General features: G+C 49.7%; 1 protein-coding gene across 1 annotated transcript; it reads right to left on the bottom strand.

The window, feature by feature from the left end:
• Positions 1 to 17,249: 17,249 nt before the first annotated feature.
• CSF1 (colony stimulating factor 1) lies at positions 17,250 to 37,811 on the bottom strand. The gene is made up of 10 exons (XM_068964533.1): positions 37,724 to 37,811; positions 34,411 to 34,533; positions 32,959 to 33,021; positions 31,207 to 31,377; positions 27,212 to 27,359; positions 25,421 to 25,966; positions 24,945 to 25,075; positions 24,368 to 24,420; positions 23,987 to 24,045; positions 17,250 to 19,318 (listed from the first exon to the last, which is right to left on the bottom strand). Exons 1-9 carry the CDS (start codon positions 37,760 to 37,762, stop codon positions 24,000 to 24,002), a joined length of 1,320 nt encoding a protein of 439 aa, XP_068820634.1. The 5' UTR covers positions 37,763 to 37,811; the 3' UTR covers positions 17,250 to 19,318; positions 23,987 to 23,999.
• Between the last annotated feature and the right edge of the window lie 32,938 nt (positions 37,812 to 70,749).

Consider the following 70,749-nt stretch of genomic DNA (forward strand, 5'->3'; position numbering starts at 1 on the left):
AGTGATAGACTGCTTGTTAACAACACTGTGGGGAAATAGATACTGATATGTTGCTGGTGACAATATGAGTTTATTTTCTTAAACATTTAAACAATCAGGTATATGTATCAAAAGCTACAACAATATTTATCTCTTCCAGACTATTCTATTTTATGAAACTTATCGACAAGGAAGTAAATAAATGAAAAATTAAGCAAGCAAAAAAAAAAGTAACCTGTTTTTATACTATGTAAAAAAGTGAAAAATTGGAAATGGCCTAAGTGCTAAATAAATAGTAAAGGAATTTCTAAGCAAACTTTCTTATAATAACATGTTGGACCATTAAAATTGGCAATATGGGGACTTTTTTTTAAACACTTGGGAATGTGACTGCCAACACAGCATAATTACCATCCAAAGCATTGAACTTAGGTGTGATCTTTCTATAATTAAGCAGAGGTCAACTCTGGGATCAGAATTCTCACCTTTGGGGCAAGGCATCCAGCACTAATTGTAGCAAATGAAGGACCACCTTACACAGAGTGATGCAGACTCTTCAGAATGAAAAATATAAGGAATTCCTTGGTGAAACTTGAGGCTGGAAGTCAAGGTTTAACTTAGGCTCTGCGGCTGTTAACTTGGTGTTGTGGACACACTTACCCTGCAGTTGGTAAAAGGGAGGAGGAGATAGGCAGGACTGAACAGTTCAGAGGCTGAGCCGAGCCTCCTTCAGGTCAGTCACTCAGTTGTGTCCTACTCTTTGCAACCCCATGGACTGCAGCATGCTAGGCCTCCCTGTCCATCACTAACTCCTGGAGTTTACTCAAACTCATGTCCATTGAGTCAGTGATGCCATCCAACCATCTCATCCTCTGTTGTCCCCTTCTCCTGCCACCTTCAATCTTTCCCAGCATCAGAGTCTTTTCAGATGAGTTAGTTCTTCGCATCAGGTGGCCAAAGTATTGGAGTTACAGCTTTGGCATCCGTCTTTCCAATGAATATTCAGGACTGATTTCCTTTAGGATGGACTGGTTGGATCTCCTTGCAGTCCAAGGGACTCTCAAGAGTCTTCTCCAACACCACAGTTCAAAAGCATCAATTCTTCAGCACTCAGCTTTCTTTATAGTCCAACTCTCACATCCATACATGACTACTGGAAAAACCATAGCTTTGACTAGATGGACTTTTGTTGGCAAAGTAATGTAATGTCTCCTCAGAGGCTGAGAACCTAGAGGAGGAAGCAGTAAACCATCTCAAAGGTTCTTGGAAACTAGAGGACCTCACAGGGAGCCCTGGGCTTGGGAGCTGCCCTCAGAAGTTACAGGGGTGGCAAACATGAGGATGAGAAAATGCCAGAGGAAGGGTCCCACATTAAGGAATTTCATGTGGCTCCAGAGCCCTCTGCATATGAGGCAGGATCCCTGAAAGCTTAGATAGAGGACACGGTAGGATGGAGAGATGCAGCAATTTATTTGTCCAGTTCACAATCCAGGTAACCAGGAAGATGAGGTATTTGCTTAAAGTTGCCAGGCTGCCTGGATTTGAACTCCATCTCCACCAGTTACCTGGAGCAAGTCACTTCAGGTCTCTGTGGCTCAGCTTCCCCCTGGGGAGAATGTGGGATGACAATAGTACCTACTTCATAGGGTCACTGTGAGGATTAGATGCAACAAAACAGGTAAAGTTCCTGCACTGGAGCTCTTGTCATTTTTAGGCACTTGGGGTGACTTGCTTGTACAACAAAGTGTCTATGAGCACAGCTTGGAGAATCAGAAAGGGCTAGATCACATGAGAGCATAAGGAGTTTATAGCTGAGAGTTACTGAACCAAGTGAGATTTTATCCACACTCATTTTTTTTTATTGTTGCTGTTGATTTGACATGAAGTTGGGAGGAAGAAGAAGGAATGCCTTCAAGGCAATCACACTGGAGATGCTGTACTGGCTTGGGGAGGTGGGGCATCCCTGAGCGTTCAGGCTGATGGGCTGTCAGGCAGGTTTCTCTCCTCCCCTGACTCCTCCTTGGAGTCAACTTCTGGGCCCTGGCTGGAGGCAGTTCTCCTTGAATTTCTTCTTGTGACTGAGAACTGGTCCTAAATATGTCCAAATGGCACCACCGGGGACTCAGACCCTGCTGTGTGGCAGACAGATCCAGGAACACACCCAAGAGTTTAGGAAGTGGATGGTGTTTTTTTTTTTTTCTCCCATGATAGCCTGGCCATTGGTTAAAAGCGAATACTGTCAAAATTAAATCCTGATGCTCGTGTGTTTTCCCTAGGAACAGTTACAAATTTGGCTGCCTGGGGCAGTTGGATGGGCAGGCAAGTGAAGGGGCCTGAAGGAGAGGGAGGCATGTCTCCAGGGCATTTTTAGGAAGCTTTGCCATGTAATGTCCTCCTCCTCTATGTCTGCAAGAGAATTTTGCTAAAGACTGACTCATCTTTAAGTGGAGAAGGCAGTGGCACCCCACTCCAGTACTCTTGCCTGGAAAATCCCATGGACGGAGGAGCCTGGTGGGCTGCAGTTCATGGGGTCACACAGAGTCGGACACGACTGAAGTGACTTAGCAGCAGCAGCATCTTTTAAGGCTTCTTTGAAGTTATATTTCACTGGAATGTTGTTCCGTGGAAACAATCCATAGATACAGGGTTATTTTATTTGTATAATTATTTATTAAGCACCAACTGTGTGTGAAGGGCTTCCTAGATGGCTTAGTGGTAAAGAATCTGCCTGCAGCGCAGGAGACGCAGTTTCAATCCCTGGGTTGGGAAGATCCCCTGGAGCAGGAAATGGCAACCCACTCCACTATTCCCGCCTGGAAATTTCCATGGTCAGAGAAGCCTGGTGGGCTGCAGTCCATGGGGTTGCAAAAAAGTCAGATAAGACTTTGAGACTAAACAACAACAACTATGTGTCAAACACCGTATTAGAAACAGAGGTAAATAAGGTAGACACTTTGCTCTCAAGTTGCTCACAGCCTACTGGAGAGACAGGCAAGTATACAATGAAGAGGTGAATTTGTAAGTATAGTGATCATCAGTAGGCTGTACGATGGCTCCTAACGATATTCAATCCTAATCCCTGTGAAAGTTGCTTATCTAGGTGGGCCCTAAATATAATCAGAGGTGTCTTGAGAAGAGAGAGGCAGGGGGAGATTTGGCCACAGAAGTTAAGGTGGTGATGTAATGGTGGAAGCAGAACTTGGAATGATGTAATTTGAAGGCAAAGGAAGGGCTACAAGCCAAGGAATGCGAGTGGTCTCTAGGAGCTGAAAAAGGCAAGGAAATGGATTCTCCCTTCAGAGCTTCTTGAAGGAACCAGTCCAAACAATACCTTAATTTTAACTCAATGAAGCTGATTTCTGTCCCCCAAGCTAAAAGAGAATAAATGCGTATTGTTTTTAATTGATTGGTTAATTATTTTTGGCTGTGCTGGGTCTCTGTGGCTGCACTTGGGGCTTTCCCTATAGCTGCAGTGAGGAGGCACTCCTCTCTCATTGCAGTGTGTAGGCTTCTCATTGCAGTGGCCTCTCTCGTCACACAGGCCCTACGGCTCTGCAGGCTTCAGGAGTTGTAGCCCATGGGCTCAGTAGTTGTGGCTTGAGGACTCTGGAGCACAGGCTCAGTAGTTGTGGAAAACAGGCTTAGTTGCCCTGCGGCATATGGAATCTTCCTGGAGCAGTGATCAAACCCATGTGCCTTGCATTGGCAGGCAGATTCTTAACCACTGTACCACCACAGAAATCCTGTATTGCTTTAAGCAACCAAGTTTGGTCATGGTTTGGTACAGCAGCAATAAGAAGTGAATCCACAAGTGTTGAGTGACACGAGGAGCACATAATGGACTAGATGACCTGACTATTGCCCCATTGACATGCAGTACCCACAGATGTTAGAAGGATTCAGAGAGGCATTGCCATTGATTCTTCCCAGTTAGGAAGGACTGTTGAGGCCATCTTCCTAGCACTTTCAGGTGTGGAGAGGTGAAGGGATTGTCCACATTCTTCCACTAAGCAAACATTTAATGAGCACTGCTCTGAGCTAGATCCTGTATTGAATTTGTTGGGGATCTGAAAATGAGTATGGCAGAGTTCTTGTCCATAAGAAATTTGCAATCCAACAGGGAATAACTTAGCATAAAAGCCCTGGGTTGTCATTATACTGGACCAGTGACTTAATCTCTTTAAATTCAGGTCCTTCTGTGTAAATCATACAAAGAGCTACTTCACTAGATGCTGCGAGAACCAAATGATAAAATATATGCAAAATTGTTTTGTAATCAGTAAATCATTTTGTAGGACAGAACCCTGATCTTTCCATGCTGCTGCTGCTGCTGCTAAGTCGCTTCAGTTGTGTCCGACTCTGTGCAACCCCAGAGACAGCAGCCCACCAGGCTCCCCTGTCCCTGGGATTCTCCAGACAAGAATGCTGGGTTGCCATTTCCTTCTCCAATGCATGAAAGTGAAAATGAAAGAGAAGTCGCTCAGTCATGTCCGACTCTTAGCGACCCCATGGACTGCAGCCTACCAGGCTCCTCCGTCCGCATGGGATTTGCCAGGCAAGAGTACTGGAGTGAGTTGTCATTGCCTTCTCCATGATCTATCCATAAATGCTTCTGAATCTACCACCTTCACCTTAGAATGGGTCCCAGCTCCTCATTAAGATGTCCAGAATTAAACCCAGGTGACATGACTTCAATCAGGCCTCATCCCAGTGCTATCTCAACAACAGGCACAGAGTTAAGGGCTAGTCTTTGTTAGCATTTTCTTAAAAAAAAAAATACTGCTCAAATTTAAAAAAAAATTTTTTTTTTAAAATCAGAAAGCTACTCACTGTCAAATCATGCAAAGGATGAAGAGAATAGCTTCTGGGATAAATGGTCTGTTATTTTGAGCCAGAAATCAAATGCTGTTTAAAGTGTTCTATTTGGATCTCTGCTGATATTTCCATATCAGATTATATTGTGTTGAAAAATTGATGGAGAATGTTTGCAAAATAGAGCAAAAGTCCCAGCTCAGCATATGGTTCCTGGTTAAAAATAAAGAAGCAAATAATTGATTTTGAAGTTGTATTTGTCTTCTGTTTCTGTTTTGTCTCTTCCAGCTCCAAAGAGCTGAATTGAATACCTTCTCTGCCCATCCTCTGGCGAAGGAAATGGCAACCCCCTCCAGTATTCTCGCCTGGAGAATCCTATGGACAGAGGAGCCTGGCGGGATGCAGTCCATGGGATGGCGAGAGTTGGACACGACATAGTGACTAAACCACCACCACTCGCCCATCCGTATGCTATGCGGTGAGCAGGCTCTGTGAATGGAGTTCAAGGCTGGTGAGGCTGTGTGTCAGGCGTGCCTCCTTTACCTCAGGATTTAAATACAGTACTTTTAAATCAAAGGGTTTGAACTTTGAACTTTTAAATCACAGGGTTATGAGTTTTTTAAAAAAAGGATTATGACTTTTAAGGAAGATTCTAAAGGAAAGATTCAAATTTTTCCTTCTCGGTGTGCTCTTCATGCAACATTAGCTAGAATGACTATGTCTCTCTGGCTTCTTTTTCTCTGCTTCTGTCTCTTTTTACGTCTCTGTCTCTCTCTCTCTCTCTCTCCCTTCCCCAGTCCCTTCCTCCTCCAAGGGTGCTCAGCCTCTCAGTTGTGTCCAACTCTGTGACCCCATGGACTATAGCCCAGCAGGCTCCTCTATCCATGGACTTCTCCAGGCAAGAATACTGGAGTGGCTTGCCATTTCCTATTCCAGGGGATCTTCCCGACCCAGGGATTGAAGCTGAATCTCTTGCATCTCCTGCATTGGCAGGTGGGTTCTTTACCACTGTGCCACTTGGGAAGCCTCTTCCAAGGGTAGCCTTTACTCTGTATCCCCCAGGACAGTTCAGATTTCAAGTATTTTGCCCCACAATCCCGACATTAGAATGTGCTACAAATACAAATGTTTTGACAACCAAGCAACAGTTTCTGAAATACTTCTGTGTCCCAAAATAATAAAACAGCAAACACTTGCATAATGCTCTTTTCCTGGACAATTGACTTGCCAAGGTCACCTTGGTCAGATCTTGACATTTTTTTAGCTCAGAAAATAATGGTCCTCACAATCAGCCATCCTGTCCCTAGTCTTATCTGAAAGCTTTGCACATCTATGTCCTTCATCCCCTCATGGACAGAAACATTATTGTAGTCACATGTCTTTGAATGCTTTCCTGTACCTGCTTTGTACATAATGGAAGCTCAGTTAATAACTGTGAGTTCATTAATCAGCTTAGGAAAACATAGAAGATGAATAAATAATATTATGAAAATTATAATAATATGAGAAATTGTTCATGATTATGATATTAAATATAAAGTTGATGTAAAACAGTAAATGCATTATGATATTAACTATGTAAAAATCTAAATAGACTATTAAAAGACTGGAAGGAAATACAACAGAATGTTGGCAGTGGTTATTGATCAATGGTGTAGGTAAGGGTGATATTATTTCTTTATTTATACTTTTCTGGATTTTCCCATTTACCTGTAATCACCTTGTGATAATTTTATGAACAGAAAAATACAAGTTTTGAAATATATCATCCGCTTAAAGGAAAGCAAGGGCAACATGGAAGAGACTGGTCAGTTGGAGGTTGAGCTGCATGAGTGGAATTGGGGTTGTGGTGTAGCTGTCACAGACTGTGTGTGTGTGTGTGTGTGAGAGAGAGAGAGAGAGAGAGAGAGAAAGAGACAAATGTATCCGAGTCACAATGCAGTGGTTTATATATGAGGGCATAGTTTAAAAGATTACTTATGAACTAGGAAACAAAACTATTTCTCTCCTTGATATAGTTCAAATGGCCCATGAACTTTGGAGGAAACATCCCAGAAAAGATTAATATGTCAGAGTGGGAATGGGGCCACAGAGATCTAAACTCAAATCTTACAGATCAATTTCTGATAGCTACTTGGTTTAGTACACTGATCTGGGTTGAGCTATACCAGGAAGGAAAAGGTTGAATTCAGAAATAGAATTCTCACATCTTCCTGTGTCCGGGTCAGACCTGCAGTTTGGTCCTGTTGCCCTGGAGGAGGGACCCTCAGGCATGCCTCTGATGGTGGGCTGTTGCACTGGTCTAGCCCTGCTCAAGGTACCTGTCGTTGCCACTGGTGGCTCTCACTTCCAAGAGGATCATGTCTCTGTGGCTGTGTGTGTGTGTGTTTGTGTGCATGTGTGTGTGTGAAGTCTTGAGTGATTTGGGGGAGAGCTCAGGGAAGCGGGACTGGGCTTTCTGAAGACCTAACTTGCTGGCCAAGCCGGCGAAGCCAAAGAGTCTGCCCTGCTGGCCTTCCTGATGAACTGTTCTCCACTCCTTCTGTGCCCATGTGGCTGGCAAACTGGGCTCTATGATCAGAATGACCATTCAGAGACATCAAACAAGCAGTGACCCACCAGTAACTGACCAGTGATTTGTTCAGTTGGTCAAATGGCTTTGTATGTTTAGATCATGCTGCAGAAGTTGACATTTTGTGGTCCTGTGGAGGACTTCAGGAAAATCACAACTTCACACACAGAGGTAGAAGTTTTACAAAATATTTAAATAATTCATTCTGATTATAAAAGAAATATGAACATTCTAAGAATTGGAAAATACAGAAAGAATAAAGAAAATAAATCCCCCATAATTCTAATCCTTAGTAATAGTTTCTATTAACATAATTTTTTTCCAAAATTGCTTCATTGCAGAGACTCTTTAATTCTCCAAGTGATATGTTTGAGTAATTGAAAATATCAGAATCATCACTTAACAATTTCAATTATCTGATATCCTTTTCAGACTATTTTCTAAGAATTTTATGTGCATGACTTACATAGTATTAAGAGTTACAAACACTAGTTATTAATTTCACTAATAAAGAAGTATTTGCATCCTATAAAATGATGCTGCTGCTTATTCGCTCAGTCGTGTCTGGCTCTGTGTGACCCTATGGACTGCAGCCTGTCAGGCTCCTCTGTCCATGGGATTCTCCAGGTAAGAATACTGGAGTGGGTTGCCATGGCCTCCTCCAGGGGATCTTCCCCACCCAGGGACTGAACCCGGGTCTCCTGCATTGCAGTCAGTTTCTTTGCTGCTGAGCCACCAAGGAAGCCCTATAAAATAATAACAGCTTAGTTATGTATGACTGGCATATAATAGATTGCACATATTAAATGTGTCATTGTATACGTTTTGTTGTTGTCCGGTTGCTAAGCCATGTCCAGCTCTTTGCGACCCCATGGAACGCAGCACAGGCTCCTCTGTCCTCCATTATATCCCAGAGTTTGCTCAAATTCATTGGTGATGCTATCTAACCATCTTATCCTCTGCTGTCACTTCTCCTTTTGCCCTTGATCTTTCCCAGCATCAGGGTCTTTTCCAGTGAACAGACTCTTCACATCAGGTGGCCAAAGTATTGGAGCTTCAGCTTCAGCATCAATCCTTTCAATGAATATTCAAGGTTGATTTCCTTTAGGATTGACTGGTTTGATCTCCTTGCAGTCCAAGGGAATCTCAAGAGTTTTCTCCAGCACCAAAATTTGAAAGCATCACTTCTATGATACTCAGCCTTCTTTATGGTCTTAACTCTCACATCTGTACATGACTACTAGAAAAACTATGGCTTTGACTAGATAGACCTTTGTCGGCAAATTGATGTCATGGCTTTGTCATAGCTTTCCTTCCAAGGAGCAAGTGTGTTTTAATTTCGTGGCTGCAGTCACGTGGCTGCAGTGATTTTGGAGGCCAAGAAAATAAAGTCTTTCACTGTTGCCATTGTTTCCTCATCTATTTGCCATGGAGTGATGGGACAGGATGCCATGATCTTCATTTTTTGAATGTTGAGTTTTAAGCTAGCTTTTTCACTCTCCTCTTTCACTCTCAAGAGGCTCTTTAGGGTGGTGTCATCTGCATAGCTGAGGTTATTGATATTTCTCCCAGCAATCTTGATTCCAGCCTGTGCTTCATCCAGCCCTGCATTTTGCATGATGTACTATGCTTATAAGTTAAATAAGCAGGGTGACAATATACAGCCTTGTTGTACTCCTTTCCCAATTATAAACCAGTCAGTTTTTCCATGTCCCATTCTAACTGTTGCTTCTTGACCTGCAAGCAGGTTTCTCAGGAGATAGGTAAGGTGGTCTGATACTTCTATTTCTTTAAGAATTTTCCACTGCTTTTTTGTGATCCACAAAGTCAAAGTCTTTAGCATAGTCAATGAAGCAGAAGTAGATGTTTTTTCTGGAATTCCCTTGGTTTCTCCATGATCCAGTAAATATTGGCAATTTGATCTCTGGTTCCTCTGCCTTTTCTAAACCCAGCTTGTACATCTGGAAGTTCTCAGTTCATGTATTGCTGAAGCCTATCTTGAAGGATTTTGACATTTTGACATATGTCTATATTTGGAAGATAATCTCCACAAATAATGTAATACATTCTTCATCTCCATAAGTATAATCACATTTGAAAAATATTTCCTTAAAAGAAGTATCCAGCTAATAAATATTACCATATTAAAAAGGCAAAACAAAACAATAGTTGTTCCTTGCAGTTAGTGGTTCCTTCTACACTTTTTTCTCTGTGTGCATGTCTATGTCTACATATAAGTATATATTATATATGTCTACATATAGAGAGACATATATGCGTATGTGTGTGTGTTTTGTCATGAGGCATGGCCTGTGAGATCTTAGTTCCTTGACCAGGGATTGAACCCATACCTCCTGCATCAAAGCTCAAAGTTTTAACCACTGGACCACTAGGGAAGTCCCTGTATTTTTTATTCCTGCTTTTTTCCATTAATATTATATGATAAGCATTCTCCATATCCCTCAAAATTCTTTGAAAAGTGTGATTGCTAATGACTGCATAAAATTCCATGGTAACAATTAACATTATGCAACTATTCTCCTTGTATAGAATAATACATTTAAGCTATTTCTAAGTTTTAAAGATAAAAATATATAATATCATTTATGTTCAAATTATAGGAAATATGAAAGTCAGAGGAACACATTAGTGGCGCTTTAGCACTAAAATCAGCAAAACCCAGATTCCAAGAAACTCTGTAGGACAAATGAACCAGTTTTTTATTTTTATTTTTTCAGTAAATAAACTACTGGACCAAGAGATCAGGGGAAGGGATCCTGTAGAGTGTTATGGATGAAAAGAGGTTTAAGAGACATATCAACTAATTGCAATGTATAAATGATATTTGGGTCCATATTCAAAATCTAAAAAAAATTAAGAGAGAGAGAACTTGAAACACTAATACATATTTGATGATATTTGTTTTTGTTTTACTTGCTAAGTTGTGTCTGACTGTTTTGTGACCTCATGGACTGTGGCTTGCCAGGCAACTCTGTCCATGGGATTTCCCAGGCAAGACTACTGGAGCAGGTTGCCATTTCCTTCTCCAGGGGAATCTTCCCAACCCAAGAATCGAACTGGTTTCTCCTACACAGGCAGACAGATTCTTCACCACTGAGCCACCAGGGAAACCCTTGATGATATTAAGAAATTATTATTTTTTTCAGAAGTGATAAGAGCGTTGTAGTTATGTTTCTAAAAACAAACCCTTGCCTTTTAAAGACACAGATGAAAATTTCACATTTTAAAAAATACATTTGAGATTTGCTTCAAAACACTGGGAGGGAGGACAGGGGAGTGTATAGAGATACAGCTAGGTCAAGATTGGCCACAGTTGTTTAAACTGAGTAATGGGCATCAAGAGATGCATTTTACTATCTCTTTACTTTGGTATGTGCTTGATATTTTATGTAATTAAAATACAGGAAAAGAAAGGAAAAGGGAGCTGGCATCTCTGATGCCAAGTGCTGAACTTTGCTGTGGAGGAAGAGGCCCTGACTTGAACAGGACTGACTTCATTTTAGCCCCACCCTTCACACTTACTGGTTATGCATCCTTGGGCTGCTTCCCTAACCTCTTTGAGCCTCAGAGCCCTCACTCACAAAACTGATAGTATAAAGCCTGCCTCACAGGGTTTTTGTGAGGAAAAACATGGTCTTATCTGGGAAGTGCTTGGAAAATTAAGGAACATTAGGTCTTTTATCTTAGGGGCTGAGTAGAGCATGAAGTCAAAGCGCAAGGACAATATGTACCTCTTTCCTTCTCTGGGAGTTACGGTTCCCCAATTTTTCACTGACAGCTGGAGGGTGAGGCTTTTATAGAAAAGTACTTGGGTATACTGTTTTAATTCCCATGTAGTTTCTTTTATTATGTATTTTTGGTTGTTTTCTTAATGATTGTCCTGGGGAGTACAGTCAGCATCTTAAATTACAACAATCAGTTAAGATTAACGCCAGCTTAATTTTGATGGTACCAAAAAGTTTCCTCCTATATAGTTCCGTTCTTTTCCTGCATTTGTGCTATAATTATCACAAATTACATCTTTTTACATTTTTTACCCAACGTCATAGATTTACAACTATTGCTTTTTTCACTTTTAAATCAAACAGGAAAAAAATACATTCGGACTTTTATATTTACCTGTACTGTTACTTTTACTGATACTCTTAATTTCTTCACGTGGATTCCAATGACTATCTATTATATTTTTATTTCAGCCTGAAGAAATCTCTTGGTATTTCTTGTAGGTCAGATCTGCTTCATGACAAACTCTTTCAATTTTTGTTTATCTGGGGATGTCTTCTTTCTTTTTAAAAAAATTTGTTTATTTTTAATTGAAGGAGAATTATAATATTGTGTTGGTTTCTGCCATACATTTACATGGGTCAAAGCCATAGGTATATGTACAACCCCTTCTTTGCCTTCAGATTTGAAAAATAGTTTTGCTGTATATAAAATTCTTGGTTGACAGTTTTTCCTTCAGCATTTTGAATATGTCATCTCACTGTCTTCTAGACTTCATGATTTCTTTTTCTTTTTTAGATTCTTGTAGGTGATAGGTCAAATTTTTTATTTGAGGTTTTATTGTTTCTCGAGGTAGGCCTATATTGCTATCAGCTGTCAACTTCTCTTTTAGAACTGCTTTTTTGCATCCCATAGATTTTGAAAAGTTGTATTTCCATTTTAATTTGTCTCAAGGTATTTTCTGATTTCCTCTGTGATTTATTCACAGACCCATTGGTCTTTTTTAGTAGCGTGTTTGTGCTTTTCCAATTCTTTTTCTTCCTGTAATTGATTTCTAGTTTTATATCATTGTGGTCAGAAAAAAATTCTTCAGATAATTTCTGTCCTCTCAAATTTAATGAGACTCATTTTGGGGCCTAACATGATTTCTGATGAAAAATAAGCAGCTAATCTTATTGTGGATTCCTGGTACCATATGAGTCACTTCTTTCTTGCTGCTTTCAAGAGTTTCTGCCTTTCGAAACTTTGCTGAACTTTCTTAGATGAGCAAATGAATGTTTTTCATCAAATTCAGAGAGTTTCAAGCATTATTTCTTCAAATATTCTTTATGCTCCTTTGCTTCTCTTCTCCTTTTTGGACTCCTACTATGCATATGTTGGTATGCTTGTTGATGTCCCCTTGGTCTCTGTACTTTTTTTCTTCATTCTTTCTGTTACTCAGTCTTGATAATCTCAATGAATTTATCTTTAAATTCACTGCTTTTTTCTTCTGGATATTTAAATCCACTGTTGAGCCCTTGTGGGGAAATTCTCATTTCAGTTATTATAGTTTTCAACTCTAGAATTTCTGATTCCTTTTTTATAATTTCTGCATCTTTGTTGATATTCTCTGGTGAGACATCATTCTTATATTTTCCTTTAGTTCTTGGCCATGGTTTCTTTTAGTCTCTGAACACATTTAAAATACCTTGTACCATATGGGTCACTTCTCAAAGTCTTTGCCTCTTTTAAGTCCAATGTCTGAGCTTTCTCAGGGATTGTTTCTATTGATTGCTTTTTCTCCCTTTATACGGACCAATCTTTCTTGTATTTTCACATACCTTATAATTTTGCTGCTGTTAAAACTAGACATTTAAAATGACATAATGTAAAAACTCTGGAAATCAGCTTTCTACCCCCTCCCCAGGATGTTGTTGCTGCTACCGAAAAATACTCTGAACATGACACAGGCCTTGGGCCAAATTCCTTCCAAGCCTGAAGCTCTTCTTTGGGTAAGTAGACTGTCACAGTGGGTATTTTTGCCTATGGGCATGGAGCTCATTTTAGGAAGATGAACATGGATTGAGCACCCTCAGTGCACTCTGATCATGATGCCTCTTTGAGGCTCTCCAAAACATCAGATGCAGCAGCAGGGATCTTCCCCCTCCACGCTTCAGTCTTTGGCCTGTCTCCCCAGAATCACTAGAGTGTGTTGAATCTGCAGATGTCACATTCAGTGCTCCTTATCCAGCCTGGCCCACACGATCCAAGCCAGGCCTGGATGACCTCCCCTGGATGTCTGGCTAGGTGTGTGAAGAACACATTTCTAGCCTCTTCATCCAAGAAGGTCATATTAGGCAAAATAAGAATGACGCCAAAGCCTGTTACCAGCTGGAATGATCAGTGCCCAGATGTCACCTGGGCCAATAATTAACCAGGGGCCTGGAAGATGCCCAAAAGGTGGGCAGGGAGAAAACATATGGGTTACAAAGGGTCCAAACCAAAGGAAGACAGTGGGAGGGCTGACAGTCTAGAAGGCCCTTTCCCAGAGGCACAGATGGTGGGCACTTTGCCCAGGAAGGGCCTTCCTCCTTTCTAGTAGATTCAGGGCTAGGAAAAGAGCTGAGAGAGCAGAAGTCTGTCATAGGCACACCCCCTACCCAGTGCCAGACTAAACAGTCCTGAGGGGAAGAAGGCAAGGATGCTAAGGCCCTGGGGACCTTCAACCCCAGGCTGACACAAGCTATCTGTTTGTGAAATAAGCATCTGTTAAATGCCTACTAGGGTGTGATGTGACAAGAGAGTGGACTTGGAAAGCACTCAGACCTGGATCCAACTCCAGACTCTGCCAGTTATCAGCTATTGTCACCTTGGCCAAGTTTTAAGTTTCTCTAAGAAAAAAAAAGGATATTCACACCTAGCTCATGAGGTTGTCGTAGGGTTGAATGAGTTGTGTTTTTATAGAGTGCCTCATGCATACTAGGTAGTTGATCAGTGAAAACTGTTCAACCTTCTTTGAAGCACTGAATAAAGGAGAGAAATAGACCATGCCACATTTCCTGAAACCCTTCTATGGCTTCCTCTGCCTTAATCATCCTGCGGGCCTGCCAGGATGCTTTCCAGGCTAGCACAGTCCATCTTGCTCCCTCAGCAATCTAGCATACAGGGGGGTAGTTCCTGCTCAGCCCCCTTCCCAGAAACTGGACCAGGAAACCAGGGAACAAAAGTGTTGCTCTGGTAAAGGGTGCCTTCACTGGGGGTTAGGGGGACTTGCCAGGAAATGTGGGCTCTTTCCCCAGGGCTGCTCTGAAGCTGACCTGGGCCTCAGGCTGCCCAGCCACTGCTCATCCCCTAAGAACTTTAGCTCTTCATTCGGGGGTCATCAGACACCCACCTAGGCCCTGCCCAGACCCCAGTCGCACCCACACCAACCCCTTCTTTGTCATGGCTTGCAGTCTGCATGAGGTTAACCTCAGCTTCTTCCTGGTCGCCTCTGATTCACTTTCCTGGCTCTGGCTGGAGAATGGCTTGGGGTTTGGCTGGACCCTTCTGCTTGTATACTGAAAGCCAGAGTTCCTGACCCTGCTGCTTATAGGCATCCGCTGCATCCCTGGGCCATCCCCCACTCTGTTTCCCACCTGTCCTGCCCTTTAGCCAAAAATCCTTGAGCTACAAGGTATCTGAATGTTCACCCTGGCAGGAAGCGCCTGGCTCTGCTGCCTTCTGCTGAGCATAACCAGGCTCTGGCAGCATCCTGGGTCCCCAGTGCCTGCCCAGAGAGGGGCTGTGTTTGGCCTGGCACCATGGGACCAGCTGGCAGCACGGCATCAGAACATGCTTTATCTGAGGGCAGCCTTTGGAGTCCACAAGGTGCTTTGGGGTTCGTCCCTGCATTTGAGCCTCAGATCAGGTATTTTGTTTTTCAGTCACAAAATCATGTCTGACTCTGCGACCCCATGGACTGTAGCTTACCAGACAGCTCTGTCCATGGGATTCTCCAGGCAAGAATACTGCAGTGGATTGCCATTTCCTTCTCCAGGGGATCTTCCTGACCCAGGGATCTCATCCATGTCTCCTGCGTGGGCAGGCAAATTCTTTACCACTGAGCCACCCGGGAAGCCCCAGATCAGGTTTATCTGTATTCTTAAATCAGTTCTAAAGTTGAGGAGAAACCTGAGGTTCAAAGAGATTAAATACTTCCCCAAGTTCACACAGTTATGTAGGAAGAGATCCAAGCCAATGGCCTGAGTTCTTTGGCTGTGAATCTGAAGTTGATAGTGTTCCACAGATACAACTGAAGCAGCGCCTGCAGCACGTGAAGCCCGGGAAAGGCCTACTGAGATTTCTGGATATCTCCTGGGGCCTCTGGAAAGGAAAGTGAGGAACATGGGCATTTGTTTGTTTATTTGCCAACTCTGGCTTAAAGGCCTTGAAGTATGCATTTTATCTCCTGCACAGGGATCAGTTAGGGTTTTAACAGCCTCATCTCCAGCAGAAGCTGGGGACACCTGCTGAAAATATCTCCTCTGCTAATGAGTTGTAGTCATTAGAAATACATTCCATTTGGCTAATACCAGGAAAGCCCCTAGAAAAGGTCACCATTAAATCTGGCCGGAATTTACCTTACTATACTTTTGTTCATGCATTCACTATTAGCTGTTTGATGCACATTTATTGAGCACCTACTGTGTGCCAGATACTCTCAGGCCCTGGGGTGCAAGGAAGGACGCAGCACAGTTCCTGCCATAGTCAGTGGCCTGGTGAGACGGACAGGCCCTCAGTCTGTGGGAGCACAGGGGAGGAGGGAATTGAGCCAGGGTGGGCCTCCGGGATTTGGGTCAGACTGTGAAGGCTTCTCAGAGGAGGTGACTTCTAAGTTGGGACTTGAAGAAAAAAAATATGAATAAGTTTCTTCAAAAATCTTTCCTGAGGGGCTTTGGATAGAAAGGGAAGAGTTAGCTTAAGAGAAATGATGAGAGACAGGGTGGTAGTGGGGACTTGGGACACAGAGGTCACTGAATCACTTGGATACTTGGTTTCTGGCATGTTTGCTTGGTGCCCATTCTTACCCTAAAACCTTGGTTTCCCAAGTCCGGGGACCCAAGCTTTCATGCAGTGCTGTCCAATATGATTTTGGAGGTGATATGAATGCTCTGTTTCTGTGTTATCCAACATGGTAGACACATGTGGCTATTCAAATTTGAAGTGTGACTAGTACTACAAAAAAAACTGAATGTCTCCTTTTATTTCACTTTAATTAATTTAAACCCAAATAACCATCACATTAGATAGTGCAGCTCTACATGCTTCTGATTCTAAATCACATGTGAATCCCTTGAAATGTCTTGGAAAGCTTCTGAAGCCTGGTGCCTGAGATTCCAATTTTGTTGATCTAGGTTGGGGCTTAGGTATCAGTCTTTTTGGAAACAACCCAAGTGAGTTTCAGGAGAGCCAGGGTTGAGAACCATTGATTCAATACTCTTAGCAGTGGGGAGGCACCCCACCCCCACCCCACCTTGTCCCAGCCTTGCCCGGGGTGTGCATTTGGGCTCTGCTGGGCCTTCAGTCCCTCTGGACGTTCCCAGCACCCCGCTGCCCCTGAAAGGCTGCATTCTTGGTCTCCTCTCCAGAAGGAAGCTCAGGGCTTAGGGCCACTCACGAAACTTGCTGGCTCTCTTTCCTTCTGCCTACCTCACCTTGTTCCCAGTCCACAGACAGGGCTCATTCACCTCAGAGCCTGCTAGGACCTGGACAGTAGAGCTCAGTGGTCAAGGAGCCTCATCTTTACAGGGCCCTCGGGCCCTTGGACAGAGCCCAACCAGCCGTTTTCTTGGGCTGGGCTAGGCTGTGCTGGGGCAGAGGCTGGTGGCCAGGCATGAGGTTTGGCTGGGTTTTGTCCTACTAAACCCAGATATGCAGATGAATGTGTTTGGGACAGTGATAATGCAGGAAGTTTTAGTAACAAGAATGGAACTTGGAGACAACTTTCCTTCCCCAAGTATTTTGAAAAATGCTTTCGAGCTGGAGCACCCCCAGTAGCTACTGGCCACCCCCCACCCTTTTTGCCACCCACACCCCAAAAGCAACTTTTTCCATGACTCACACATGGCAGCTTGTGCACTTCTTTTATTATTAAATATAAAAGCAGCTTCCTATTTTTTAAATAGATATTTAAATGACTTCATATAAAATAAATCACCACTTCCAAGTATAAAAACAAAATCTCACAGTGTGTGAGCCAATGTTCCCTCTCGACTTTCTCAGAGAAAAGAAGGGTTCCTGTGCAGGCAGCCAGATAGCCACCCAGAGAGGCTGCAGGGGCCCCTCCCACTCCTGGGTCACCAAGAGCACACAGTTTCTGTGATGGGTTGGATTCGCTTTCTTGATCTTTAAAATACTACACGTTCAAGGGGTGGGGAGTGAGGGAGGAATGTTTTTTCTGTATTTTTTTCCCCCTTCCGCTTTTAAATACAGAGTTTTTAGTATCAAATATAGAGTCTGTGACTAGGAAAATGGGCCTCCTGGGGAAAGTTCTCCACTGCCCTTTCCTCAACGGATAGCAACAGGGCAGGCAGGGACCAGAGGACCCTCACTTTCAAGGGCTGGAAGGGAAGCTCATAGGCCCCGGTCCAGTGGCCAAGTCCAACAGGATCTCGTGGTGGAGGGCCCGGAGCAGCAGGAGAGGAGGGACACAGTAGCACAAAGGCTGAAGGCAGTCTACTGGCCTGTCACCTGATGCCCAGAACTCAGAGCCGCAGCCACTGGCTGGTTGAGGGAGCTGAGGCCCTCAAGGCAGACTGGAAGCAGCTGCCTGGACTCTCCGAGTCCCTCTCCCACCCTGGCTCACCTGGTTAGAGAGATGATGCTAGTGAGGGGTGGGACGAGAGCTGGAGGGGGTCACTGCCTCCCGGGCTCCTGACAGGGACACCGCTCAGCCCAGGTGTCTGCTGACAGCATCCTTTGGACTGTGGTGGGAGCAGGGGCCTGGACAGGGAAAGAGGCCGGCCAGGGGTATCGGGGTGCTGACCCCTTGCCACACCTCAGGGGCAGGCCCTCAAATTCAAAGGCCTATTTGCTGTCAGAGCTCACCCTGCAGTCTCTCTCTCTGTGTCAGTGCCTCCCCTCCTTTCTTCCCTCCCTTTAATCATGTCCCTCTTGGGAATGTCAAAGTGCAAGATGCAGAAACCTGGGTGAACAACGCAGCCTAAAGACCAGCTCTGGCTGCCGGCCCTGGGAAGTTCTCCCACCCTGATCCATCCCAGGGAGTCGGAGCCGGGTCAGCAGAAGGTCAGGGCTCAGGGGCTCCCTCAGTCGACAGGCGAGGCCGGCTCGGGCGCTCAGTGCAGGAAGCTGGGGAGAGGCTGGAGGAGTGGGAGGACGGACAGGTGTTTGCTCTCCGGGATGGATGGGGCAGGCTGTTCAGCAGGCAGGTTCAGTATTCACAGTGCGATGGTTTCCTTCAGAGGAGAGGCTCTGCACAGCCTCCTGGAGGAGCTCTGGCAGGCCTCGGGGGACGGCGGGGCAGAGGCCAGCGCTTGGTCTTGCCCTGGGCATCCAAGCCAGGCCAGGCAGGTCCTGAGGGCCAGGTTGGCATCCCCTCTCTGCCTGGCTGCCGGCAGAGGGCACTGAGGCAAGTGGAGGGTACAGACCCGCTCCGGGCGATCAGTGCAGACCAGCAGGCCCAGAGGCCTACTCTTCCCGTCTTCTGGGCTACACGCCTTTACGGGAAATCCAACAACGCTGTCCCGCCCTGTGAACCTCATGCTTCTCTCTCTGGAGACAAGTCCCTGCTTGTCGGTGCTGGGATCCCTTGGCGGCAGGCAGGTCCTCTGACATGAAGGCTCTTCTCTTCCTCAGTGCCCACCCTGCTCTCCCATGTCCCATGGGCCTCCGGGTCCCTAGAGGGGAGTGGGCAGAGGACACAGCCCCTGAGGGGCAGAGGGTCCCCAGCTGGGCTTGGCAGCCTTCCTTAAGCAGATGGGAGCCTCCAGGGCCCCTGATAAATATCAGCAGCATGGGGGGCATCCTCCAGCCCTCTCTTAGTCAGTCCAGAGTCTGAGGGTCAAGGGCGGAGGAGCCCCAGCCTGGCTGCTCTGGTCTAGCTCTGCTCTCCAGGAGTCCAGGAGCTCTCATGGTGGGCAGGCCACATTCCCGGGAGAATGGTTGGGGAGGGGTGGTGGTGGCCGTCCCCACAGTATCTCCTCCCGTGGAGAGACTGTCCTGTGTGCCCAGCTGTAGGGGAGAGAAAGAAAGGCTGTCAGCTGAGTGGGAGTCAAGGGAGGGGTCGCTGAGGACATGGGTGGGCGAGCTAGAGCGTTCCTGTGGGCTGCTGGTGGTGCTGCAGACAGGACTTCCTCCCATCCTTTCTCTAGCCTTCCCTGCCACCCCAGACACCACAAGGGCCCTGGGCAGCTTTCTCTGGCAGCAGCCCAAGCCTCTGGACAGACTGGCCTCACCTCCTACCTCCTCCTGGGGAACCAGGGACCACAGGGGGAGGTAACAGAGCCTGGCAGAGGTCTGAGCAGAGCTGGGATGGGCATTACTCAAGTGTAGGGGTCTACCAAGGAGGGAAGGGAGCACTTCAGTGTCCTTAGATGCCCATCTCCCCTCCCACCACCCCCCGCTCCAGCAAGACCATCTCACTATCTTTGGTCTAAAAAAATCAAGAGCGAATCCTGCTAACTCTAGCAAAGAAGAGGAATTTCTCATTCCCACTCCACACCATTCATCACAGAGGTCATCACACACAATACTCAGGGCAGCAGGGCAGAAGTATCTGAAGGGAAAGAACTGGAGGAAGTTCCAGACAAGGAAACTCCCACCCTGCCATTTGGCCTGCTAAGCCCTAAGCAAGCCAGCCTCCTTCCGGATGGGCCAAGGGACTTGCCTCCCTGCATCATGCATAGGAGTCAGGGCCCTGCTGTCTCCAAGCCTTCCCCCATCCTTGTCCTCAGAATGCTTTGTTCCCAGAGCAGAAATCCCCTGGACTCCATCCAACAGTTTGACTTTGGCCCCTGTGCGGAGCTTCCCTCCCTGGCTATCCCTGGGCCCTACCAGCAAAACCCGTGATGGATAAGGAGGAAAGATGGGACCATAGCTTCTGGCTCCCAGCCCATTCCCATGCTCTGGAAGGCAGGCAGGGAAGACTATAAACTGGACATGAGCCATGCTCGGTATGGCTGGGCCACAGGCCCTGCTGGGGCCAGAAGGGAAGAATAACCAAGTGGGCAGGCCCCAGCCCACTGCCCCTGTTTCTTGGTTCCTTGGCATGGAGGGGTCAGGGTCCACATTTCCTTTCTGAGGGTCCCTCTCTCATACCTCTGCCTCTGTGCTTCCCCCTCTCATCAGGGCAGCAGTCTTCAGGTGGCCCTAAGGCTCCTGCTGCCTGGCCTGGAGACCACTTTAGGGCAGGATCCAAGTAAGGGTCTCTATGTGGCCCTGGCCCTGGATCACTCTCTAAGTGAAATCTTAAGGGGAGGAAGAAGAAAGCTTGGGAGGGCCTGAAATTAGGAGGCAGAGGGCCAAGGCCAAGAAGGGAGGCGGGCGACCAGTCAGAGGGTGGTGCAGCATTGAGCCATGAAGTCTCCAGGGACCTTGTTCCATCCTCTGCTTGGCAGTTCTGAGGGGTCTGCCTCATTCTCACAGCCCTGCCAGTGTCCCATCTGACCCATTTGAGTCCACCTAACCAACAAGGTGGCCCCCAGGAAGTGTTATCTCTTTCACATGAGTTCCACATGTGTTATATCTTAAAGAAAGAAAGAAAGTGAAGTCGCTTAGTCATGTCCGACTCTTTGCAACCCCATGGATTGTAGTCTACCAGGCTCCTCCTGCCATGGGATTTTCCAGGCAAGAGTACTGGAGTGGGTTGCCATTTCCTTCTCCAGGGGATCTTCTTGACCCAGGGATCAAACCCGGGTCTGCACATTGTAGGCAGACACTTTTACTGTCTGATACTGGGCTGGAAGAAGCACAAGCTGGAATCAAGATTGCTGGGAGAAATATCAATAACCTCAGATATGCAGATGACACCACCCTTATGGCAGAAAGTGAAGAGGAACTAAAAAGCCTCTTGATGAAAGTAAAAGAGGAGAGTGAAAAAATTGCCTTAAAGCTCAACATTCAGAAAACGAAGATCTGGCATCTGGTCCCATCACTTCATGGGAAATAGATGGGGAAACAGTGGAAACAGTGTCAGACTTTATTTTGGGGGGCTCCAAAATCACTGCAGATGGTGACTGCAGCCATGAAATTAAAAGATGCTTACTCCTTGGAAGGAAAGTTATGACCAACCTAGATAGCATATTCAAAAGCAGAGACATTACTTTGCCGACTAAGGTCCATCTAGTCAAGGCTATGGTTTTTCCAGTGGTCATGTATGGATGTGAGAGTTGGACTGTGAAGAAAGCTGAGCGCTGAAGAATTGATGCTTTTGAACTGTGGTGTTGGAGAAGACTCTTGAGAGTCCCTTAGAGTGCAAGGAGATCCAACCAGTCCATTCTGAAGGAGATCAGCCCTGGGATTTCTTTGGAAGGAATGATGCTAAAGCTGAAACTCCAGTACTTTGGCCACCTCATGCGAAGAGGTGACTCATTGGAAAAGACTCTGATGCTGGGAGGGATTGGGGGCAGGAGGAAGAGGGGACGACAGAGGATGAGATGGCTGGATGGCATCACTGACTCAATGGATTTGAGTTTGAGTGAACTCTGGGAGTTGGTGATGAACAGGGAGGCCTGGCGTGCTGCAATTCATGGGGTCGCAAAGAGTCAGACACGATTGTGCGACTGAACTGAACTGAACTGTTCTCTAAACAGGCTCCCCTGGTTTTGAGCATTTGGCAGATACCCTATCTCCCTAGGAGTGGCCCAGACCTGTCATTCTACATATGAGAAGACCCTGAAGTGCTTGCTTGCATTTGGCATGGGGTGTGACTAGAAATGTGAATGGGTTCTCCAGCTAGTCAGCCAGCCTGCCAATCGGCAATTTAGGCAAGCAGCCAGCTAGTCAGTTAGCCAATCAGCTTCATCAATCAACTAGCTAGTTAGGCAGTGACTAGCTAGTTAGTTGGTCAGAATCATCCATCCAGTTGGTCAGCCAGTCAGAATCAACTAGTTAGTTAGTTAACTGGTCAACCAGAAGGCTGGCCAGTCAGAGACAGTCAACCAGGGTCAATCAGCCAGACAGCCCTGAAGTCAATCAGTCAACATCTATTGAGTTCTTAGTGTGAAGCATGAAGAGGCCCTCTCTGTTTAGGACTCAGGATAGAAAAGAAAATGCAAAAAAAGTAGAAGACACAATCCCTGTGCTTCAGGAGCTTACAGACTCCTTAGGGGTACTCATACGCATAAAGATTTTTAAATGTATGAAAATAAATAACATCCAAGGAAGTACAAATCAATATACCAAGTTAAATACAAAAAAGATGAGTAGGAATTAAAGGAGCAACCAGAGGATGATGGAGACCATCAGGAAGAGCTGATTCCTGCAGGCTGATTGTGTTTTGAGGGGAAGGAAGGGAGGAGGGCTGTGGAGTGCCTGGAATTGGGGCTCCAGGGGTGAGGAGTGATAAGAGTCACATGTTTATCAAATACATGGGTGAAGACAACAGAAGGCACTCACTGATGTGCAGGAGACGTGCTGGGAGGGCTGTGAATACAGAATTAGGATTCAAAACAATTCCAGTTGGCTCGGGTGAGGGGCTGAAACCAACAAGGTGGTTTTTAACAAGGCGGAATATAAATTCCTGCACACTGGTTAAAAAAAGTTAAGTTCTCCGAGTACAGGATAGAGTCCACAGGTTTAGGGGAAATGGAACTAGGGTTCAATAGACCACAAGCTTAACATATGACAACAGAATGATGTGGTGGTTAAAAAACCAAAACAAGCAGTCTTAATTGGTACAAATAAAAGAACACTGTCCATGTCAAGGAAGGTAACGGTCCCTCTGAACTCTGAGCTGGTCAGACAATATTGGGGAACACTATGTCTAGAGCTGAGAGTCACATTTTCGGAGGGACATTGACAAACGAGTGTGTCCAAAGGAGGATGACCAGGATGGTGAGGGGTCTGAAAACCATATCATATAAGGAATGTTTAAGGGACTTGGCCACACTTCGCCTAGAGAATTCATAAAGGGGACATGGACACATGAGTTTAAATATCGGAAGGCTCTCATGAGGGAGGATGGGGAGGGGGCAGGAAGCCAATTCTGTTCAAATAAGGAAGGACTTCCCCACGGTGCTATTGGGACAGGGCAGGGAGCTTGCCTGTGGCTGAGAGTGTGTAACCAGAAGCTGGCTGACTCCCCATCAGGGATGCAGAGAGGGGAAGCCCCTCTGCAGTGGGATTCTAGACCAAATGACCCCCGAGAGCCCTTCTAGGACCACGCTTCTATGGCTCCATGATCTAAAAGCAGGGAGGCAGAAATGGTCTTCGCTGGGAGGAAGGATCCAATCAGGGTGCACATAGAGAGGAAAATGGCAAGAGGTGTGTGTGAGGGGCTGCTGCTGGAGGAGCTTGGGAGCCAAGCTGAGAATGTCGAGTGGAAGTGGTTCGTGACGCAGAGATGCTGAAGTTCCTCTGGAGGCTGAAGACTTTACACAAACAGTTTGGTTGCTCTGGGATGAAAGATGGCAGCAAAAGTCAAGGCTCAATGCAGAAATAATAGCCTGATTAAGAATTAACATTGCCTGACCTCAGATGGGGTGGAGGGAGTGAAGCAGTGATAGGAGGCCTGAGGACCTGGGGAGCAGAGGGTTGGCCAGACTTGGTGACAAATAGAAAAAGGAGTAGCAGAGAGAGAGAGAAGGGAAGTTGGTGGTGCAGCAAACAAGTTAGGGTGAGTGGAAAATTTGGGTGTAACCAGTTTTAAGGAGTGGAGAGAGATCCAGATCAGAGTCTTACCTTAGGATTCTGTCTACACTGGCAGCTCCTCCTGTCTGTCCTTCTCCTGGGTCAGGAGGCTGTGGGCAGAGCACAGGGCTGGTATAAGACTTCAGCAGAGGCCAAGGAGTGAGGGAACCCCCAAACCCTCACCCACATGCTCCAGCCCTCTCAGATTTGGGAGACCAGAACTGCCTAACCCTAAGAAGAAATTAGGAAAAATCCCAGATATCTAGGGAAGAAGAGACATGCTTCCTTCTCACCACCCACCCCCGCATCCCGTTCTGAGCTTCATTTCCTTAGAGCAAGCAGCAGAATGTCTCCTCCAATTCCAGATGGAAAATAGATGCCAAGACAGCACCCGCTCTGTACCTACCAGAGCCCCCTCCCCCAAACTCTCACCTGCCCTCTGGTTGCTCCATGGGAGAATCCACCATCTGTGGCTCTCGATGGCTCTGGGGGCAGAAAAGAGCTGGCTCACTGTGGATCTGGGGGAGGGTGGGGGGCCAGGGTGGGGGGCCATGGCCCCATCCTCAAACAGGGCTGCCCTGGGGCTCTATGAGAGAGTTACCCAGGTCTTCCTTCAGCCAGAGGGCCAGAGGGCTTCCAGAGGCCTCTCCTGTCCTGGGACTCCTTACCCCCCAGCTCTGCAAAGTCTCCAGGAATGCCCTGCCCTGCACAGGCATCACTTTCCTCCGCCGTCTCCCTTCTAGGTTCTCACCACACTGTAGCCCAGGAAGAATGTCTTCTACTCCTCTGCCCCCGTCCCTTTGGTCAGTCTTGCAGCCTGAGCCTTCCCCATTCTTGAAGAAACCCTCCACTTCAACCTCCCACCCTCTGTGCTCAGTCAACTTCCTGTCTCTCAGAAGTTGACTGTTCAACCCAGCCTGAACCCAAGTCATCCTCTGTCCTGTTCCCGTGCTCAGGCTGTGCCCCAGCCCATGGGATGCCCTCCTCTCCCCAATGGGGCTCTTCTTACCCGCCGCCGCCGCCTGTAGAACAGGAGCCCGCCGACGGCCAGCAAGACCAGGATGATACTGGGCACCAGCAGGCGGAAGACAAAACCAGGGAGCTGGGGGTTGGAGGCTTCCTTGTGCTGCCTCTCATGGCCTGTGTCAGTCAAAGGAACGGAGTTAAAACGGGCCGGGGGCCTGGCCGCCCCCTCACTTGCTTGTCCTCCTTTCAGCTCTGCGAGACTCCTCCGGTCCCTGGTGCTCCTCCTGCCTTCCAGCTCCCCAAGGGACAGCACGTGGCCCCAGGAATGGCTTCTGGGGAGCTTTGGCTGAGAAGAGGGGGCGGAGGGACTGCTGAGGCCTTGCGGGCGCAGTGCTGGGGTCTTGGCCAAGCCTGGCTCCTGGTGGTCTCTGGGCGAGGCAGAGGGACGTTCTGTCTTCTCAGGTGTGTGACTCCAGGCCTCAGTGGGTCTCATGGGGCCCAGTGTGGGCAGGTGTGTGCTAGTTACATCCGCAAGCCGCAGCCCCTTTCCTGATCCAGAGAGTGCTGAAGATGCTGGGAGGATGTGACTGGGGCTGACAGGCTCTGCCTGGACGCTGCGTCCTCCCAGACTGTGGAAGGAAAGCTCTGCCCCTTGGGGTATAGTTCCCTCACTAGCCTCTCCAGAGGCCTCTTCCAGGGCCATGTTAGCACCCAGCAGAGAGTCAAGAATGTCTTCCATCCCAGTGACATGGGCTCCAACCGAAGGGCCAGGCTGAGGAGAATCTCCAGTGGGACGGCCCTCAACGCGTGGGGTCTCTGGCGACTCAAAGCTCTGGCAGGTGCTCCTGGGTGGTCGCTGCTTGGCACTGCCCGGGTCCACTGTGCGAAGGGCCTGCTCTCTGGGCAAGAGGGAGCTGCCGTCTGTTGCCTCAGAGTCAGCCCAGGTCAAGCCAGCCATAGGGGCTGTGGAGGGGGTGGGGGACTGCTGAGGGGAGACAGAGGCCAGGTCACTGCTAGGGGTGGCTTTGGGGTACAGGCAGTTGCAATCAGGCTTGGTCACCACATCTGAAAGAACCACAGAGAGAAGGAGAGAGAAGGATGGGGAGGAGATAGAGTCACCGGCCTCCAGCACAGCTTTCCCAGAGGGATGGAGAGGGGGTGTGGGTCTGGGGGCTCCCCTCAGGCCCTAACTCAGCCCTGGGGCTGAGGTGAGGACAGGACTGGAGCCAATGCTCATGACACAGGCTTTAGACAGGAAAGGAACAAACTGCAGGAAAAGAGCAAAGAGTGGGGTTTAGACACACAGGTTGGGGGACAGGGTCAGGGAAGACCAGAAAACTGCCCTTTCTGGAGATCCAGCTGGCCAGACGCCAAGCCAGGGGTGACAATAGCCAGCCAAGATGTTGAGTAGTGGCCTCTAACACAAGACACCCTCAAGCCCCAAAGACACTGTTGGTTGGAAAGCGGCAAGGTGGGTTCATGCACAGCAGGGGGCTACACAGCCACGCCCACAGGCGGGAACAGGCTGGGGCTGGCCTGTGGCCAAGGCTTGAGGCCTTGGGGTTGAAGCGACGAGACTGGACTTGGCCATTTGGCAGGTCGCAGGGCCTCAGCCCTTGCCTTGGGGAGCAAGGTTGAATGTAGGCGGGTACACGTGGCACAGGACGCAGAGACGAGGACAATGCAGGGTACATATGTGCGCAGCTGGGCCAGCACTGCCAGGGTTTGAATGACGCTCAGACTTCAAATCCAATCTTGTCCCTTGAGGGGACACTCAAGGCGTCCTGGGGACTTCTGGAGCCAGGCTATCCTGGTGATTCACAGCAGGGCTCCTGGAGCAAGCCCTGACTCCTGGATGGAGCCTCTGCTCTGTCCACGGAACCCCCCGTACGTTCAGCCAGCCTGCAGAGCCAGTGGGAAAGCTGCCATGCCTACAGGGCTCTCTGAGAGGGCCCCCTTTTCCATTCCCTGATCTCACAGCCACCAGCTTGATCCTTTCTGATGCCTCAACATGCAGACATACGTAGGTGTGCATGCACACACATGTCAGAAAAGACATGTGCCTAGGACCACTCAGAGGTACACGAAGCCACATACGTACACAAAACAAGCACGTCTACACACAGGAGCACACGAGTAGCAGCCAGGCTGCCTCCCAGGGGTCCCTCCAGCCTGATGCGCCACCACCACCCCCCCTGCCCCCCACCGCCAACCCAGTGAACCTCTGCTCCACTCACCCTGCCCCAGCCCCGCACTCTGCTCCACTCACCCTGCCCCAGCCCCACACTTGCTGGCCCCTTCCGTGCTTACCATGGCTGGAGCATTTAGCAAAGCTGTTGTTGCAGTTCTTGCTGAAAACGTTCCAGTCCTTTTTAAGGAGATTTTTTGTTTCATTAAAGACATTCTTGATCTTCTCCAGCAACTGGAGAGGCGTCTCATGGAATGTTCGGACACAAGCCTGGAAGGAGAGCAGAGCCCCCTTGATGAGAATAAGCACTGGTCCCATGTCTCTAGCTTGTTTGTCAAACTCCCTTGGCCTTTCTCACATCCATCTTCTTTTTCTCTTGTTTTCTCCCTGCTCTCTACCCCAGTTTGTAGGACCCCTATGTCCTAAGGTCGGAAAAGGCAATGGCACCCCACTCCAGTACTCTTGCCTGGGAAATCCCATGGACGGAGGAGCCTGGTAGGCTGCAGTCCATGGGGTCGCTAAGAGTCGGACACGACTGAACGACTTCACTTTCACTTTTCACTTTCATGCATTGGAGAAGGAAATGGCAACCCACTCCACTATTCTTGCCTGGAGAATCCCAGGGACAGAGGAGCCTGGTGGGTTGCCGTCTATGGGGTCGCACAGAGTCGGACACGACTGAAGCGACTTAGCAGCAGCAGCAGCCTGTCCTAAGGTGGTGAGATTTATCATTTATTCATGGCTCCATTTAACACATAGTTATGTGCCAGGCTACCTGCTGCTGCTGCTGCTAAGTCGCTTCAGTTGTGTCCGACTCTGTGCGACCCCATAGGCGGCAGCCCTGGGAATCGTGTAATGAATGAGAGAGAGGTGGTCCCTGGCTAAGCTGGACATTGAGTTCATCAGGTCACCAGCATTGTTACAAGTGCAGTGAGTCCTAAGAAGAGTTATCTGAGAGTGTTTAACAAGGGGAACTAAATGAGGGCTGGGGGGAATCCCCAAGGAACTGACTAAAAGATGAGCAAGAATTAACAAGGAAAGGAGGTGGGGTTGGAGAGAGCTGTCCAGGTGGTGGGAATAGACTGTGCAAGAAGAACCTGAAATGTTAAAAGATGAAAAAGAAGGCTAGAGTAGGCTATAGCGCAGCCATCCAGGAGGAGAGTGGCCAGAGGTGCAGCAGAGAGAGGTCAGCGAGGACCAGGTCCTGTGGGGCCTTGTTGGCCGTGTCAAGAACCGTTAACCTTATCCACAGAGCAAAGAAAACTTCTGGGCCATGCTGGGGAGGTGGGTGGAGCCTAAGACTCTAATCCTTTAGAAAGAGCATCATTTGTGGTGAGGAGAAAGGTGTGGGGCTGTGGATCCTTCTCTGGTTTGGTGTATCTTGACAGGAGAGCCCAGGCTGCCCCCGTCCTGTCTGCTGAGCTGCTAGTTTCTCTTCTGCTCACGGGACCTAGGCCCCCTACACCCGCTGGGGCTCTGAGAACATCACACTCCAGGTTTTCCCCCCTCCCCTTGAGCTGCTCCATGCCCCCCTCCACTTGACTTTCAGAGGCTGGCCTTCCACTCACCCCACCCCCATGGCTTCACTGCATCTATAGCCCGCCTGCTGATGACTCCCAGGTCCTTCCTTAAACTGAGCTGCACAGGGAAGAACTATGGGCTTTACTAGGCACTGAAGTCCTTGAAAGCACCACTGGATGCCCAGGGGCTGTGCACAGTAGGTCCTCAGTAAATGTTTATTAGATAAAGGAGAGCGGAACGCAGGAGTGGGAAGCCCCGGGCTTGGCTTCATTACTCACCAACTCAGCAACACTGGCCAAACAAACTTTCCAGCCTGGGTTCATCCCCTTGTTTGTCAAATCAAAACGATAATCCCTGCCTGCCTCCCTGCCAGGGCGACTGTAAGGAAGAGGTGAGCTCTCTTCCTCTTGTCTTTCTTACAAAAATATCTGTGTTCTTCATACCTCACCTCATACGTCACAGAGAAAACAAGGACAGAATGTCCTGGTGTCTACCTGTCTCAACAGAGTCAGTGGCTTTTCGCCTCCCAAGCCCTGAATCCCTCCCCTGCCAGCTCCTCAGGAGACCTGCTCCTCTAGCTTCACCCGCTCCCTACCTCCCAGCATCCCTGCCATGTGCAGGGCAGGTGGCTTGCTAAAATACAGATTCCAAGGCCCACCCACAGGCCTAGTGAATCAGACTTTCTAGGGGTACATACTGGGAATTTGCATTTAAAAGTTTGTGTGTTTTTTTTTTTACTAGAAGTTATTTGAGTTTTTATTTGTTTAAAAGGAAAGGTGTTTTGGAATTGGCAATTTTTAAATGAAGACTTCCTTTTGCTTTTATCATTATTATTAGCCACACCATGAGGCACGCGGGATCTTAGTTCCCTGACCAGGGATCGAACCCACACCCCTTGAAGTAGAAGTGTGAGTCCTAACCACTGGACCGTCAGGGAAGTCCAGGAATCTGCATTTTAAACAAGCTCCACAGATGATTCTTATGAACCTCAACCTTGGAAAACCACAAATCTAATACTTCTCTTATTTAAAAATCTTTCCTTTCTCCATCCCACCCACCCTCCAGCTAGCTCTCTTTTCCTACATTTTTTTTTTTTTTTGAGCCACGTTCTTCCACAGTGGTGTCCCCACTTCCTCACTCTCTGTCCATTTGCTCTGGCACCTGCCTCCAACATCCACATTGTCAAATCCATCAGACACTTTTCAGCTCTTCTCCTGCTTGACGTCTCAGACCCCGGTTGATAAAGGTGACTGCTTTTCCCATCCTGAAATGCTCTTTTACACAGGCTCAGTGATCCCACGCTCTCCTGGGTTTCCTCCCACCCCTTATGCTGTTCTTCAGTCTCCTTGCCAGGCCCCCTTCCTGTGCCTGACTTCTAAATAAATGCTGAGATTCCTGGGCCTGTTTCTCTTCTCACAGTTGGCAATGTGTGCCCCAGCCTGAAACTCCTGTCCTTCCCCTGCTGTGTCCCACTTCAGCATCACCAGAACTCTACGGGCTGCCGACAAAACCGTTGTTGTTCTTTTCTCCCCTCAGCTCCACGTGGCCACTGTATTACCAAATCCCCCGGCTCTTTCTCTAAACTCGGAAGGTGTCCCCTGGCCTCACCTTCACTGCACAAACCTAGTCCAGGCTGCCTGGACTTGCACCTCCTGCTGGCTGCTCAGCCTCCATCCCTGATCCCTACACACCCTTGCCAGCACAGCAGCCAGAATGGTCTCACAGTGCAAGCTAGACTAGGTCCCTTGGAGAAGGAAATGGCAACCCACTCCAGTACTATTGCCCGGAAAATCCCATGGATGGAGGAGCCTGGTAGGCTACAGTCCATGGGATCGCAAAGAGTCGGACAAGCACACGACTGAGCAACTTCACTCACTCACACTTGAAACAAAATCCCACATTTTTTAGACCCAGCTGATCTGGGTCACCCAGATGGGAGATCCAGGCTCCCACCTCCATAGCCCTCTTGCCTTCACTCCCAGGCCTTGGCCATGCCAACCACGCTGGGAGGGCCTGAATGTGCATACTCCTGCTCACCAGGGCTCTGTGCCCAGCGTTCTCTATTCTGGAACACTCTGACCACTTTTCATGCTTCCTAACTCTTACTCATCTTTGAACCTCGAGTGAGTATCTTTTTACTCAGAAGCCTTCCCTGTCTCTTCTTCCCCACTGCCTTTTAAATCCAAGTCCCATTTCTCTCTTCTGGAGCCCCACATACTTCTCCTTCCTGGCTCTCTCCCTCACCTCCTCTGGTCTTCCCTTTCTGGCTTGCTTTCTGTGATGCAGTCATTGCCACTTTACTTCTACTTTATTTATGTATTTTGTTAACTGTCTCACCACCCTCACACCAAGCTCCCAGAGGCTGGGGACCATGTGGTTCCTGCTCATGAGGAACATCAGCAAGGCCTAGTACTGTCCCTTCTGCACTGTGAGTCCTCAGCAGAGGTTGGTGGAATGAATATGTGAGTGAGCGCAAGTGAGCCATGACCTGGGGTGAGGCCAGTGAGCATCTCTGTGCTTACAGGCAGGGATGGTACCACCGCAGCTGCCCTCTGCCCTCTCTCTCTCTGTGCCCCCAGCTCCAGGGCCCTCCTACCTTGTCCTGCTCATCATAGTCCATGGTGAAGCAGCTCTTCAGCCTCAGAGAGAGTTCCTGGAGCTGGACAATGGCTTTGGCATTGGGGGTGTTGTCTTTGAAGCGCATGGTATCCTCCATTATGTCTTGCACAAGGAGAAATGCCTTCTTAAGGTAGCACACGGGATCATCCTGGAAAGTAACAACCTGGAGTTTATGACCTGGCTGACGCCTCCTGGGAGCTCAGGCTCTGTGCTGGATACCCGCCTCCCAGACAGACTGCCCTACCACCGCTCCTGAGGAGAGGACCATCCACTCCAGAAGACAGAGAACACTGCCCTCAGCTGGCTTCCACTCTCCCTTGCTGGGATCTGACACTACTGGGGATTGCATTCCTTACCGATTCCCTTTCCTAGAGGGAAGGAAATGTGGATTCCGACCAGAGTGGTCCTTGGATTTCTGAAAGGTGAGCTCAGATTGAAGATGCATCGCTAGGGTGGGCTCTGAGGAATGTCTCTCTTTCTGTCTCTGGCCCTCTTTTGGCTTGCTTTCACAAGAAGCTCTTTACCATACGGCTCCTTCTAATCCTCCCAGCCACAGGGGTGCTGGAGACTACCCCAGGGTCCAAAGAATAACCTCCGTGTTTTGTCTCCCTAAAAAGATGGTGGATGCCTCAATGAAGACTCTGCTTTAGCTCTGTATTCCTAGTACCTGGTCCGATAGGTTCCTTGTAGTAAATGCTTGGTGAGGTGGGAGTGAGCAAGTGAGTGGAACACTGAGGTTACTCCTCGGACCGTGAGATTGGTCTCCAGTTCTAACAGAAGTGTGTTTGGGTCAGGTGTGCAGAAGCTCAGAGATGGAAGCAAACCCTGGCCATGATGGTGATTTTGTATCAGGCAAGAAGATAAATAGGTGTGGTATAAACGCTGGGGTGGGGACAGCTGGAAAGGCATTACAGGCATCAGAAAGAGCATGAGCAAAGGCTTGGAGGCAGGAAGGGACACAGAATGGGGTAGTGGGTTGGGCTGTGTGATGGAGACTGGAACTTGTAAGCCCAGGCTAGACAACCAAAGCTTTCCCCTGGAGTGAGGGGGTCTCCAGGTTCAGGAAAGGCAGTGAAGATAACAAATTGTGGTTCAGAGCGCTCCCCCCAGTGGTGGGAAGAGGAGTGCACTGGAGGAGAGGAGGCCATTTAGGAGGTTCTTGAAATTGTCCAAGCAACTGATGGGGTTGGGTCCCAGAACCGAGAGATCCTGAGGAGTAGAACCAGCATCACTCAGTATCTGGTTGGGTGTGGGATAAGGAGGAAGAGGGAAAGGGCTGGACTGATCCCCTTGGCTGCTGGTCTGGCTGTTAGATGGAGGTGACGTCCTTAAGCAAAGCGTGTGACCCAGAAGAAGTATTGGTTTGCCTTAGGCCTTAGAGCCTGCCTTCCTGGGTTCAAATCAGGCCTCCACTGCTTCCAAGCTATGCCCTCTCCCCTGACCTTTCATAAACATGATGAGTGAACCATTTGATCCCAAATGTGGTTGGGATCAAAAGTGCCTGACACATTGTAAGACTTTGACATGTGCCAAGCCAGGAGAAGGGCACAGCAGGGAACTTGAGCCCAGGACCCTGACCAACCCTGGACCCTGGCACCCCAGACTTGGGCACCCAGGGGTCCTCACACACATACCCTGCACAGCTCTAGGATTTTTCCTGCCTGCATATACCCACCCTGGTAAGGGCATACATATGGGCCCATGGGCTTTGTAAAGAGCCATAACTCACCAACTGCTCCTGGTCTACAAACTCGAAGGAAATTTGGCACGAGGTCTCCATCTGACTGTCAATCTGTAAGAGAGAGCAGGCTAGTGGTGGCAAGTGTCTGCAGTTCCACTGAGCTTGCCTAAGAATGGGGACTAGAGTTTTTGGATGGAAACTAGAGTTTCTGGGGTTTGATCCTCATCCACCTCCCCAAACCATACATGAGATGACAGAGCTAAGGCTAGGGGAAGACTTGTGACTTCCATATGGCCAGGGGAGGGCTGGAGAAGAACAAGAAGTCTCTGTCTTGTACCTCCTACTTTATGAAGTCTGACAGATGCCAGTTTATTATAAGGAAGAACTGTCTAATGCAGGATAGAGGACATAATCTCCTGTGGGGGGTAGTGAGCTCCGTGTCCTGGGAGGAATTTAAGCAGAGGTTAGACAAGCTCTAGGAATTCAGGATATATACGGACTGGGGCTAGATGCCCTTATAGCTGCTGCTGCCCTTCAGAGCTGTGGTTCTGTGATTCTGAGCCTCAAAGAATGCAGCGATTCTTGGTCAACTTTGTATTGCTACAGCAGCTACATACAGGAGGGAAAGCACAGGGGGCAAGAGAGACAGGGGGCCAGCCCACAGGCCCCAAACTCAAGGCCCTGGAGCTGACCTTAGCCAGTGGGGTTCCACCTTGCCTTCCTGGCCAGAGGGGTGGCAAATTCTCTTCTGAGCAGGACAGCAGTCATGATAGCAACCTGATTCTGCCGGTTGGGTGAACTCCGGGAGTTGGTGATGGACAGGGAGGCCTGGTGTGTTGCAATTGGCGGGTCGCAAAGAGTTGGACAAGACTGAGAGACTGAACTGAACTGAACTGAACCATGCTAGGAATTATTGACATCTCTGCTGGCCTGATGAGGGTGAGGCATGGGTTCCTTCAAGGCCTGGGTGAGCAGGCCATCCCAGCCTCAGGGTTCGGGCAAGAGCCAGGGAAGTGTCGGGATAGGGCCGGGAGTCAGCCAGGAGCCTCCCTTCCAAATCTGGCTGAGGCCCTGGTGCCAGGATGGCGGCACATCTGGGAGTCCAGGAGCTAGAGGCAACATTTGGACACAGAAGGCAGACTGGGCTGGCTCCTCGAGGGAAGCATCCCATCGAGGGGGAGCAGGCTTTACAAGCCTTTTCAGAGTCCTTGATGGACATTCTAGGCCATCATTAACCCAGGCAACCAGCTAGAAGCCTACCCTGTCCCCTGCCTTCAGGAGAGCTGGAGAGGGCTTCAGGATTGGGGTGGGTGAGAGGTCAGAAGCATTGACCTTTAGAAGGTCAATGAGAAGAACATCCGTGGAGCTAGTGGGAGCCACAAGCCACATCCTGCACCGCCGTTCTCCTCTCCTCTGCCTACAACCCCTCTCTTTGGCCCTGTTCCCTGCCTCCATTTCCCCAGTGGGGAGAAGCTGGGGTAGTCAGGGCCACACACTCACCAGCTGCTGCAGGAACAGCAGGTGTCCGTTCCCAATCATGTGGCTACAGTTCTCCGACACCTCCTCAGTAGCACCACTGCTCACCAGGAGACAGGCCAGCAGCAGCAGACGGCCCAGCCATGTCTGTGAGAGAGAGGGCATCATTTCTCCCCAGCTCTCTCACACTCCCCAGGAACCACCCTCCCCTGCTGAGGATGGAAAAACAAGGACCTCAGACCTACAGTGCTACAGGCTCGGCCTCTCATCCCAGAATACAGCATTCCCAAAGTCACCTTCCTCAAGATTTCCTAAGAACCACACACAACCCTGCTCTCCCTTGATAACAACCCAAATGTCACCTCCTCCAAGAAGCTTTCCTAGATTAACCCAGGCCAAGCCACTCTACACACTGAATTTCTAATGAGGACATGGGAGTTGTGCCTGCCAGTCTAAATGCCAGTCACATAGGAAACTCCTCGAATGCAGGACTTGCTTCTACCCATTATTCTGACTCTGCAACGTCAAACACTGAGCCAGGCATCTTGGGAGCTGCCCACTCCTCTCAAGTTCATGTTCCTACACTGGCTGGCTTCCACACTTGGAGCCAGAGACATCTCTCTGGGCCCAGCCCTTCCTCCTACCTGATTCCACATGTGTCTGGCTCTAATAGAAAAACCAGGGGCCCAAACTCAGTTTCACTGGGAACCTATCCTGCATCACAGACCTTTGGAGCCCTAGGGCTGTGTGTCAAGAAGAGCCCAACTGATTAATCAGAGGCAGCAGTGCCAACTTTAGACCATCCCTGGCTGGCACCTACCTATCGGAGCCCCATCAGGCTCTGCATCCAGCCTGACAGCTCTTATCATTGCAAGAACATTTTCTGAGATCTCTCCCCTCTTTCAGCACCCCCCTGACCCAGTAGCTGCTCGTCCCCAGAGTGATGGATGAGCTCCTGACACCCTGTCATTCCACTTCCCTCCTTCTTGCCAAGGTCCCCTTAGCCCTCTCCCTGGCTGTAGGTACCCCCTTCTCCAGCCAGAGGCAGAGAAAGACTCTTGGGCTGTCTCTCCCAAGCTGGATGTCGCCTCCTGGCACATCAGGGGAAATGCTGTCAGGGTGGGGTGTAGGCTGGTACCTTCCTGGGTTCTGGGCTCTGCATTTTAATTCAGATGCTGAGACAAATAGCGCAAACAAATAGTGCACTGGAGGCTGTGAAGCAGCCCACAACAACATGCTGATTTACATAGAACTAAAAGCCTAAGATGTTTGTCAGCTCTTACCAGGGAGGAGAAGCCCTGGCTGGGCTCCAGGGAGGTTGCGGGGAGGAGAGGCCACATTAAGACCTTCAAAGATGGGGGGGTGGGAGGGTGGGTAGAGAGGTGGGGGGGGTGGGTAGAGAGGTGGGGGGGTGGGGGGAGTTGATGGCAGAGAGAGGAGGGGGAAGGGGGGCCTGGAGGAAAGAGGCTCGGGATGGCCCAGTGCTGTTCAGCACCAGGGTCTGGTGAGGGTCCTGGTCTGACCTGGGCAAGGCAGACTGTGGAAGAGAGAAAAGAGTCATGGAGGGAACACTGGGCTCTGTTGGGTGGTAAGGAGGGAGTTCTGGGTGGGAATGGCTGTGCCAGCCCTCAGGAACCTGCACTTCAGGACCCACGGGAAGATACTGGGCCATGCAGAAGGTATGTCTCTGCCCCAGGCTGGTTGCCCCTGAGGCTCCAAGCCTCAGGTATCAGTGGTTTGGAGGAAAGGGTCCATGGGGAAGGGGATGCTCAGGAAGATAGCTTTGTCACAGACAATTTAAGATATTGATGTTTGAGGGCAGCCAGGAGAGGGCAACGCTTAACCCTAAAGGCTGCCTGGCTTCTGGAGTTATTTCAAGCATCAGTGTGGGGAGTGTACAGCCACCATGTGGGAGGCTGGCTTTGAAGGTGGCAAAGGAGACCACCCCTGCACCTGGGGCCTTGACGTGGCCTGAGAGGAGGAGCTGGACAGGTACCCAAGGGTTAACACTCTAGCTTGTGTCTGGCTGGGCTGGCTCTTCTCCCCCCTCCTTTCTTCTTCCCACCCACCAGCTTTGGCCTCTGGGGCAGCCCTAGGAATCTCTGCTTCAGGCTCAGAGAGACTCTGGGACATAGCCCAGCCACCCATCCTCACCTGCTTCTCACCATGTCCCAAATTCCCTAGCAAAATGGTCCCTGGAGAGACCTTAGCATGAGTGGAACCTCAGGCTGAGGGTCTAAAATCAGCCTCTTTCCTTCCACGTTTACCTTCCTCCTCTTTCCTCACCGTCTCACTTCCAGCCCCTATTTGTCTTGTTGCCGTCACCTCACCCTTCCTGACTTCCCCTCCTAACCCCATCTCATCTCTTTCAGCTGGCTCTTCCTCCTCGTGGAAGGACTTGTCCCTATCACCCTACTTGCAACCTCCCTCCCTTATCCTCGGAATATTTTTCTGCTTCTCACGCTGCCCCCCGCCCCCCACCAGGTTTCTCCTCTAGAATTCCTCAGAGGCAAACCCACTGGCAGGGTTTGCCTTACTGTCCATTAATGGAGTCACTCTGCACCATCTAGCAGCTGCCCCAGCTACAGCCCATGGTTAGAGCAGGGCGGTGGTGAACCACAGTTCTGCAACCCCAAACCTTCCTTCCACCTCCTTTACCATCATCAAGCCCAGGAGCTCCCCGACTGACTGAACCTGAATCTGCAGGAAGATCCAGAGCTGGCACCAGGCAACTCTGGTACCCCCATCCCCCACAAAACGGACTTGATCCAGCCACCCAAGTACCCAACAGCTCCTGTCTGTGAGCTGGAACAAGTAGTGGCTTGCCCAGCTCCTTCCTTCTGCCTTGCATTCTCTAAGTTGGATGGCACCTGAACTTTCCCCATTCAGAAGCGCCCACTCCCCAGCAGGACCTAGAAGCATGCGTATGGCCCGTGTGGAATGCCCACTGGGCAGGCGCCACCCTCAGGCGCACAGCCATTCTGCCTGTCCCTGGGCGGTGGAGAGAGTCTAGGACGGAGCTTCTGTCCCTTGACTGCAAACCCCTCTCCTTTGCCCGCAGGTGGCTCTGCGTGCCTCTCCCTGCAATGGGATAAGCAGTCTTCCCTTCCCCAAAGAGGTGCCGCAGCCCCAGGAGCAGCTGCAGGGCCGCTTCTGGTCCCAGCCCCAGCGCAAGAGGGGCCTCGCGCAGTCGGCGTGCAAAGATGGGCCCGGTGCCGGGAGACGGAAGAGCCTCGGCGGTCGGCGCGCGCTGGGCAGTGGGCTCTGAGGAGCCGCGCTGCGCCGCCAAGCTCCAGTCCCAGCCCGGCCCGGGCCCGGCGCCGCGGCGATCGCTTACCGTGGGAGGGCAGCGCCCGGCGGCGCCCCGCGCGGTCATACGGGCAGCTGGGTCCCGGCCGGGCGCGTCGGCCGCCCTCGCTCTGCTGCTCGCTGTCTTGATCGCTGGCCGCTGCAGAGTCCGCGCCCTGGCCGAGGGCCGCGCTGCTGACCCGGGAGTGTAGAGGGACTCGCGGCGGCGCGCGGAGCACCCAGACAAACTTTCACTTTCCCCGAGCCGGGCTCCACTGGCCAGCTCCTCGGCACAGCCTTTTAAGCGGACTTGTGAGGCATGTGCTTTATGGGAAATCACCTTGGACAGGCGCCAGACACACACACACACGCACACACACACAGGCGCGGGCGCACTGACAGACACACACACTCCGGAGGCCCACTGAACGCCTCCCCGCCCCCACCCAGCGGGCCGGTCTTCTCCGTTTGTCTTCCAGTCGCCCTGTGTGCTGCGCTCAAAGCCAAAGCCTTCAAGAAAGTAACGCGGGCTCCGCCGCCTCCCGCCCTCCAGCGCGCGGATTTTGGACAGAGCCTGGTCTTTCCTTCCGCGCTCTCCAGGCGGATCCGGTGCGCGCTCTCTCTCTCTCTCTCTCGTTCTAATATGTATCTCAAGGGACTTTCCCTCTGGGTCTGAAAATTCCCATATCTGAGCAGGAAATGGCCTGAGAGCAGGGGCGAACACTGGAGACCGACTGCGCTTGCTGCGGCACCTTGTGGAGCCTTAGTCAGCAGGTTTGGGGGCAGCCCTCTCCTTATGCAGCCCCCAGAGTGCCCGCCCAGCCTCTATCTTCTCTTCTGGGGGCAGGGTACAGGCAGAGAGGCTACTACCTGACCAGAAGGGGATGAATTGTGTCCTGTGACAGGGACTGGGACACTCTGCTGTGTCCCAGGAGATGCTTCCCACACCTGACCTGCAGGTGATGTAAACGCTGGCTGGAACCCAGGATCCCTCCTGAGCCTCAGACCTGGGGAGATTGGCACCCAAGCCCTACAGTTCCCTGATGCTTTTGAAAATGGATTTACTGAAATGATTAAGCTCATTTTGTCTCTATATGAGAATGAATCTAAATGAGGCTAAATAGGACGAGCCTGTTAATCATAAAGTCAAATTCAAGAGCTTTTTCTTTCTTCAGTTCCTAGGATTCAATGTTTCAGTCTCTCTGTGGCTCCACCCATCCCCAGCCCCTGGGAAATACATGTCTGGAAGGGGCATCTCCTGTCACTTATTCCAGCCCCTATTAGTAATTATATAATTGCTTGCTCTTATTAATACTGGTGCCTCTGTTTACAATGCTCCTTTCCCAACTTGTGCTTAAGGCAAACACCTCATCTGTCAAGGCTGAAGTCAGACCACATCCTTCACCAGCAGAGCCTTTTTTGACCACTCAGGCAGATCAATGATTCCCGTCCCTGTGGTCTCACTGAATTTGGCTCCTTTCTCTGTAGTTTCTCTGATAAATTGTCAGTCATTCATTGTCCACAGTATTCTAAAAGTGTTTCAAGGGATGCTGATAGCTATATTCTGGAGCATCAGACTGAAGCTTCAGCCCCACTGAGATTGAGACTTCCTCCAAACTGGTCCTGTATTTCAGTTGAGTTCAGTCATGTCCGATTCTTTGCAACCCCATCGACTGCAGCATGCCAGGCTTCCCTGTCCTTCACCATCTCCCAGAGTTTGCTCAAACTCATGTCCATCGAGTTGGTGATGCCATCCAACCTTCTCATCCTTTGTAGTCCCCTTCTCCTCCTGCCTTCAGTCTTTCCTAGCATCAGGGTCTTTTCCCATGAGTCAGTTCTTGGCATCAGGTGGCCAAAGTATTGGAGCTTCAGCTTCAGCATCAGTACTTCCAATGAATATTCAGGACTGATTACCTTTAGGATTGACTGGTTTGATCTCCTTGCTGTCCAAGGGACTCTCAAGAGTCTTCTCCAACACCACAGTTCAAAAGCATCAATTCTTTGGCGGTCAGCTTTCTTTACGGTACATCTCTCACATCTATACATGACTCCTGGAAAAACTGTAGCTTGTCTTGTGTTTACCTCTAAATTGAAGGTGCTCAGCACATACTTGGTACCCAGCTGATAGTGACTGAATCACATGAAGCCATTAGAGAATAATTCATTCATTTGACAAATGTGCACCATGTGGCTACTACGTGCTAGGCACTGGGCTACACCTGGGAATGTGACGATGGACATGTCGGCATATCTCTGCTTTCGTGGGTTTGGGAGTAGTCAGAGCTTAAAGGGTGTAGGGCAGCCGTGGATGCACAGAGACCTGAGGAAGGAAGGCCTGAGCCTGAGCCCAGCCAGAGGAAGGAGGCTAAGGCCTTACTTCCCCTGGGCATTGTCAAGTGGTCCCAGTACAAAATGATTTAAGATAGATAACATGTTGACACCACTTGTTCTTAGGACTGATAAGAGGTTGGAGTAAGTGATGTGCCGAGATAAACCTCTTGTCTTCTTCAGTTCAGTTTAGTTCAGTCGCTCAGTCGTGTCCGACTCTTGCGACCCCATGAATTGCAGCACTCCAGGCCTCCCTGTCCATCAGCAACTCCCAGAGTCCACCCAAACCCATGTCCATTGGTGATACCATCCAACCATCTCATCCTCTGTTGTCCCCTTCTCCTCCTGCCCCTAATCTCGCCCAGCATCAAGGTCTTTCCAATGAGTCAACTCTTCGCAGCAGGTGGCCAAAGTATTGGAGTTTCAGCTTCAACATGAGTCCTACCAATGAACACCCAGGACTGATCTCCTTTAGGATGGACTGGTTGGATCTCCTTGCAGTCCAAGGGATTCTCAAGAGTCTTCTCCAGCACCACAGTTCAAAAGCAGCAATTCTTCAGTGCTCAGCTTTCTTTATAGTCCAACTCTCACATCCATACATGACTACTGAAAAAACCATAGCCTTGACTAGACAGACCTTTGTTGGCAAAGTCATGTCTCTGCTTTTTAATTTGCTGTATAGGTTGGTCATAACTTTCCTTCCAAGCAGTAAGCGTCTTTTAATTTCATGGCTGCAATCTGCAGTGATTTTGGAGACCAGAAAAATAAAGCCAGCCAATGTTTCCACTGTTTCCCCATCTATTTCCCATGAAGTGAGGGGACTGGATGCCATGATATTAGTTTTCTGAATGTTGAGCTTTTTCACTCTCCTCTTTCACTTTGCTCAAGAGGCCCTTTAGTTCCTCTTCACTTTCTGCCATAAGGGTGGTGTCATCTGCATATCTGAGGTTATTGATATTTCTCCCAACAATCTTGATTCCAGCTGTGCTCCTCCAGCCCAGCGTTTCTCATGATGTACTCTGCATATAAGTTAAATAAGTAGGGTGACAATATACAGCCTTGACGTACTCCTTTTCCTATTTGGAACCAGTCTGTTGTTCCATGTCCGCTTCTAACTGTTGCTTCCTGACCTGCATACAGGTTTCTCAGGAGGCAGGTCAGGTGGCCTGGTATTCCCATCTCTTTCAGAATTTTCCACAGTTTATTGTGATCCACTCAGTCAAAGGCTTTGGCATAGTCAATAAAACAGAAATAGATGTTATTCTGGAAATCTCTTGCTTTTTCCATGATCCAGCGGATGTTGGCAATTTGATCTCTGGTTCCTCTGCCTTTTCTAAAACCAGCTTGAACATCTGGAAGTTCACGGTTCACATGTTGCTGAAGCCTGGCTTGGAGAATTTTGAGCATTACTTTACTAGTGTGTGAGATGAGTGCAATTGTGTGGTAGTTTGAGCATTCTTTGGCATTGCCTTTCTTTGGGACTGGAATGAAAACTGACCTTTCCCAGTCCTGTGGCCACTGCTGGGTTTTCCAAATTTGCTGGCATATTGAGTGCAACACTTTTACAGCATCATCTTTCAGGATTTGAAACAGCTCAACTGGAATGCCATCATCTCCACTAGCTTTGTTCGTAGTGATGTTTCTAAGGCCCACTTGACTTCACATTCCAGGATGTCTGGCTCTAGGTGAGTGATCACACCATTGTGATTATCTGGGTCGTGAAGATCTTTTTTGTACAGTTCTTCTGTGAATTCTTGCCACCTCTTCCTAATATCTTCTGCTTCCGTTAGGTCTCTACCATTTCTGTCCTTTACTGAGCCCATCTTTTCATGAAATGTTCCCTTGGTATCTCTAATTTTCTTGAAGAGATCTCTAGTCTTTCCTATTCTATTTCTTTGCATTGATAGTTTTCCTCTATTTCTTTGCATTGATCACTGAGGAAGGCTTTCTTATCTCTCCTGGCTATTCTTTGGAACTCTACATTCAAATGGGTATATCTTTCTTTTTCTCCTTTGCTTTTTGCTTCCCTTCTTTTCACAGCTATTTGTAAGGCCTCCCCAGACAGCCATTTTGCTTTTTTGCATTTCTTTTTCTTGGGGATGGTCTTGATTACTGTCTCTTGTACAATGTCACAAACCTTCGTCCATAGTTCATCAGGCTCTCTGTCTATCAGATCTAGTCCCTTAAATCTATTTCTCACTTCCACTGTATAATCACAAGGGATTTTATTTAGGTCATACCTGAATAGTCTAGTGGTTTTCTCCACTTTCTTCAATTTAAGTCTGAATTTGGCAATAAGGAGTTCATGATCTGAGCCACAGTCAGCTCCCAGTCTTGTTTTTGCTGACTGTATAGAGCTTCTCCATCTTTGGCTGCGAAGAGTATAATCAATCTGATTTCGATATTGACCATCTGGTAATGTCCACATGCAGAATCTTCTCTTGTGTTGTTGGAAGAGGGTGTTTGATATGACCAGTGCGTTCTCTTGGCAGAACTCTATTAGCCTTTGCCCTGCTTCATTCTGTACTCCAAGGACAAATTTGCCTGTTACGCCAGGTGTTTCTTGACTTCCTACTTTTGCATTCCAGTCCCCTATAATGAAAAGGACATCTTTATTGGGTGTTAGTTCTAGAAGGTCTTGTAGGTCTTCATAGAACTGTTCAACTTCAGCTTCTTCAGCATTACTGGTCGGATCATAGACTTGGATTACTGTGATACTGAATGGTTTGCATTGGAAATGAACAGAGATCATTCTTCTGTTTTTGAGATTGCATCCAAGTACTGCAGTTCGGACTCTTTTGTTGACCATGATGGCTACTCCATTTCTTCTAAGGGATTCCTGCCCACAGTAGTAGATATAATGGTCATCTGAGTTAAATTCACCCATTCCAGTCCATCTTAGTTCGCTGATTCCTAGAATGTCGACCTTCACTCTTGCCATCTCCTGTTTTACCACTTCCAATTTGCCCTGATTCATGGACCTGACATTCCAGGTTCCTATGCAATATTTCTCTTTACAGCATTGGACCTTGCTTCTATCACCAGTCACGTCCACAACTGGGTATTGTTTTCGCTTTGGCTCCCTCCCTTCATTCTTTCTAGAGTTATTTCTCCACTGATCTCCAGTAGCATATTGGGCACCTACCGACCTGAGGAGTTCATCTTTCAGTATCCTATCATTTTGCCTGTTCATACTGTTCATGGGGTTCTCAAGGCAAGAGTACTGAAGTGGTGTGCCATTCCCTTCTCCAGTGGACCACATCCTGTCAGGAATGAGGAGCTACACTACGTCCAAGGTAAGGAGCAGCGGCTGCATCCAAGGTAAGAGAAACCCATGTAAGACGATAGGCACTGATAGAGGGAATCAGAGGACAGACAGACTGAAACCACAGTCACAGACAACTAGCCAATCTGATCACAAAGAACACAGCTTTGCCTAACTCAATGAAACTAAGCCATGCCGTGTGGGGCCACCCAAGACGGATGGGTCGTGGCGGAGAGGTCTGACAGAATGTGTCTTGTTTACCTGGAAATAAAATCTTACCTACTCCCTCCTTCACCGACAGCTGCTGCCCCAGGCTCACGAAGGTCAGTGTTAGGACACAGTTCTGCCTCTGGAAGGTAGCCATTCTCTGTCAGCATAAGCCTTAAATTCTTGCTCCCCCTTCACTAAAATTCTTTACACACCCAGGTTTGAACCCTGACTCCATCACTTACAAGCTATCTGACCTTACAACTCTGCTCAGTCATTCATTGTGTGACCTGAGATAAACCTCTCTTGGCCTCAGTGTCTTCATCTAGGAAATGGAGACGTTAATCTTTCTCACCAAAGTGTTGAGGACTTAATGGGATGATGCCTGCGAAGTGTTTAGCACAGGACCTGATGGTAATCAATGCTATTGGTATTAGCATTAGTATTAGTATGATCTGTCCACTCACATGCGACTTAAGCAGTGGCACAACAGTGGTGCAGTAAACTTGGAAGTCCCAACGCCAGACTTGAGTCCCAGCTCTGCCATTCTTGTGCTGCATGATTTCAGACAAAACCCCTGTGACTTTTTTCTTTTGACAAAGGCAACGACAATAATCGCTTTACCCCAGGAGTGGTTTGAGGGGTCAAATGGGTGACATGTGGGGGTCTTTAGGGCAACAAGCAGCACAGAATCAGTACTGGTTATGAAAGAATGTTTTGGGATCATAGGCTGTGGGATGTTGGGAGGCTCTGCCTGCGTGGAGCTGCAGAAGGATGAACAAGGTCCCAGATAACTGTAACTCTGCAGTAGGGCTTGCAGCTCACTCATCTCTGTTACCTTAAAAGGAGAGGTTGTCAATCTTCTTGGCCTCAGGCAAGCTTTACCACCAGACATGGGGAAATTGAGGCTGGAAATTGAGACATGGTGGGTCTGCTGGGGGACCCCAGACAGCATCTCCCATGGTCTCTCTTGTGCTAGGTGGATATTCAGGCCCCTGCCTGTCTGACTGGGAGACCTTGGGCAGGTAGGTTCTGGCTGGATTTCAGGGCCAAGTCAGCAGGATGCTTTCCATCTGCACGTGGTTCCTTAGCTGTTCACACTCATGCAAGCCTGTGTGTGCCCGTCCGTGGTCACAGAGTGTTGGAACCACAGACCTGACCTGGAAGCTGTTCTATCCATTTTGTCTCAAAGGAGCAAACAGAGGCTTAGGCAGGCAAAGTCACCTCCTCCAAAGCCACACATGATTGACAAAGTGCGGGGGGCAGGGGCAGGACTCAGGAGTGAGACCTGACTCTGGATTGCCTATGTTCTCCCTGGTCAGAGTAGCAGCTGTGCTCCCTGCTGACTATTGGCGGAGTCATGTCCGGAGCGGGGTCTCGGGGGAGGCATGGAGGAATTTGGAACGATCCAAGATTTGGGGTTTTAATGGTTTCCTAATGTAGCATCATCAAGAAGGCAGTGCTCAGCTGACCCTGGAGGAGGGCACAGGGAGTACCAGAGGGATTCTGCTTGCCAGAGGAATGAAGCAAGGGTGGGAGGAGAGAGATCGAAAAGAGAGACATGGAGACGGATGGCAGGAAGTGGGAGGAAAGCCTCATTTGCTCATTGTCGAAATGTCATTTCCTTGAAATTATTTGACAAGCAATTTCCCCTTGAGATCTCTTCTACGGAGTTGACTTCTATTACAAAAGACTCCTTTCTTTCTCTTTCATTTTCTTTCTTTCTTCCTCTCTGTGTCTTTTCCTCTCCTCCTCTTTCTTTCTTTCCTCCTTCATTCCTTTCTTTTCCCCTCCCTTTCTGTTCCACTCCTTCCTCTTCCTTCTTTCTCTCTCCTCTCTCTCTCTTGTTCTTCCACTGAAATGGCCCAGGGCTCTTTGGGAAATGGACTGAGGGTGGATAGAGTAGCCTTGGAAGCTTGGGGCTGCAGAGGAAATGCCACTTTCCTGTCCTCATGCTCCTGGCAAAGAGCGGCAGAGATGGCCAGCGTGCGCTAAGACCCCCAGCTAACCCATCTCCTGTGCTACCCACCAAGGTCTTTTACTCTGCGGACTGCCCTCCTAGTCATGCCTTCTCCCTTTATATAGAGCAGCAATGGTGAGGCAGGGGACAGCAGGAAAAATGGTAGTGCAGCTACAGCCGCAATGGAGGGACCCTTGAACTGGGTTTCTCATCAATTAAACAGGAATGGTAACTCCCAGCCAGGGCTACTGTGAAGATCTGGTATTTGGTAAACTTCCAGGTGGCAACATTTGATACTTTGGAAAATGACTGACAGAGTTGTTGAGACCAGCTGTCCCCCTTGTCCCTGCAGGTACAAAAACACTTGTGCTGGCTTCAGGGCCATGCCACCAGGAGTCTTGCCCCTGGAGGGCTGGCTTTCTGGGAAGCTGTCTGTACCAGGGGCCCAGCTCTTTTGTCTGCCTTGAGCTTCCTGCCAAAATGAGACTGTGCTCAATCTTCTAGAGTTAGACAGGTTCTCTCAGCTGCTCTTGAACTCCTCAGAGCTGATCAGTCTATCCTAGAATTGAAGAAGCAATTTATTTGCAGTGAATTTTGGCTTCCCAAGTACACTGCCTTCCCCTAGAGTTATAACCCCTTAGCTGAGGGTCCTTCTAGAATGAAAGCTTATCTGAACTTTCATCGGAAAAAAAGAATCACGAAGAGGATCATGTGTCTACTGGTTTCCAAGCAACAGACAAGCTTACTTCCTATCTTTGGCCCTGTGTGACTTCAGAGCAAATAAGTCAGACAATTACCTGGAAACAGGAAGTGAAAGTCTATGCCATCTGTAATCATTTGTTAATACTGTAGGCATTTTTGAAATGTCTGCTGTGTGCTGGGCTCTATGCTCATCCTGATCAGGTGAATCACATGTCCTCCCTGCTCACAGACTGCCAGGGTCCCAACAGACACCGTAGGGACAAACCCGCTTGAGGCAGTGAGTGTGATGATGGGGAAGTGTATGAAGTGCCCCCGAACCACAGTGACTGGGCTTCTGGATGTCACTGAAGGGAGCCAGAAACCTGGAGCAGAGAAGAGTCTGAGGGTTGGAAGAGTTCTAGTCCCAGAGGAACTGGGGGGCAGACCCCTTTCTCCCATCTCTTGTGGCTTAAGATTACTCCTCACCTTTATTTTCTGGTTTGCCCAGTGTTAACTGGCAAGTCCAGAAGGAGGCTTCCTTATGTGAGAGCCCAGCTAGGTAGGATGGGAAGGCCCAGAGCAGGGACATGAGTGGGAAGGCTTCCACTCAGATTGCCCTGTGTGAGGAGAGGAGAGGCGAGACTGACTCGCACTCCAGTCTGCAGCTGTCTCGTCTCTGTGGCTGCCCTCAGCCCTGGGCCAGGGTTCTAGCCCAGCCCCAGGTCCTTCTGCCGGATGGCAAATCTCCTTTCCACTGTCTGATGCTGTGCACTTTTCCCCCAAGGAGTAGGAAGAGTCTGAGCAGCCCTCAGGAGTGGAGTGGTGAAGTGTGATGAGTAAGAGCATCAACTCTGTAGCCATACTGCTTGTGCTGAAATCCTAGCTCTGCCTCCTGCTAGCTCTGAGTCCCTGGGTAGTTTGCTTAACCTTTCTGTGCCTCAATTCCCTCATCAGTAAAATGGGGATAATAATGGCATCTTCCTCATAGGGCTTCTGTAAAGTTGCTGCTGCTGCTGCTGCCAAGTCTCTTCAGTCGTGTCTGACTCTGTGAAGTTGAGTAATTATGTATAAAATGCTTAGGACATTGGCTGGAACATAGTGGGTCCCATATAAGGGGGAGAGCTCTAACATTGTTAAGAAATAGTGAGGCCAAGAGGGCGCTGTGCCTGTGTCCAGTCTGGGTTACTCCAGGCTCCATTAAAAGAGGACTCCAGCCAGGCGACAATGGGGGCGGGAAGGGGGCAGCACATGCCCAAGGCTGCTTCCACCCCAGGAAAGCCCCTCTTCTACTGTGGACATTCCTCTGGATCCTGTTGTGAAGAGAGCCCTGTTCTGGGGGCCAGGAGGGTGCTGGGTTGGTGGGGCTAGGCCTCATCCTGGAGCCAAGCGGGTGGACAGGGCCTGTGCTCCCAGCTCCCACTTGGAGTTGCTGACGGGAAGAGGAATGCAGTTTCTTGGGAGCCTCTTTCCTTCCCCTAACCACAATTGGCCCACAGAACCGCAACTACCAATCGGTCCATTCATTAGAAAGCCTCCTGATTATCCAGCTGAGCCCAGCTCCCGCCCTCTCGCTCACATTCCATCTCCCAGGCGTGGGGCTGCCACAGCCTGCTCATCAGGTCTGGAGTGCCCTTCCACTCTCCCCTCCCAAGAACAGGAGTCTGGGATAGAATCCAGGCAGGGCCATGACGATGCCTGGGGGCTCCTTGGGGCTGTTAGATAAGAGTTGTGTTCCTGGGAATTCCCTGGCAGTCAAGTGAATTATGACTCTGCGCTTCCATTGCAGGGGGCCATGGGTTTGATCCCTGGTTGGGGAACTAAGATAACAGCTACAGGCACAGCCAAAAAGAAAAAAGAAAAGAATTCTGTTCCCAGAATTAATTCCTTCTAAGAAACTGCAGTGCCCAGCTCTGCTAGAAGGCAAGAGGGACCAAAACTAGATGATCCAGTCCTCAATGTGAGGTTGCAGATTTGGCTTCGCCTCAGACAGTAACCTTGGCCAACTTGCTGGAAACTTCTGCACGTCAGTTTGTTCATCTGTAAAATGAGGATTATAACAATTGTTAACTCCTGTGAATAGTGATAATATCAAATTAGAAATTTCCTAGAAAATACTCTGAACTCTTGGAAGACTCCTGCAGATGTTGGCCATCACTAGTAGAGAACTCTGGGTTTAAAATCAGATTTCAAATCCAGATCTGCTTCCTAGCTGCAAAACCTAGGGCAATGTAGGAATCTCTTTTGGAACCTCAGGTTCCTCATCTGTTAAGTGGAAATTAAGTGGATATAATGCTACCTGTTTTAGTTTGTAAAAAGTCAATACCAGAAATAACCAGACTCTTGTTGCAGAGCAAACAGCGGTAATATGGCCAGAAGGAACCGGCCACGGGAAGTGAAGCAGATTCACACACCTCTTCTCTTTCACCCAACCATAGCTCCCCATCCTATAGTCACTCAATAAATATTTGCTGATTTATCAAGGATGATTGATCCTAGACTCTGGTGTCAATATTACTGCACCAGGCCTGGGGCCTCTTTCAAGGGACATGGAACCATCTTGCCTGGAGCCCCTCTCCCCTCCTTTTGTCCCCCTCCTTAGGCCAGATATGTGCTTCCCTTAAAGCTCATAAAACACTATTTCACTTACGCAAGAAGGCTGTCATGCCAAAGCTATTTTATTATGAAGAAAGCAGAAAACCATAAAAAAATATTTTTAGAACACAACAGTAGAACTCATGTTCTGTTCCTTCCTTGAATTTGAAAAATAAGATCATGGACTATATGCCTAATTTTTAAGCCAACTTCAATGGGGTCTTCCTAAAGCTGAATTTTGGGGGGTGGTGGTCCCAGACTATGGACCCATGTCATCTTGGACACTCTGGGCCACTAGGGAGTTTCACCCCTTTTGGCAGGTAGGAAATAGTCCTCTAGAGGAAAACTAGACACATACCTCTGAAACCACTGACTCTTTTTCAGACATTAATTAACTTGTTCACTTAATGAATACTGGCACCCACTGATCGCCAAGCCCTAGTCACTAAGACTAAAATCACTGAAGAAGATCCATCCTTACCCACAAGGTGCTCTCAGGCTGTGAACACACTGCTCCCACACAGAGCAGCAGTGTTAGATGGCGCTCAGAGCAGATACGTGGGCGGGGAGTCTAGAGGGCTTCTAGGAGGAGACCTTGGAGCTGCATTGAGAGCGATACAGAATACCTGTACCTATATGGCCATATAGCAATACAGGTACAGAAATGGAAAAGGGAGAAAACTGAAAGGTAACACCTGCCAGGAAAAAGGAAAAGAAGGAAAGAAAAGGGGAAGGAATTCCAGAGAGAGGAAATAGCATGCACCAAGGCGAGGAGAGGTAAGTGGCAGGGTAAGTGACAGTGCGGTGGCTCTGGGCAGTGCAAGTATTTTGGAATGATTGGAGTTGGAGGGAAAAGGTAGAAGTGGGAGAGAGCCCCGGAGGTCATACACACAACATTTGACTTCTTCAAGAGGAGCTGCTGAGGAAGCTGGTCAGCGGGGAGGCCGGGTGACAAGATCAGATCTTCCATCTGTTCAGGTTGGTGCATGTTTTCTGAGCCTAGGGTCCTGTCCTTAGGTTCGGAGGGGCCCATAAAGAGATGCATATGGTACTGAATGGACTCTTGTCCTCAGGAAATGCCGCGTCTAATCAGGAAGTGTGGAGGTTTGGGGCTGACAGAGACTTAACTACATTTATCAGCTGAAGGGATGTTGCCTAGAGAGAAAGAGGCTAAACAGATGGAGAGACGGAGGCCACTGGAGGAGCAGGGGTCCTAGGGCCAGGCAAGGGCAAGATCAAGGATGCAAGGAAAGATTTGTGGAGTCAAGGGAAGAGATGTTTTGCCTTTGATGTCAGTGGTGTGGGTTTGGCAGAAGAAAAAGAGTTCAGGAGACTGAATCCTGTAGAGAGAGAAGTTTAGGTGATCAGTGATGGGTCTAGATGGGGAGGGAAGGTGGAGGGGCCAGGAGAAGTTCATTGCCTCACTCAGGAAACAGGACACCTGATTATTGAGCCCTGCAGGGATCAGGGACAGAACAAAACTGCTAAAGTTCCTGCCCCCAGAAGCTCACGGCCTTCTTCTGCCTGGCCTGCTGTTCTTCCTACTCCTCCTGGGCCCTTCTGTTGAAATGATGTCTTTCAAGGTGCTGTTGCAATGCGCCTGCTCAGGAAGCCTTCCCGTTGCTCTCAGCAGGAATGCTTTATCCCTCTTTGGATTCCACAGTGCTTTTCTCTCTGCCTCTCCTGTGTTTGTGTCTCCCTTTGCGTGTCTAGTTCTTACACTTCTGCCAACTAAATTGAGCTTCTACAGATAGCTTTTGGTCTCCCACAGGACTCAAATATACGAGGTACTCAATAAAAGTTTTGTTGAATGGATGAATTCATCAATGAATGAGTGAATGAATGGATTTCAAGAGCCCAGGTCATTCCCCCCGCTGGAAACGACCTCCCCTCCCCATACCTAAGCTGAGCTCCTCTTTCCCCATCCCACTGTGGCCTGTCCCCGGGCTGGCTGCTGAGTCACATGCTAGTCACACGCCCTCTGCACTTGGCTGAGATCATGGGCTCAGGCGGGACGCCAGAGCTGCAGGGTTGGAGCTCACTGTGTCAGTGAGACGAGGTGTGGCAGAGCCTGGGGACCCCTTGCAGAATGCAGAGAGCTGCATGCTTACCAGGATGCTAGAGCAAGCCTCGGGCCTTTCTCCCTCCTGGCTGCTCATTTCTCTGCTCTGGCCTCATGTCTCTGCAGGGCAATTCTGTCAGTGGTTCATTTAATGCCCCAGCAGCTCCACACATGCCTCTTCCTGGTGGCAGGGCCTTCCTCTGGTTGGTCCAAGCCTGTGCTTCAGCCTCATCTCCTATCATCCACCTGTAGGCCCCACAAAGATTGGATACACATCTGCTCAATAAATCTTTACTGAGTGCTTACTACAGCCTGGCTCCAGGTTAGTTGCTGGAATTTTCACAGTAAAAGACAGTCTGCTTTCCAGGAGCTCACGGTCGAGTAGGGCTAGAGGACGTTTGACAAGTAAGTAGCCGACTCTAATGCCCCAGCCTGCAGTTAGTGCCATAGATAGGAAGCCTGGGTTGGGACCCACAAGAGAGTGTGGGGGAGTCTGGAATAGTTTGCGGGGGAGGGAAGCGGAGAGCCAAGGGAAGAAGAGAAGGGAGGGGCATTTCAAGGAGAGAGAGCAGCAAAGGCCGAGGGCAGAGAGGGGTGTGGTTTGGGGTGGCCATGTGTGAGTGACAGGGGTTTGATGGGGTGAGGACTGGTGAGGCCAGAGGCCTGTCACTAGGCCCCCATCCCCACCCATGGAAGTAAACCTCCCAGCTGCCACCTTCTCTAGGAATTCTTGTTTCTCCAACTTCCGTGGTTTCGTCCTTGTCAGAAGCCCACGGCATTTTGCCTCCATCTGGGGATCCCTTTCCACGTTCCAGCTTATTTTAAACCTATATGTGTAGCTGTTCTGCTCTCTCCACCAGACTGGGGGCTCCCCCAGAGTTGGGACCTGTCGTATCTATACTCTCCACAAATACTGAGCCAGGTTTTGAGTACTGAGAACGCAGCAGAGACTTAGATGGACACATTGAATTCAAACACCAAAGTGTCCACCAGACTGCCTCTGTCCCTTCATCAGGCCCTCCGATGAATCATCAGGAGGTCATTTCATGAGTAAAGAATTCATCCAAATGGATGAGAGTCGTCTGGTGCCACTTGCTCTGTGACATTTAGCAAATCTCTCTGTCAGGGATGAAAGAAACACCTCTCTCAGGATGTGGTCATGAGAAAATGCAGGTAGAAACGTGGAGGTGCCAGGTAAACTTTGCAGCAGGCTCCAGAGGCCAGAGGTTTGGGGGTGGGTGCTTTCCTACTGCTCCCAGCAGAGTGCACCTTCCAAGAGTTGCTCACTCTGGACCTGGATTCCCTGCCCAGCAAGGCCCACAGGGTCAGCTCGGCTCGCCTCAAGTAAGTCTCCTCTCCAGCTTGCCTTGATTCTTTTTTTTTTTTTCACTCAATAAGAAAAAGCTCCTCACCCTACTAGGAGACCTCACATGTGAGGGTATAATTTCCAAATGTAATTTCCAAGACTGCAGTTTATCCACTGATTCTGTTTCTTGGTTCCTTTAACTTCTGTGTTGTATTTCATCCAAATTTCAACATCAGAAGAATGGCAGGTTCTCAAGCATGTTCATATGCCAGAGCCCCTAGAAGCTGGCAAATTTGTGGAACTGAAAAAAAAATTAGTATGTACAACTTCCAGTCACCCTTGAAAGTGAAAAAGTGAAAGTGTCAGATGTTCAGTTGTGTCCAACTCTTTGTTGGACTGTAGCACGCCAGGCTTCTCTGTCCATGGAATTCTCCAGGCAAGAATACCGGAGTGGATAGCCATTCCCTTCTCCAGGGGATCTTCCTGACCCAGAGGATCAAACCCAGGTCTCCTTCATTACAGGCAGATTCTTTACTCTCTGAGCCACCAGGGAAGCTGAGCTAAATCAGAGATCCCTGAGTCCTTGATTCTCATGGAGATAAGCAGTAGCTGAGGCCAAGGTTTAAGATTTAAGAAGAATGTTGGGATCTCATGTCCTAAATGGTGATTGAAGGAAGGGGGTCATCATTTATGTTTAGGGATGGGACTCTTGCTCTAGGGAACAGAATCTGAGAGCTCTGGATCTCAGAACTAAGCCTCAAGAGCAAGGGCCCAGTGTCATAACGTCTGCTGGCCTCCCAGCTGCCCTAACATTCCCTATTTTCCCATTTTCCTTTCCTTTTTAGGGGGCTACACCCAAATGCTTGTGACTTCTTGACTTTCCCTTTCTCTTCCTGTCCCTTTCTAGAAAAGTCATGGAACATGGCAGCTAGCTAGGAACATGGGCTTCAGAGCAATACTGTTTGGATTTAGTACATTTGTACTTTCTTTTCTGTGACCTGGGACAAGCCTTCTGTGCCTCAGTTGCCTTACTTGTAAAATGATAAGGATGATAATAAACTGGCCTCACAGCCATTGGTGAGGGGTCAATGCATTAACACAGGGGTCAGCAAACTGTTGTGTGAGGAGGTAAACATTTTTGGTTTACTGTCCATACTGTCTCTGTCATCACTGTTCAACTCTGCCAGCGTGTTTATCTCAAAGGCAGCCATAGACAGTACTTACATCAGTGGTGTGCAGGATGAGAAAGCTTTGTTTAGAAAAGTCAACAGGGAGCTGGATTTACCCCGCGGCTCACAGTTTACCAAGTTAATACACGAAGAAAGTGCTTGGCTTGTCGCAAGCACTCAAAAAATGTTAGCAATTATTATTCACTTATGAATAAACTAAATTTGAGCAGTTATTCTGTGCAGGCGCTGTCCTCACAGCTGAGAGCAACACAGACAAGGTCCCTGAGCTGGCGGAACCTGTGTTCTGGTTGGGGGGTGGGAGTAGATGAGGAGGCAAATGACTGGAGATAGCAGATGGTGTAAGAGCAGTTGTGAGAAGAGCCAGGGGCTGAGATAGTGACAGTCAGGGAAGACCTCTTAGAAGCCCTGATGTTTCAGTCAAAACTGGGACAAGGGCCCAGCACGGTGCCACTCTGAGAAAAGAGGTACAGGCCGAGGGCCCCACTAGCTCTGGTTCCCGCTTACGAACCAGCTGCAGGGTCTGCAGGGTTGGGAGGACTGGGAGAAAGGAAAAGAAAGGACAGAAAGGGAAACAGGGCTCCCTTCTGACTTGCCACTCAGGGTGCTGCAGTGGCGTGGGGAAGGACCTACAGCTCCTCTCCTGGGATAGGTCCCTTTCCTCAATACTCGATTCCTCCACCCAGCTCCCCTCTCACCTTTTCTCCTCTCACTGCCTGCCTCAAAGCCCTCAGCCCAGGCCTGGCACCCACATCTGCTCTTCACACCTACCTCTGGCTCCCAGGCTTGCTAACTCCAGCTGCTCACGACTGCAGCTGGAGGGGATCCCTTCACGCGGTCCAGCAGGTGAGCAGCGGGGTCTGGCTTCTGCTTCCCCCTGCGCAGGGGAGATGGGAACTCCAGACAGGAGATGAAGTGGGTTTCACTGGAGCTGCTCCTCGACACAGAGCCTGGAACCCAAGGAGAACTCAGAATTCCTGCCTTCTGGTTCACAGTTCCCACAACATTTGGTTGAGAAAACACCTGTGTGTGTATGGATTCAAGACTCCAAGTTCCCTCTTTTCCCCATCTCCACACCCAAACTTGTGGCTTGCTCTCTCTCTTTCTATATATTTTTAAATTAATTATTCTAATTGGAGGATAATTACTTTACAATATCGAGTTTTTTTTCCCATCCGTCTACATGAATCAGCCATGGGTATACATGTGTCCCCTGATCCTGAACCCCCTCTCCCCACTCCCTCCCCACCCCATCCCTCTAAGTTGTCCCTGGGTGTCCTGATTCATGCATCAACTTGCACTGGTCATCTATTTTACATATGGTAATATACATGTTCGGGCTATTCTCTCAAATCATCCCACCCTCGCCTTCTCCCACAGAGTCCAAAAGTCTGTACCTTACATCTGTATCTCTTTTGCTGCCCTGCTCTCTCTCTCTTTCAACATCTATATTGAAGTGTAACTGATATACACAAAAGTGTACAAATTTAATGTACACAATCTGATGAGCATGGACAGATGCACATACCCATGAAACCATCACCACAACCAACATATCCATCACCTCCAACAGTTCCTTGTGTCCCTTTGTGTTTTGTTTTGCTTTGCTTTGCTTCTGTGGTCAGAACGTTTACCAGGAGGTCTACCCTCTTAACCAAATTGTAAGTGTATGAAATGGCATCGTTAGCTATAGGCACCTCAGCCTTCTCTTACTAAACATACTGGCTCCCACTAGAATCTTGTGGGATGACCTACCCGAGGAACTAGGCCACCACATGTGATGTCCGTCTCCTATAGAGAACAAATTCTAAACTCCAGCAGCTTCGGGGATTGGAGCCAGTCTGCCTAGCGGACCGTCACAGTGAGTTCACTCTTGCCAGCTTCTATGTCAGAGGGATGGGTTACTTGACCTGGTCCCAGTTCCAGGATACACCCTTCTGGGAGCCAGTGGCCCTCTGCCCTCCTCCTTCAGCTCTCGCTTCCTTAAAAAGTTTTGCCAGATTTTGTCCCCACGCTGATGCCCTCACTGGCTCCAGAGTCCACCCCGCCTTCACCCCAACCAGTCTGCCAGGGTTGGAATGGCGTCTCTTTGCTCCTTCATGGATCTTGCACCTCTCATCTGGCGGTGACAGGGTCTCCAGGGCCGCGTGACTCACCAGCAACTGGTGTTGTCAGCCTGGCCGTCATGTGGCACTGTGGGTCCCCAGTGGGTGGGCGGGCAGCGTGGGTCAGGCAGGCTTGCTCCCAGCCCGTTCAAGGGCCTCCCTCCCCACTCTTTGCTGTCTTGTGTTGTTGTCTTGGTGCCCAGGAAGCCTGTGGGGGAAAGAAAGTCTGGCCCCTTTTCCTGTCAGCGATGACTTTCTGCTTGGAGCTGACCCTCCGGGGTGAGTCACCGGGAAGGGGAGGCAAGCCCTGCGGTGGAGGAGGAAGCCCCAGAGTGCAAGATTTCCTTCCATGGCCCAAGGCTGCTGGAGGTCTGAGGCTGGATGGGGGTCTCCCAGTTGAAAGAGGGGCTTGGAACAGGCTCCCTAGGACCCTCTACTGGGAGTGGTCTCCAGACTCCTCTCTCCCCCAAACCCCTGCAAGCCACACCAGATTAAACATGACTTTGACCATGTCACAGCTTTTGCTGTAATCTTTGGAGGCTCCTTATTGCCTCTGGGATAAAGTCTGAGTGCCTTAACTTGGCCCCATCTGCCTTTTGAGTTCATCTTCCTTTACCCCACTCCTGCCCTCCATCCCTGTCAGCCGGCCTCCTCCGCTCCTAATTGCAGCGGACCCACAGCCATCCCACACCTTTGTCTTTCCCATGCCCCTTCTGCACCACGCCCTGGGGTGCCTTTTCTTTTCTAGATGCACCCATACTCCAAACCCCATTTCCATTCTCACATCATCCATCCATCTATTCAAAAAATATTGTGGAGCACCTTCTACTAGAGTGCCAAGCCCTATGCCAAGAGCTGAGGTTTCAACCACCTGCAGGCTAAACAGGTAAGTGCTGAAAGACCTTCCAGGCTTGTGGATGAGACAGACATAAAAAGGCAATGGCAACGTAGCCAGGTGAGCTCAGGGTGCTAGGGGAACACCCGGGAGGGGCACCTCATCCAGCCTTGAGAAGATGATGGTGGTCTTTCTTTGTATGCGTGGACCTTTTTGAAGTCTTGATTGAATTTGTTACAATGTTGCTTCTGTTTTAGGTTTTAGGTTTTTTGCCTCATGGGATCTTAGCTCCCTGACCAGGAATTCAACCCACACCCCCTGCACTGAAAGGCAAAATCTCCACCACTGGCCCACCAGGGAAGTCCCAAGCATAGTGGTCTTGCTGGAAGAGGAGATGCTGCTGATTTCTCAAGTGTGAGTAGGAGTTAGGTAGACAAGAGAATCAGGGAGGGAATGGGGCATCAAGGATGTTGGGGCCAGAGAAAGCAAAAAGTAGGAAGGCCCGAGGCAAGAGAGTGCATTCTAGGAACTGAAAGTTGACCATAATGTTTGGAGTAGAGAGTGTGAGAGGGAGTGTGGCAAGAGGAGAGGCTGAAAGTTACCCAGGGGCCCTGGAGAGTTTAAAATTTATTCTAAGAGCCACAAGAAGCCAGTAAGAAGTTTACAGTGGAGGCTCACAATGAGCAGATTTACACCTTAGCTGGTCCAGAGTGACCAAAGTGTAGATTATGGATTGGAGGAGGGCAAGGGACAGGCTCTGTGACCTCTTAGGAGATCAGAGTCCTAGCTCTCCCTCCACACAGGACATGCTGATTTGTGTTACTGAGCTTTTCTCTAAGTGTGGATCATTTTTCTGTTCAGAGAATTATCAGAGGTTAGCTTTTAAAATATCCTCATGATAGGGGTGAGACCCCGACCCAGAAAAAGAGGAAATGGATGCAAGAAATGTTTTAAAACAGGGCTTAATGGACGGGTAATTGACTGGGGGTGTGGAGTGAGGGGACAGGAGGAGTCCCAGCTGTGTGTATGTGTCAGTTGCTCAGTCACGTCTGACTCTTTGAGACCCCATGGACTGCAGCACACCAGGCTCCTCTGTCCATGAAATTCTTCAGGCAAGAATACTGGAGTGTGGGTTGCCATTCCTTTCTCCAGGGGATCTTCCTGACCCAGGGATCAAACTGGGATCTCCTGCATTGCAGGCCAGATTCTTTACCATCTGAGCCACCAGGGAAGCCCAGAGTCACAGCTACCCCAGCTTACCAACACAGGGGACTATTTAAACCAGAGAGCAGGAAGAGGAACAGGTGTCTGGAGGAAGAAAATGGATTAAGTTTTGGATCCACTGAGTTTGTGGTGATGCCTATAGAACCTCTAGCTGGAAAAGCCAGGAATTGGAGTGTGAGGTGGGGTCTGGAGTTACATTGAGGTGGCCTCATCCACCACTTCTCTCCATTCTCCAGCTACATTAACTTTCTTTACAAGCTCATTTCTCACCTCAGGGCCTTTGCACATGCTCTTTCCTTTTTCTGAAACACTCTCTTCTCAGACATGTGGTTTATGCACTTAATTCAGGTTGCAATCTGGAGTAGCCCTTTACCCCATCACTCTCCATCTGCTTACCCAGCATGAATTTTCATCATAGCATTCATCACCCATGAATATTCCATTGTGAAGTTGTTTAGGTGTTCTGTCTCTACCACTGGAATATAACTTCCCTCTGGACAGGGATTCAGAAGCCGGAGGGACCTCAGGACAACCTCCTGACACCTCGGCCTGGGGAAAGGGCCCCAGGTAGCACATGCAGGGCCAAAATGCCCAGAGAATGGAAAGTCCTGGCAGGAGGAGGGGCTGAGATTATGGAATGCCTCAGAGAGGTCTCCTCTGAGAACGCCCCTGGGAGGCTGTCTGGTGGTAGCTTCTGGGTCATGAGGGACAGACTCCAGATACAGTGAAGAGTAAATCAGGAGAGGGGCAGAGGCGAGGAGCTGGGCACAGTGTGCCAGGCTCTGGAATGATAACTGACGAGGGACATAGAGGCAGGGGAGGGGAGTCACTTGTGATGAATGATGGTCACAGCCTCCTAACTGCCCTTCTGGCCCCACTTGGGCAGTGAACACCCCGTTCAGAGTCATCTTGAAAGCATACATCAGATCAGTTCACTCCCCTGCTTACTGCTTAGAATAAAACCAAACTCCCTAACATGATAAACAAGGCCCTCCGGTCCTGCCCTGCCTTCTCCTCTGACCTCATCCCTCCGCACGGGCCCCGTTCACTCCACTCCAGCCACTCGGGCTCCAGGCTGGTCCTTGAGCCAAGCATCTTCCGGCCGCAGAGCATCGGCACTGCTGTTTCCTCTCCCTGGAACAGTTTCCCAGAGTGTGGCTCAGCCCTCTTATCATACTCAGGTTTCTGGCCAAATGTTCCAGGAGACATTTCCGGAGCATCCTGAAGTGGAAATTTCCCACCTTCTGTCACCTTTTCCTTGCACAAGAGAAAATTATATCTACTGTATAGTAAATGTTTATTTATTTGCTGGTTAGCTTCTTGTTTATCTTCCTCACTGAAGTGTAAGCTCCAGGAGGACATGGATTTTGTCTGTTTTGTTCCTTGGTACATCCTTAGCAACGGAAGGCTGCCTGGCACATAGCGTCGATAAGTACTGTGTCGAATAGAGGTCTGAATCAATGAACAGCTGAATGTCTAAAGCAAATTTACAAATAGCGCTTATCCACAATGGCTCTTCAAGCAGCTTTGCAAAGTGACATCCTCATTGTAGAGAGGAGCAAGCTTAGGCTCAGAGCAGTTGAGTGACTTGTCCAGACAGAGCCCCAGTGCATGCCTGCCGCAGGCAGCGGAGCACAGACTAGACCCCAAGCTCTTCTTACAGTTCCTATGGGTCCTCCACAGAGCTAGGCCTGTCTTGGCCTTTTCCTGGTCTAGGGGTGGGGGGAGATGAGAGGAAGATTGAGGGGAATGAAGAAATGCCAGGAAGAGCATTAGGAGGGGAGGGAAAGGAACCTTGAGGAGCTAGGAGGGATGGGGAGGGAGAGGAAGGCTTGGGCAGCTGCCTTCCATGAGATCTGGGCACCGTGCATCCCGGCCCTGAAGGGGCACCTTGGATCTCCCAACAGCCCACTTCTACCTCCCAGGGATAAGCAGGCAGTTCCCTCAGGAGGGGATGCCCTTGCTAATGCAGCCCTGAACCCCCAGTTTGGCACCCCTCTTCCCCCTCCCCACATACTGTGGGGAGTTCCCCACTTCCTGGTAGGAACTGGGGAGATTTTCTTCAGCCCAGGAATTCAGGACATTGTCCAACTTTTATCATAACTTCTTCACCCTCTGCATACCACGCCACCCCCCACAGACACAAAGTGGAGGGGAGGGTTACAGGAGGAGTGGAGAGTCTTCTAGAAATCTCTGCACTTGCCCCCAAGCAGGCACTCCCACCTCACATCTCCCCAGAGCCCTTTATCGGGTCATTCTGAAGTCACACTGAGAAAATGGACCCCCTCTGCCCTCTTCATAAGGTGGATGACTCGATGGCTGGCACCATAGCTGCTGAACACAGAGCTCCCCCCACCACTTTAAGATGGGGCCCATCCTCAGTGGTGAGGGAGGGGAGGGGGGAGGTTCTGCTTGGTGCCGCTCAGGCTGCCTCTCTGCTATCTCAGTATGTCACTCCTGCCCTGCTGGCTAGATTGGCCTGCCCTGCTCCTGGCCATGTGCGTGCGTGCAGAGAGAGTGGCTAGGGGATGGGCGGGTGCTGGGAAGCCTGATCAGTCAGCCAGACGCGGGGAGCCCCACCAGGATGAGCAGTGATCCCCTGGTGCCTGGGTCTAGGCAGCAGTCCCATGGATGGTGAGCACTTGTCTGGCCTGAGACGAGACAGGCCAACAGTTTACTCACAGCTCCCCAGAGCACCTGCTGCTTCTGAGGTCTTGTCCTCTTCACTCATTTCAGCAGACGCTGGCTCTGCCATGCCTAGTACAGGGCACTGGAAGAGTGGAGAATAAAAGCATGAAGGAGACAGCTCCTGTCTTCCAGGAGCCTGAAGTTCATCCTAACAAAACATACATGGATCTCTGATGATCTGCCAGCCTCTGGGCAGAGGCATGGGAACTTACAAGAATGAAGTATTTTCCTGAGCTCAAGGAACTTATGTTCCAGCTAGAGAGACCGACGCAAGCCAGTAATTCCTCTCCATGGTGAAAGTATCAGTCCATCAGCTATCTCAGCACACACCATGAACCTCTGCCATGGCCCGTCCACACTCACCAGCACCCCAGCACCCCTGCCAGCAAGTGAGAACCTTGAAGGCAGGACCAGTCTTCTCTCTTTGAATTCTCAGTGTCTCATACAGCTAAGCATACTTGCAGTGTAAGTGCTACATGAACGGCTTCTAAACTGCTTACAAAACTGAAAATACATGCTAAATAGACATGCAGGCACAGACTCCTGGCTTTGCTGCAGAGGAAGGGCTGGTTATTTCTGAACGATGAGGCTCAGATAAGGCACCAGGAAGAAGGTGTGATTTCAGCTAAGCCCTACAGGATGCAGATGGAGAATGGCAAGAGGGACTTCTCAGTCTGAAGGGATAGCAGAGCCAAATCTCTACAGTCAAGAAAGAATATTGTTTATTTCGACCAGCATAAAACACCCCGGAGGGGCTGGCACACAGTGCGTGGAGGGAGGATCTGGGCAGCAAGGAACATGGGGCCAGGTCAAGAGGAGTCTTGAATACTACGCTAAGGAGTTTGATCTTTGTTCTGCAGGCACAGAGATCCCTGAGAAATTTTGAGGATGGGAATCATGTAAACTAAGCAGCATTTTAGGAAGATTATATGATGGCTGAGTAAAAGGAGAATGCCTTGCTAGGAGTGTCCTCTCATTGGCCTTGGCCTCTTGGGAAGGGCGAGTAGCTGGGGAGAACTGGGGGGCGGTGTGGTAGGAGGGAAGCAGAGAAATCATTCAAGAAGCGATTGCAATGGCAGGAGACAGATGGCAATAGCATGAATCAGAGCAGGGGCAGTGGGAATAGAAAGAGGCAAAGTCAACGGCCAGCTGGCTAGGGGTGGGAGGCTGAATTTTCTAGCGAGAGTGGCAGAAAGGAAACAAGAGAAGGGGCAGGCTCTGGGAATTTGGGGGGAAAAACTGCTCTGGGTTATGGCCAGTATACTAGTTCCTTGGGCTTCCAGAATAACACTGAGAAGAGGAAGAATCTTAGATTTTCTCAGTCCTGACGCGTACTGATGGCTGGCGGTGGGTGCCTTCAAGCTGGAAAGACTCAAAGGAATCCATTTAGTTCCAAGCTTCTTTAGAATCTGTTTCTACTGTGGAAACATTTCACAGTCCCCTCCCAGTGTGAGCCACTACCAGCTCCCCTCTGCCCGCCTACCACCATAGCAACCCATGTGACCTGACAAACAGGGAAGCGTTGCCAGGAGCGGTAAGACTTGTGGAGGAAACGGGAGGCCTTGCCATCACCACGGGCGACTTCGGCATCCATGAGAGTGACCCCGCCCGCACCCTAGCCTCTTGGTTACTCGCTTTCTCCGTCTCTGATAACCTCCTGTCCAACTGTCTTGGCCACCCACTCTTCAGACATAGTCATCTCAGCTCACTCCACAGAACTCACTCATCTCTGAAATGACTAATTCTGACATCTTTCTAGCTTCTCAGCTTATTCACTCAATCGCCCAGCCTACACCTGTCCTCTGACCCTCTCAGGAGCACCGGACCCCTCCCCTCTCTTCCAATTCACCAGTGAATTCTATTTTCTCTTGCCTTTCACATAAACTCCCCTTGCTCACAGTACCCAGCAAAACCCAAGCTGTGGATGAATCAAATTACCTTGCCCTCTGAACGGTCCCTGTGTGGTGGGTGGTTTCTGCTGGAGAAGAGCTGCCACACAAGCAAGCTGACTGGGTCTACCATCCCTGGTGCTCACCAAGCCTGACTGGGTCCTCAGCTCTGCCCTCTACGACTCTCCTCTGCTGTGCTTTGCCATACTTAGTCACTCAGTCGTGTCTGACTCTCTGTGACCCCATGGACTGTAGCCCAGCAGGCTCCTGTGTCCATGGGATTCTCCAGGCAAGAATGCTGGAGTGGGCCGGCATTTCTTACTTCAGGGAATCTTCCTGACCTAGGGATTAAACTCGCACTGGCAGGGGAGTTCTTTACCACTGTGCCACCTGAGAAGCCCCAAGGGAAGTATGTGCCCAGATCAGAACTTCATTCCCTTTCTACCTACATTGTTGCTGTTATTTAGTCACTAAGTCATTGTCGGATTTAGCAAATAAAAATACAGGAAGTTCAGTTCAATGCAAATTTCAAATAAACAAAGAAAACAATTTTAGTATGTCCCATGTAAAGCTTAGGACACATTTATACTAAAAATTATTTTTTGTTTATCTGAAATCCAAATTAAACCGGGCATGTTTATCGTATCTGGCAAAACCTGCATGACTTGATGTCTTTCTCCGGGGCTCCAGAGGATCGCCACTTCATGGGTCCACAACCAAACTTCCCATGGGACGAACTCGACCATGCCCAGGGCTGTACAAATGAAAACAGCAAATTTGGGGAACACCTGGCTTGAGGGAGTCAGGAAGCAGAGTAACCTACACGAGAAGCAGAGAAAGAGGAACAAGAGCTGTAGAGGGAGAACCACGGAGATGCAAGGGCCGGAAGCCCAGGGGGCAAGGCCTAGAGAAGCGAAGGTTGCACAAGAGTCAGCACCCCGAGAGCAGGAGCTCTGAGAAGTGGAAACTGGGGTTGGAAAATGGGACGTCAGTGGCGACCTATGAAGAGGAAATTAGCTTATCTCTCTGGTTCTGTCCTCACTCTGTTGCCCCCTCAATGGCAGGGAGAATGCTATCCTCTCTCTCTGCCCATTTCGACGAGTGGGAGAATTGTTTAAGATTTGGGAAATGGTTGGGGAAAAAGGAGAAAGTCAACCCTGGTTGAGCAAGGTCAGGGCTATGTGTCCAGTGTCTCGAGCCTGGGACTGTGGGCTGAGGATGGTGGAAGTGTGATCCCCAGCCTCTGGAGGCTGACAATCTAGTGAGGGTGTCCAGGTGCTGCAGCTCAGCTCCACACCTTCTCAGGCTCAGGGGCCCCCGCTGGCCCCCTTTATCTCTGTTCCCTTTCTTGCCACCACTCATACTTTTGCCTGGAGTTTGCCTCCCATGTCCCCCTTCTTGGACTCCCAGAAGCTATTTACTGAAAGAGCCACAGTCTTCCCAGTTCTCCACTTCATTCGACCCCCTAAGACAAGCCTCAACATACTTCTTTACTTATATCCATTTTAAGGAAACGAACAGCAAAACAAGTAACCCTTCCACGTCAGCTTGGGAGTTATGAGGTCTGACAGCGTTCCAATCTCTTCCAGCTGCAGGTGGGTCCCGACCCCTCCTGGGAGCTTCATGGGCGTTGACCTCAAGGATTTGATCCTAAGGGTACAGCCTCTTTCTCCTTTCCACCCCACTCCCCTCTCAGTGCCCCCCACTTCCATCTTCAGAGGGTACTCTGTCCTGTGGAGCCCTTGGTTCTGTCCACAGAGCTTCCAGCTCATGCAGGAGTGTCCCAATGTATGGCATTCTCTCCCAGAAAACACAGGACAGATTAATTCCATGATAGCATGTTATAAATAACATTTTCATTATAACACTTGCATGCTCAAAAACTTTCAGTGGCTCCCTTGAGGCCTTGGAGCTGAGGGGGAAACCCTTCACTGGTGTGCAGAGAGCCCAAGGCTGGCTCCAGTGGGGGAAGTGCCTTCTTTTTCGGGGAGAGAGGTGGGAGGAAATCCACCTGTTTCTCTGCTCCTGAGGCCTCACTGAACCTGGGCATGCACCCCTCCCCTGCACAGCCCCACTGTGGGCCTTCTGAGGAATGGGAGTTTGGACAGGAGGAGAGAAGGTGGGTTGGGATAAGAATGAGCTCAGAAGACCTTGACATTGGGCTCCAGCGAGGCCAGCTCCAGATAGTACAGGATTACTGTTACCAAGTACAAGTTCAGCAGCTGGGCAGCCAAGGCCCTTCTGAGCATCTGGCCTCAACCTGTGGCCCAGAGGTCAGGAGGCTTGAGTGCCAGCACCTTCACCAGTTACTCCCAGGCCTTGGGCAAGCAGTCTTTTCTCTAGCCTTAGAGTCTGTAAGTGAGAATGTGGGGATCGGCTCCTCCGGTCTGTTCAAGCTCTGCCATTCTATAGCTCCTCAACTCGGCCCCTTCCTCTCCAGTCCACACTCAGCATCCTGGTTCAGCCTCAGGCCTCTGGACACTCCAGGCCAGAAAGGCCCGTACACTTATTTCCTCATTTACCAGTTGGTGAGAGCAGCATTGAGAAGGAGTCTGCATTCGGAGTTGATGGGAGGCAGGGCTACAGTCAACAAAGTCATCCACAGACAAGCCATAGCAGGGTGATCCTCACGGGCGCCATCTGTTTGCCAGATTTGATCTAAACTCTTCCACCCTTTGACTCCAGCAAGTCCCCCTTCCTGGGTTCCCTCCCTTCCTTGCCACCTCTCCAAATTCTTTCAAGACCCATATTCTTCAAGAAACTGAGGGATCTTACAGGCCTCAGAAACCTCTTCCTCCTCTGGGCCTTTTAAAGTGATTTGGGGGGAACATTTGGTTTATTTTTAAAGGTGGTCCATAGCGCTGCTATAAACAAAATTAATATATAAATAAACCAAAGCCAAAAAAGGGCGATGACTCTTCTGCCCATTTGATGTTGAAGCCAGGCCACTTTGCAAGGTTAAATCCATTCTGGTGGGTTTATGTGTTCCCACCATAATGCGACAGTGGGCTTCTGGGCAGCAAGGCCTAGCTCGTCCTGCTTTGTCTCTGCTGGCGTAGCCCAGAGCCCAGCCTGGAACAGATGCTCAGGAGAGCTTAATGAGTAGGAAACATGCTTGTGCATAGGAAGACCTGGCAGTCGGGCCCTGGTGCCTCCAGACTGACTGTCAGGTGCCTGAGCTGAACACAGAGAAGGGGCAGAGACGATGGGCTGAGTCAGACGAGGGACCTGGGACTGTTTCCCTAGAAATCAGTTTCAAAATAGGGGAGGGCCTTGTTGGGAGAGAGGAGGTGGGGAAGTTCCAGCTGTGAGAAAAGTGTGAAGGTTCAAAAGTGGGAACCAAACAATCCACTCTGGGAAATCTCACTGAAGAGAGGTTTTCGTCCTTTCCCTTCCACATACATGAAATTGTCTGTGCTTTGCCAAAGCTGCTGTCTGCGTTTTCCTGCCTGTGTGCCATCTCTCCCCTAGCTGTGTGTGCTGGCTGCTCCTACGCTGATAATCAGTCCATCAGTCAATAAATTTAAGATGTTGGTGGTGCCCTGGGGTTGGTGGCCAGCAGTGTGAGCGCCCTGAGAGCTATAAATTCAGGACTGGAGCTGGGATGTCGCCAAGGCCTCATAGAGTCATGATTTATGGGAAGTTATTCTCTAGTCTTCACTGCTGGCCTTGCTATATAAGGATGCTGCCTGTGTGTGTGTATGTTTAGAGGGGATGGTAGAGTGTTTATGTGTGTGTGTGTGTGTGTGTGTATGTGTAGAAGGGATCGTAGAGTGTGTGTGTAGGGGAGATGTTAGACTGTGTGTGTGTGTGGTATGGTGTGGTGTGTGTGTGTTGCACGTGTGTATAGGAGGATGGCAGAGCGTGTGGGTGTGTGTAGGGGGGATGGTAGAATATGTATGTGTTTTGTGTGTGTTTGTAGGGGGGCTGGCAGAGTGTGTGTGCATGTGCGTGTGTGTGTGTAGGAGGATGGCAGAGTGTGTGTGCATGTGTGTGTGTGTGTGTGTAGGAGGATGGCAGAGTGTGTGTGCATGTGTGTGTGTGTGTGTGTGTAGGGAGGCTGGTAGAAGGAAAGAAAGGAAATGAAAGACCAGGTGCCTGATGTTTAGGCGCAGTGGAGAGGCGCCTCCGCCCTCTGCCTCCTATTGTATTTGCTCACCCATGGTCTGCTGTTTAACTATTCTAATCATGATCTGATTTGCATGTGCTTGTTTGCTCTCCCCGAGTATTTCACAGGCCCCTTGAAGGCAGACACTGGCTCCTCTTTCTGGCTTCTGCCTCCCCACCCCTCCCAGGCTCCTCGCACCACACGGGGCTCATGGGAGAGCTGATTGACTGGCTGAGTGGAGAACAGCAAGGGGTAATTAATCCTAGAAGGAAGACCTCCAGAAAGAGTCCTACCACCTGTTCCCCAAGGGCCGGCAGGGAAAGCACCTTCTGCAGCTCCACGATTCCTGTGCCTCATCTTGGCGCCTGCCGCTGCCGGTTCTGCCTGTCCGGTCCCCTTTGGCCTCTCTGGGGAGATGTCGCTGGCTTTGAGTTCTGAATATTTCAGCTGGTTCTCTGATCAGGGCCTGCTACGAGGCCAATCTGAATGAATTCAGCCACCTCCCTGTTTTACAAGCCCCTGTTCCTCCAATCATCTCCTCTGCCTTCCTGCACAAATTGTTGCTCTTTTCCTTCCGAGTGGGGAGTAAGCCTGACGTCCTGAGCCCATTTCTTCTCCAGGCCCCCGTACATCCCCTCCCTCATTGAGCAAGGACTTGCTGGGCCCTGACTCTGGGCCTGGGTCGGGGAGTGACCTAGACAGCGGTCTGGAAGCAGGGAAGACTCCTGCCCTCCAGCAGCTCCATGTCCAATGGGGTGGCCAGAACACAAGGCTCATTGCGAAACCCTGCAAGGCAATGCTTGCTTGATAAGCACCACATGTGTGCAAAAGAGTGATCATCACAGCCCAGCCTGGGCTCCCCTGGGTGGGCCGGGGTCTGGGAGGCACCCATACAAAAAAATGGGAAGAGGATTCTTCCAAGAGCCAACCAGTTCGGCGGTTCACCAGTTGTATGACTTCGGCCAAGTCACTTAACTTTTCTGGGCGAGTCACTTAACCTCTCTGGATCTGAGTTCTTTATCCGCATGCCAACCCTACTGGATACTCTGGGGTTCTGAGAGAGTGTGGCGCAGAGCTTCAGCCCAGGTGCTAGACAAAGAGAAGGGCCTGGAGAGCTTGCAAAGGTGGAGGCAGAGGCCAAGGCCAGTAGGGATGGAAGTGGGGCCTGTGACCCTAAACACGACTTCCCACGACCACTAGGTAAGAGGGGTCACACTTCGGAACCACGTCCTCTTCTGGGGACCAGGTGCCTCAGGCTGGGGCTCCAAGGCTGCAGTGGGCAAGGAAAGGAGAACCGAGGGGTGAGGGCTGCAGGACCCACATCAGCACCAACCAGGACAAAGACAAGCTGTTCCCCCAGCCTGAGGTTGTTTGTTTGCAAACAACAGTGTTTGCGCTGGCCACTGTTCTCCGCCTCCCAGGCCAACAGAGGCTGTCTGTGTGCCTGCCCCGCCCCCCTCCCAGGCTCCATCTCTGGCCTCCACCAGGGCCCACAGTTTGTGCAAATCCCCCAGCTCTTCACAGCAGCTCTCCACAGATGCAGTGTCAGCAGACTGCTCCAGACCAATGGAACAGTCAGTGGCAGTTTAGGAGGAAGCATAGAAGCGGGGATACCCAGCTTTCGGGAGAGCCCGCCACTTGTTAAGCAGGAGAGGTGTTTGTCTGGCCACATCCCAGAGGCCTGACTCTGATCACACCCATCCCAAATCACAGGGCCAAAGCTCAGAGAGGGCTCTGGTTATCACCCACCAGTGCTGAGAATCTAGGGACTGAAGTACCTCTGAATTGACCTTCTGAGGTCCTGAAGCCCTTAGTCCAGGAGATCAGATCTGCCCAGCGTTTTGGCAAAGTTAAGGGGCAGGATCTGTTCAGAGGATCCCTGTGTGAGGTCAGACAGCCTCATCCTAGCCCTTCCGTCCTTTGGGATAAACACCTTGTATCTCACACCTCATCAAGCAGGCAGCTACCTTTGGGAAGGGTGGCCCAAAAACCGAACAAAAATGTGCTTTCTTCTCTGAAGAGAGAAACTGCCCTAAGATGCTGGGTAGGTCTAAGGGCCTGGCCAGAGGGGAGATGCTCAGGGCCAGTGGGAAGGAGTCTCAGCACTGGGGCCAGTAGGAACATCCAGTTTCTCCTTTGCTGAAAGAGAGCCCTGGGAGACAGGTGCCTTGCTTTGCAGCAGAGGGTTGGAAGTGAGATGGGATACTGGAGGGGACAGAGTTGCCCCACTGGGCCCCAAGACCACCACCTAAGGAGAAAGACGTTTTTCTTCCTTGCCCATATGCTCAGTCCTTATCTGCTCTCTGCCCCCAAGGACAGGGAAGTCATAAAACTCCAAAGATGGGTCAGCACAACCCCCTCCTTCCCCGTTTCCAAGGCTTAGGCCATCCCTGCAGGCTTACCTCCATCATTCCCAGACCAGCTGGGAGGCTCCAGAGAGGACAAGGCCTCTGGTAAGAAAGCCAGGTTGACCCAGGACTTCTCCTCAGCAGACTTGTGGGCCCAGAAAGGAAGGGGGTTTGAGGGAAGGGCCTAGGAATGGGTGCTGGAGATGTCAAAACCTTGAGCCTCAGGAGCTTTGAAGTCAGACAGCTGAGGGTACCATCAGGGACCCCAGCCGTGTGGCCTCTGAACCTCTCTCGACCTCTCGGAGCTTCAGTTTCATTCAAGTGGGAATGATCCCCATTCCATAGTCAGGAGAATTAAAGCAGGTGCATGCATGTGTGTGTATGTGTGCACATGCGCATGTGTGGAAGTGCCTGGCATAGAACAAGTGCTTATACATTTTTAAAGGCTCCCTCGTATCTCAGGCAGGTGGCAGAGTTTTATAAACAACTTTCTAGCACAACTTTAGCTAGGAACCCTGAGGGCATCCAGGAACCCCTAGCCTGGGGTGCTGGCAAAGCTGGCTCGTAGCTGCCTCGCGCTGAAGCTTTGACCCAGAACCAGGCCCTGGAGGAGCAGAGCTTGGCTCTGATATGTATGAGGAGCTGCTCTGTGTCTTTCTTGAAGTCACCCTTGAAAGGAAGTCCAGGATGTGCATGGGATAGGATGGTGGTGTTCAGACTCCTGATGTCACCCCGTGCGGGCAGACTTCCACCCCTCCAGTCAGTCCCCCTTCTCTGGACACACACAGAGATGCACGCATGCGCACACGCTCCCTGTGTCTGCGGGCAATCAGGGTCAACTCTCTGAGTCCACATGTTCTTCCTGTAAACTGTGAGCCCAGTGATCTAGAAGCGTGGGGTAGCAGCCCCTCCAGTGTGGGCGCTGTGATGGTGGGGAGGGCTGTTTCAGAGATGACTGTATTTACAAGAATCCCACATTTTTGTTGAGACAACCACTGAGTCCCTTGTACTCTCTCCCACCTGTTGCCTCCCTGACTCATGGCCCACCTGTCAGCTCTGAGGAAGCTCCCAAACATCCTAGTTTTGCCACCTCCCCAATTTAATTTCAGATATCCAAATAAGGAGTTTTAAAGTATGTCCAAGAGAAGTCCCCAGCAAGCATCAGGCCTTGGGAGCTCTGTCACTTTGAGGCAGCTCGATGTCGGGGCAAGAGTGGGTAAAGTGCAAGGCCAGCTAGGGTCAGGAGAGCCAAGGGGACCAGCGTCCCAGGGACGGGATGTGCAGACCCGCCCCATGGGGTCAGACTGGCCTGGGGTATCCAGGGTCTGACATGGTCACTTAGGTACCCTCCCTGGGCTGACGGAGACTACTCATGGGGTTTGAAGGACTGATTTGGAGCAGAGTACGAAGTGGATGACCCCGGACTTGGCCCAGAGACGGTGGTCAGTAGCTATGACAACACGCATGATCTTGGTCAGTAGCAACTCCGCCTCTCCAGGAGCTCAGGCCCAAAACTGCAGCATCATCCTTGATGCCCCTTTCTCTCACATCTTCCACCAAAGCTCTTAGCAAATCTTGTCATCTCCTGCTTCATCTGGCACCCCACTTCTTCTCATCACTTCCTCCCACTGCACCCAGGTCCAAGCTGCCATGGCCTCTCCCTTGGCTTATTGCATTGGCTTCCCATCATGCCTCTCACTGAACGCTCCAGTCTTTTCTCGACACAGTAGTTAGTGGGAGCAAGCTATCCTTGGCTCCCTGTTTCACTCACCCAAGTCTGTGCCATGGCCAGCAAGGCAACTCATGATCTGCTCACTTCCTCACCTCTCTGGCCTCTGTTCCCACCATACTGGCCCTCACTCTCCCTGCTCCAGCCTCCCTGAATCACCCCTGTTGCTCAGCACTCAGGCATGGTTTCCCCCTGCCTGGGGTTCATGTGCCCTGACACCCCTGCCACTCAATCTCCCTTTCCCTGTGAGGCCTGCCTTAACCGCTGCAGTTGACATCACCACCCACCCCACCCAGCACCCACTCACCTCTTACCCCGCTCCTACATTACTCAGCACCTTCTACCCTTACCATGTAATTTACTGATTTATTCTTTAACGTCTGTATTCTGTCTCCTCACATTACAGTAAAACTGTAGAAGGGCAAAAATCTTTGTTTTGTCCCCCAGTGAATCCCAGGCACCTAGAACTCAATGAATATTTGTCACATGAATGACGGAATCTCATCATCATGAGATGGTTAAGGCAACCAACTTCTAACCACAAGGAAAATTCAGGTAAGT

Source organism: Capricornis sumatraensis, chromosome 2 (genome assembly GCF_032405125.1).
Source record: "Capricornis sumatraensis isolate serow.1 chromosome 2, serow.2, whole genome shotgun sequence".
Taxonomy (NCBI): domain Eukaryota; kingdom Metazoa; phylum Chordata; class Mammalia; order Artiodactyla; family Bovidae; genus Capricornis; species Capricornis sumatraensis.

Bases quoted from the DNA above. Each gene is read 5' to 3' on its own strand.
- CSF1 (XM_068964533.1), bottom strand. From the start codon at position 37,762: ATGACCGCGCGGGGCGCCGCCGGGCGCTGCCCTCCCACG. The intron at 31,378-32,958 runs GTGAGTTATGGC...GTTACTTTCCAG, and splicing joins TTGTAGACCAGGAGCAGTTG to GATGATCCCGTGTGCTACCT. The intron at 24,046-24,367 runs GTGAGAGTTTGG...CTCTGCCCACAG, and splicing joins ATGGAGCAACCAGAGGGCAG to CCTCCTGACCCAGGAGAAGG.